General features: G+C 38.7%; 3 protein-coding genes across 11 annotated transcripts; 2 read left to right on the top strand and 1 right to left on the bottom strand.

Annotated features, from left to right (window-relative positions):
• Nucleotides 1-21,623: 21,623 nt before the first annotated feature.
• On the bottom strand, nt 21,624-34,435 carry LOC105356835 (immunoglobulin superfamily member 3). Its single transcript, XM_023950848.1, has 9 exons — nt 34,246-34,435; nt 28,273-28,641; nt 27,759-28,178; nt 27,268-27,669; nt 26,799-27,167; nt 24,595-24,963; nt 24,092-24,478; nt 22,770-23,165; nt 21,624-22,678 (listed from the first exon to the last, which is right to left on the bottom strand). The coding sequence occupies exons 1-9, from the start codon at nt 34,313-34,315 to the stop codon at nt 22,497-22,499; spliced, it is 2,964 nt and encodes a 987-aa protein (XP_023806616.1). The 5' UTR covers nt 34,316-34,435; the 3' UTR covers nt 21,624-22,496.
• Nucleotides 34,436-36,625: 2,190 nt separating this feature from the next.
• klhl6 (kelch like family member 6) lies at nt 36,626-46,875 on the top strand. Its single transcript, XM_023950775.1, has 7 exons — nt 36,626-37,328; nt 38,042-38,207; nt 40,919-41,368; nt 41,447-41,684; nt 42,069-42,271; nt 42,417-42,630; nt 46,335-46,875. Exons 1-7 carry the CDS (start codon nt 37,078-37,080, stop codon nt 46,631-46,633), a joined length of 1,821 nt encoding a protein of 606 aa, XP_023806543.1. The 5' UTR covers nt 36,626-37,077; the 3' UTR covers nt 46,634-46,875.
• A 1,783-nt stretch (nt 46,876-48,658) lies between these two features.
• Nucleotides 48,659-67,681, top strand: LOC111946735 (proteoglycan 4-like). Of its 9 annotated transcripts, XM_023950766.1 has the most exons (17): nt 48,668-49,009; nt 50,016-50,312; nt 51,874-52,125; nt 52,439-52,534; nt 53,071-53,154; nt 53,244-53,336; nt 54,940-54,981; nt 55,184-55,372; nt 55,848-56,030; nt 56,112-56,276; nt 56,379-56,483; nt 56,830-56,997; nt 59,094-59,204; nt 59,588-59,755; nt 62,603-62,713; nt 62,930-63,100; nt 65,740-67,681. In XM_023950766.1, exons 1-17 carry the CDS (start codon nt 48,961-48,963, stop codon nt 66,288-66,290), a joined length of 2,835 nt encoding a protein of 944 aa, XP_023806534.1. In that variant the 5' UTR covers nt 48,668-48,960; the 3' UTR covers nt 66,291-67,681. The 9 variants fall into 9 exon arrangements, with proteins under 9 accessions (XP_023806542.1, XP_023806537.1, XP_023806540.1 ...); XM_023950769.1 differs by lacking the exon at nt 59,094-59,204 and having other exon boundaries at nt 48,663-49,009; XM_023950768.1 differs by lacking the exon at nt 62,603-62,713 and having other exon boundaries at nt 48,667-49,009.
• Nucleotides 67,682-71,488: the final 3,807 nt, after the last annotated feature.

Raw genomic sequence — 71,488 nt, 5'->3', positions numbered from 1 at the left:
GTTTAATTTGACAGCAGTAATTATTTCTTAAAGAGTGGACATTTATGTCACAGTCACACTCAGCTTTAAGTTCCCTGGATATTACTTAACACTCAGGGTATTTTCAGATTGAAAACATTGCCAATAATGAAGCCTCAAATGGGGACAAAGCAGAAAAAAAGTCTCTAACAGGATGAAAAATGCCTTTAATTTTGAGATAACTTAAACATTTGAGTGCAGCTGTTCTCTAGACTGTAGTAAAAAACATCCATCTTTACCATTCGCAATTTATTAGCAGGTCAAATTTATTTTATTTTGAAAATAGGAAGTTGTTGGTGTTAAGGGGAATACATTTTTCTTTTAAATAATCTCACTGACTTGGTAAAAGTGCTATTTTGGGGAAGCTAGAGTTCAGTTTATTTTCAAAAAATAATTTTGTGACCATAAAAGTCAGTCCTAAGATAGTGGTAGAATTTTAATGCGATATTTAAGCGATAGCACAAGCTTATCTTTTACCGAGATAAAATCAGGAAAGATAAAATAAATAAATACATTTTAAAAAATCACCTAAATTCCAAAAATGTCCCTTTAGGGAAGGAGTTTATTCCAAACAGAGGCAGAGGAGAATGGTTTGTTTCCGACTGGTAAACAGTACCACCCGCTGGCTGGTACACATGGTTTAGACATGAGTGTTGTCTCTTGTTACCAAACCCAGCTGGCGCAGGTGTGGTTTGTGGAAAACAGGTAAAAAAAATAGTTGAAGGAAATCCAGAAACCACATAAGAGCTCCTTTGGAAAAACAATCGCTCTTGGATAAGGAAAAAAGCAAAACAAGGAAGCAAACAAAGCAGGATGTGCAACAGGAAGTATGACAAGACCCATCCAACTGAGGAAACAAATCAGAACAGTATAAAGGGAAGTAATTAATAAACAAGTAACAGCTGTTGCCATTACACACTTAAACCAGATGTGACAAAGCAAAGAGTGAAACAACAAAGAGCCGAACAGAATGAAAGAAATTCATCTTCTACAAAAACCAGAAAACACAAAAAATAGCTCATTTGAAGAACCAACAATAAAGAAGCAGTCCATAACTCCTGTTTATTGAGACAGGATTGAAAAAAAGAGGACATTGTGCTGTTTGGTTTTTGTCATTTATTTCACTTAAACTCCAAAAACCAAAGCTTGAACCCAAGGAATTAAATCTTTGACCTCACTTATGTTTGGCAGTTTATCCAATCAAATCAGAGCGAGTGGGGTGAAGCGGTCAAGCACAACCCTTCTTGCAGGGTGAGATTAGGGGTAAAGACTGTAATTAAGAGAAAAATTAGGAAAAAATGTCTGCATCTCTAAAAGTGTCCACTCAGCTTTTCCAGAGCAAACTGAGCAGAACGTTCTTTCATATTGGCAACAAACGAGATAAACTGTTCATTAGCAAATATTGGTGTGCTGGCTGTTCATTACTGTTTTTTTTATTTCCATTGCAAGCAAACTACCATCTGCTTCCCCAGTAGAGCTGTAACGATTCATTTTAGCAATGAATCGATTCATGTCACAATTTGTGGATAACAATGCGATTCATTGTCAATGACTATGAGCCGGTCTCGAAAAAGCTGTCATCTGATCTTTCCAGAGCGGAAAAAAGGACATCCTTCCTACTGGTCAGACCCCCTTCACCCTAAGGTAACAGTGTTTGTCCCAGAGCTGTTTCCTACAACAGTCATGCCCATCAAGCTGATCCCAGTTGACACTAGGAAAGAGGTGGGCTGTCAATCAAGGGGCTGATACATGATTGGAGTGATCCCATTTCAACCTTTGGCGATGTTGACTCAGCAATCTACCACCCATCACCAAGCAGGTTCAAATCCACAACCTGAACGCTCCATGACCATCATCCTTGTGTCATTCCTGTTTACAGCCTCACCTCGCTTTCATTATCTCAGTGTTTTTCAACCAGTGTGCCGCGGCACACTAGTGTGCCGTGGGAGTTGGTCAAGTGTGCCGTGGAAAATTGCCCTCATTAACTGATCTAAAAGCATTTCCCATCTCCAGGAAATCAGCTCTTTGTTCATCCAAACAGGTCCTGATAAAACACTGAGTAGTTAGGAATATAAACGATCATAAAATACTTTTTTCTTTGTGTTTATTTGATTCTATTAAAGACATTTTGATAAGAATGACGGTAACGCGAAATAGCTGCAGCTATAACTGTGTAAGGAAAAGTCCCGCAGCTTTTACTGTCTCCACGACTCCACCAATCATTCTTGAAGGCTTAATCACATGTCATCAGTCTGACCAATCAGAAGTGGTTAAAGTCTCCACTTCCTTGTTCCAAATTAGCTCATAACTCAGTCAGTTCCGACAAAAACACCAGCTAAAGCTCGTCTTTAGCGGTGTAGCTTTCCACAGAATCCGGTATCAGACCGTGGAACAAGTGAACAAAACCATGAAGCTCAGAGACGCGAGTCTTTCTGCCGTTTTCTCGCAGTTTTCACACTACATCTCCCATGATGCATTGGCTTAAAGGGACAGCGTCTTGAAAACACAACGAACATACAGCTTGTATGTAACTTAACTTTTATTACATCTTTTAGAAAAACATCTGCAACTTCCTGCTTTTTCTGCCACAATTATCACAAAAATGCAAGTCAGATTGCCGGGGGGGGGGGGGGGGGCGCTGTAGATCAAAACAGACTATGAGTTTCTGCTTTTTTTTTTTTTTTTGGGATGCTGGTGTGCCGCGGGATTTTTGTCAAGGTAAAGTGTGCCGTGGCTCAAAAAAGGTTGAAAAACACTGCATTATCTAACCTAAATGTTCCACCATTATCTGTGCATATCCATCCAGTTCTTTTCCAGGTGAATCTCAGTGACGAACAGCAGCTTGGAGTTTGCAGATAAGGATATTTCTGAGCAGATTTTTGTTAAGCAGAGGTGAAGCCCTGGGCTTTTGGTCACTTCCATCTTATCTGAGCTGCCTGCCAAGCAGGAGAAACATGAGCCTACCTCAGGCTGACTCACGCTCCTCACAGTCTTCTACTCCCATCTTCATTTATGTGGACACTTAAAAAGACACTAACACACCTCGGGTCAGGAGCATGAACATTGGTTCTGATGCAAACGCTGCATGAGGACCAGTGTTTTTTATCAGAATTCCCGTCACAAAACAAATTCCTGTCTGTGAGGTAATGGTGAGCTGTGTCTCATGAAGCTCTTGATTTGGAACTACATACCTGTTTGACTGGCTGGTAATCAGACCCATGCAGAAAACCTCTCCTGACGTGCCTTTGATCCTCCCCTTTTCTTCCATGTCTCTCAGTCACCAGAAGCAGGTACAGAGAGTTACACCTTTGTTGTGATGAATGGCTGTCCTGCTGTGTAAATGGTCTCCTGCAGAAGCAGAGACAGAGAGAAATTAAACTTGCAACTATCATACAATTGTAACTGTCATCCACATGCAGAAGGAAATCCTCAATGGGATCTAAGACGGATCCAGTCCAAACAAAATCCCACAACGTTGAGTAATCAAATGAATTATTTTGTTTACGGTAATTAGTTGCTTTGCAATTTTTGATCTACAACAAAACATTCAGCATTACCTCAAGGACTGCAGAAAGAAAAGACGGAAAAAATACTTGAGATATTTAGTAGAATCAAATTCTAAGCAACAAAATAAAATTTCCCTCCTAAAAAAAGTGAATGTCTTGAAAATGTTTAATATTTTTTGCCAATAAATTTAAAGAGTAAAAAGCATATTTGCATTTGAAATGAACTCCGACTTCATGTCTTGTAGTGTGGTGTCAGGTGACATAAATAGATATAAATAGGTAGGAACCTTTTTGTGTCGGAGAATATGATCGGCAAAAATGCTTTCCTTTTACATTCACAAAATGCACATCCATATTTGAAAAACTTTGGATGTTGTTTGTTTTCATGGGTGAAACACAGACATGCTGTCGAGGTCGGCTCTATACGTTGATGTCATGAAATGGGGAGCACCCACAAGGAACGTAAGGCGTTGTCTTACTTCCGGGTAAGAAAAGAGCTCAGAAAAAATCTAATAATTGTTAAAAAAAAAAATCATTCTTTTGTAAACAAAGGTATTATATTGTCATATACATGGATATTATTTACCATAAAAGGCTTAACAAATAGCATGGTTTTGGCCTTTCAAAGGTAACTGAAACTTAAAATTCAGTATCTTAGAAAATTAGAATATTGTGTAAAGATTATTGACTGTAGATGAAAACTGGACTGAGTGACCCCGCCCCCTTTTGTTCCAAACAGGAAGTACGCAGAGACTCCAAGAAGCCTAAATTCCATTTACTTTTATAGAACCAAAACAGCTTGTTTCATTCTATTTGCTATTTGCTATCCTTTTTTAACATTTGAGGTAATTCTAATTGTTTTCATTATATACACTGACCAAAAATATAAACGTAAACTGTCGTTTACACCAATCCAGAGAATCCCAAACATGCTCAATGGGTGACATGTCCGGTGAGTATGCTGGCCATGCAAGAACTGGGATGTTTTCAGCTTCCAAGAATTGTGTACAGATCCTTGCAACATGGGGCCGTGCATTATCATGCTGCAACATGAGGTGATGTTGTTGGATGTACGGCACAAGAATGGGCCCCAGGATCTCGTCACGGTATCTCTGTGCATTCAAAGTGCCATCAATGTTATGCACCTGTGCTCTTCGCCCATGACATATGCCTGCCCATACAATAACCCCACCAACACCATGGGCTGCTCGATCCACAACATCAGAAAACCGCTCACCCACACGACGCCACACACGCTGTCTGCCATCTGCCCTAAACAGTGTAAACTGGGATTCATCCGTGAAGAGAACACCTCTCCAACGTGCCAGACGCCATCGCATGTGAGCATTTGCCCACTCAAGTCGGTTACGACGACAAACTGGAGTGAGGTCGAGACCTCGATGAGGACGACGAGCATGCAGATGAGCTTCCCTGAGATGGTTTCTGACAGTTTGTGCAAAAATTCTGTGGTTATGCAAACCGATTGTTTCAGCAGCCCTCCGAGTGGCTGGTCTCAGACGATCTTGGAGGTCGACATGCTGGATGTGGAGGTCTTGGGCTGGTGTCGTTACACGTGGTCTGCAGTTGAAACTTGGATGGTTGGATGTGCTGCTAAATTCTCGGAAACGCCTTTGGAGACGGCTTATGGTGGAGAAATGGACATTCAATTCCCTAGCAACAGCTCTGGTGGACATTCCTGCTATCAGCATGCCAATTGCACGCTCCCTCAAAACTTGTGACATTTGTGGCATTGTGCTGTGTGATACAGCTGAAGATTTCAAAGTGGCATTTTCTTGTGGCCAGTCTAAGGCACACCTGTGCAATAATCATGCTGTCTAATCAGCATCTAGATATGGCACACCTGGGAGGTGGGATTGATTGTATTGGCAAAGGAGAAGTGCTCACTATCACAGATTTAGACAGATTTGTGAACAATATTTCAGAAAACTGGTTATTTTGTGTATGTGGAAAATGTTTCACATCTTTGAGTTCATACCATAAAAAATTGGACCAATAACAAAAGTGTTGCGTTTATATTTTTGGTCAGTGTATATAAATAAATATATGTATTTTTATAGTAGTGGTCATTTAAGTGATAAACCGGCCAATCAGAGGCCTCAATAAAAGTTTGTGGTCTTGTGTTGAATGTACAAAATGTTTGAGTGACAGATCTGAGCCCACTTTCAAGTGGTAGAAGGGTGGACTTCCAACAAGCTCACCACTGATTGGCAAGAGTGGTTGCCATAGAAACATTGACTCAAATCGATCCGGGCCAGTCATCAATCTGGTTCCAACATAGTAGAGTCCATATCTCAAAAAATGGCGACTGATTTGACTTCATTTTGTTGGCACTGGAAGTAAACCACTTTTCATGAGTGATGTCACATTCGCTCGGTCCAGTTCTCTTTTACAGTTCATGGTAAAGTTTGAATGTTGGAAATGCATGGTGTCACACCCGCTAATCAAATTAAAATACCTGCAAAGGTTTCCTGAGTATTTAACTGGTCTCTCAGTCTGGCTCTTTGAGCTATGCAATCAAGGGGACTTGCCTGATATTCAGGAAACAGTCAGCAACACCCTATGCAAGGAGGATTGTTGCTCAACAAGCTGCATGTTCTCGGAGTCCAAACACGTAAACTGAAAAATGAGTGAAATAAATAAGTGCACCAGAAACCCTTTCCTAACATCTGATAACTGCAGCCTTCACATGATTGTTAGGCAAAATTCTTTCAAGTATTTGGGGGAGTGTCAAAAGGAGAGGACTGTGGGTTGAGCCTCTACACACAGACAAATACCAGACATGGGCTACAAGTGTCGCATTCCTCTGGTCCAGCTGCTTCTGAACCAGAGACACCATCAGAAGAGCCTTACCCAAGTAGAAAATGAACCTCAAAAGTCCAAATTTATCTTGGTAGATAAAAGCAAAGTTGAAAATCAAGGTTCCAGAGTGTGGAGGAGGAGTAGAGAGGCTTAGAATCCATATTGGTGGACGTCCAAGGTAAAGTTTTCAGTCAGTGTTGCTTTGGAGCTTGTCATCTGCTAGTGTTGGTCCACTGGGTTTGCTGAAGTCCACAGTCATGAACCAAAAAATTCTAGAGAACTCCATACTGCCCTCTGCTGACAGACTGTATGGAAAACTGGTTTTATATTCCAGTAGGTCTTGGCACCTGCCCACACTGCCAAAGGTACCAAAAGCTCTCTCAATATCTAGGATGTTCCTGTGCCTGACTGGCCAGCAGACTCACCTGATCTAAACCTGATAGAAAAATCTATGAGCTGCTGTAAAGAGGAAGATGAGAAACACCAGATCCAACAACACTGATGACCTGAGGGGAGCTTTCAAAGCTTCAAAGGGGTTTCCATTACACTTACACAGTTCTACAGTCACAGTTCTACAGTCACAGATGCATGATGCATTGATGCAGTAATCCATGCAAAATGAGGACCAACCAAGAAGTAGGTGCAAAGAAATGTGCATAATGTTCAGAAGGCTGATATTTGTGCTCAAAAATCTTTTTTTTGCCGTTTGATTATCTAATTTTCTTACATACTCTGTAGTTGGTTTTATTCCTCTTTATCATCAAAATGCAATAAAGCAAAGACTTGAAAATTTTAATTCTATGTAATGATTGTACTTTCACAGCATTACTTTATGATATTATACTATATTCATACTTTCAACAATAATCTTACCTGTACGTCTCCCTCTTGAATAGAATAGAATATAATAGACTTTATTGTAACAGCAGTTAAATTGTGGGTGGTTCAAACAGCAGCAGTGCACAGGACAAAAGTGAGAAAGAACAAACAGTTTAAGGCATAAGGCTATGTCATTGTTTATTACAGTGAGTCTTAATTGTTGATCATAACCACAACAAAGTGAAAACCATTATATTTTCTTTACAAAAACTTCAATCAAACCATTTAGAAATTTACTTTTCATCAGTGTTGGTTCTTTAAACATCTGATTTAATTATCCTTGTACAGCAGCTGATGCCGCAACAACAGTGTTGTATTTGTGGTGTTAGATGTTTTTGTACAAGCTTTTTTAATTCTGTATTTGGTTCAGATGAACAAATGATTTTTAACATTTTTATTTAATGTTTTTATGTGTCTTTAAAGTCCCACTCTAATGGAAATTGTGTTTTTGGTGTTTTTAAAATGTTAAATGGCATTTTTCTCATAATGTAGGACGTAAATGAAGAAAAATGAAGATTAAAACTGGGATTCTATGTTTTTCTATGTTCAAATCACTGTGAAACAGGAGCAGACGACAAAACGCCTTTAGAAGAAGCCAGCTGCATTGACGTAGGTGCAACGATAGGCAGTCCAACGTCTTGCTCTACTCCATTCCGGTATATCCACTTGCAGACAAATAGATCCATGAGCATTTTTGTTTTCCTCGTCTGAGCTGGAATCTGGTCTGAAAACTGAACGGCTGGATAGCTCCACTATTGCTCACTATTTTTGTTGCACCGTTAAATGTTACGTTGGGATTTTAAGGGGCTGTAAGCTGAAGGGAGAGAGAGTAGACAAAGGGATCATGGGAACAGTCCAGCGCCCAGCAATCCCGTCCAAAACTCGGAGGCAAATTTCGAATGAACTTCTGCTGCCCTGCAGAAACTATGTCCTAGAAAACGACACAGGCTTTTAGATTTTGGCTAAAAACATGGAGGCCACACTGAAAAAAAAAGACCTGTTGGATTGACATAAAAAAATCATGGACATCGGTTGCGCGCAAAAAAATCATGTTGAACCAATATAATTATTGCACATAATAAAATCATGTTCTACCGTAATGAATGCTTCTTTGTTTCTGCACCTAATAATTTTACATAAACAAACAAGATTTTATTATGTCATTTACCATAATTTTTTCAAACATTTAAAACACTATTATTTGTTTGAAATTACCTACATAGTTCATTTAATTTATAAATTATTTTAATAAAATTTAAATTGAAAAATAAAATTGCAATTGCAGATTATTATTTAAAGCAAATACTTTCTTGTGCATTATGAAAATCCAATGAACATATGACACTGAACACAAATTTCAGATTTAACTTTTTTATTATCTAAACTTGAAAAATATGTTTACAGTGTAGCATAAAATGACAAATCACAATAAATTGGGCTTGCTATTTTTATTAAACAGAAGATAACAGAGCCAAAGCAAACAGCTGGAATCCCTTCTTAGGAAAAAGTTAAACTATTTAAAGGTCATTTTATTCAAAGAGTCAGATCTTTAAGCCTGAAACCTTAGACACCACTTTGCCTTACAACTCTAATACAGTTTTTTTTTGGATTACCTCAAAGGTGTGTGACGGAATGTCCAAGGGAGAACCCAAGAGCAGGAAGAACGACCCAAATCCAATAGTTCACTCGAAGGGGCTTTAATGCCAGAGAACCATAACACCAGAGCGTAGAACGAAGACGCTCCGACACAGAAACAAGATCAGACACTGCATAAATAGACAAACCAATCAACATAATACAGAACACCTGTGACCAGCGGGAGAGCTCAAGAAGGGAAGGGCCTCCAGGAGATCATAGCAGGAGCAAAGTCACGGGCCCCATGACAAGGTGTTTCTGAGATGAGGATGGTAATCAGATTTGTGCTGTAAATAATGCCAAAAAAGCCTTGGCATCTGCCACTCAGACACTTGGTGGGTCGACCACCACAGCCTGGGAGATGTGGACCACGAGAATGTCCTCTTCCTCACCACTGCCAGTTTCCATTAGGAGGGAAATTCCCACCGTGGTGTCCTCGATTGCCTCCTGGATTGCTGCATGGTCTTCATTCTAAAGAACACAGAAGATATTTGTGTGCACAGTTCACATTTGAAGTTTAGTTAAAGCGTCTAGATTACACAACTCACCTGTACTTTGAATAAACCCCTGAACTTGCTTATATTGGCGAGAAGTTCAGCAGTCTGAAATACAAAGAGTCAAAAAAATTTAAATTCACATGAAAACTTTGGAAAAATACAATTCTTACCCTTGGCTCATCAATGAATGTTATAGTTACTGTGTTAACAAAATCATTTTATCCTTAGTGTCATGTTAACAGAGGTAGTGGGATAACTGATCAACCATCAATTTCATTATTTATTATGTATGTATCTCTCTGCATAAAAGGTGCGTGTAAAGAGTAGGGCTGGCAATCTTGATTACCTCCCGATTCGATGACAATCCAGGAGACAATAATTCCAATAATATATAGTAAATGCATGGTGACCCACCTGACTCAGTGAAGACTGGAGCATGGACCCCAGCATGATCAGGGAGGAGCAGTTGGAAGTGTTGTGTGATGAGCTCTGTAATCAGGACAGAGGTTTATTAGTTAAATTTCAAATATATATAGAGAGTGACACTTCCACAGCTTTGTTGTATCATTTTAATAACTAAACATGCATTGGTTTGAAATAAATAGCTGCAAAAATATTCTGAAGAAATTAGACCAGAAAGAACATTAGACACCTCCTCCCCCCACAGGATTCAAACCACGCTTATGAGAACCCGCGAATTTTGAAATGGAAACTGCAAAACTAAACTAGCAGATCGGGAGTAGATAATCCCCCCCACCCATAAAGGATTCCCATATTAATTTATCACAAATGGGAGGAATATGTGAAGTAGGATTACAGACATTATTATAAGGCAGTCAACTTTTTACTACACATTATACACTTGTTCAAAAAGGACATGAATATTTTCACTCCATTAAACTCTCAAAGCTAAAATAAAAAATATGTTCAGCATCATAGAATGAAAACAAAGCTCTGATTGAAACCAAAGATCTATGTAAACTGGACACACCAAACGCATTCTGTGCACGAGACGCGCACGGAGAATGATTGACAGCTGACTGAGACAGAAGTGCGGTGCTGTTTGCTGGTCAAATAATGCTGTCCTTAAACTAGCTCATGGTGGAACGGTATGGAAAAACTAAATGACAATAGTAATGATAGCTTCTCCCATTTTCCTTCAATTTCGGTCTCCACAACGCAGAATTTAGCAAAAAGAAATCCACTTAGTGACGATGAAAATTCCCCTGGCAGAGTTTCTGCCTGTGGAAAAATAAAACGCCGTGCCCACAGCCCTCTTTCAAAAGCGAATTCCTACGGCATAACTACTCACCACTCTTCCCCGTACATCATTTGAAATCACCGCGTTTACAGCTGAATCTGCCTGCGACGTGAAAGTACAATTTACCGCGCACACACACCTCCCCCTACCTGCCGTCCGAGGACTGCGGCCGGAAGGGACAAAAGTGGCGCGCAGAGCCTTAACTTTGATAACTACGACAAAAGTGGATTACAAAGCTCTTCCCCGTGGAAAAAAATAACACTAATGATACATTTACGCCTTCCACTTTCTTAAATTAATTTGTTACAGTAAATTAACTTACCTTTTTAAAGTTCCTCCAGCCAGAGCAGGTGCTTGTAGCTTCTCTAAAATGGCTGACTGCAAAGTTTCCCCTCCTGGAATTCTTCTTCACCGATGGGGTTTACTTATCCAAAATTAAGGGGCAAAAGATCAAGCATAAATATTTCATATTTTGTCAACATGATTTAAATATATAAAAGTAACACAGCAAGAAATTATGTGTGATTTTCAAGATTATATTATGTTTCGAAGGTAAACATAATTTGTTCATATTAAACAAACATGTTTACTATTTGTAAATTGAACAACCCCACTTTTCCCGTTTTTTCAGTGCATGTTTGAAATTTTACAAACTTTCAACAAATAAAATCAGATTTTTGTTTCAGATCTTATATCTCCAACCTGGATTTGACCTTTACTGGTTCCCAAATTAGGGCAAAATTTCTTATTTTGACATATTTTAGTTCAACTTTTCAACTTTTCAACTTTCAGTATTAGTGTGGTTTGGTGTTTCATTCTTGAACTGAAATGACTTTGCTTTTTTTTACCACTGTGGATGCTGCGCTAACTGAAGGAAAGATATTTTAGTTTGAAGGAGCTCTATCTGCATCCTGGGCTGTCTCTAACTCCCTCAGGACTCCATATCTCCTCTCTTCTGGGTCCACATTCTTCAAATGACTGAGTGTGGGTCTCTCCGAGAGAATTAGTTCCCCTGCTTTTGAACCAGGCAGGAAAGTTAGCAAAAGGGTTTTAATTGATTTTCAAGTCGTAGCTGTTGGGAATGCCTCTCACCGTTAAAAACATGCTTCAGACACAGAAACCAAAACAGCCCATTACCACATCAAAGGGGGGAGCTGCACTTTATGCATTTTTGTAAACTGAGCAGTAAATTTCACATTTACACAAAATGATGCAGATTTGTAAAGTTGCTTTGCTGCTGACTTAGGGTCACCCAGTTGTCTCTGTATTTTACTGTTGGAACAACAATAGAAATCAAAGGAGCAAACCAAAATAAATCCTTTTCAACAAAAATGCAAGACGTTTCCAAACATATTCGGGACACATCTTTATTTTTTGTTTCTGTTATTCCGGGTGGCGTTTATTTGAGCGAGATGATTTTCAGGGTGAAGGCTCCGTCTTTGCAGCTCTCACATCAGTTTCCAACTCAGCATGAGCCTCATCTCTGGCAGGAAGCGGCTTTCCAGCAGAAATCCCAATTACTGCACACTGCATCATGACGCCTAATGGGCCTGCTGTGGCAGAGAGATGCACAAGATGAAAGGCTTGCTGGTTCGCTGATGGTAAAATCTGAACCGCAGTGTTCAGCCTGTTTAAATAGCAGAGCAGTTTTACAGCGTCTAGCGTTGACATTAAGGAGGTTTCCTGTATTGTTGGACATTTTGTTGAAGACAAATAGGGACTGACTTAAAGAGAAAATCCGCTGTAATGGATCATAAGCACACATTGTTGTTCTCGTAGGTTTGATAAAGTGTGGGTTGCTTCCACTGCTTGTTTATTTTTTGCAGGGGAGCATTGAATACCTCTGTTATAAACCGAATATCTAAAGAAAAATGTTCGTTTTTTTTTCTTTAATCTGTACCTGAACTCTCTGGTTAAGAAAAATTGTACGTTTTTCTGAAAAAAATGTTTTGCAGAATCAATGTTAAAGAAGGATTTTTATTGACTACCATGAGGGATTTTCTTCAGCACGGTTCTCTTTGGAGCTTTTAATGAGTCCCTCTTTGTTAAATGTGGGATACAAACTGATGTATTGAAGAATAAAACTAAGTATAAGGAAATTCTTCAGCTGTCTGTTCTTATGCACATTACCTGCTAGCCTTTTCTCTTTGTTTTGCTCCTTTTAAATCTGAATTTCAATATTAAAGGATTTGAAGGTTTTATTCCTGTTGATATAAACAATAAATAAATAAAACAAAGCTTTTTTGATGGCTGCTTCAATATGTCACCTCAGTTTAGGCAGGATTTCCAACTTGAACCTTTTCATGGTAAGCTGCTTCTGCCAAATACTGTGTAATTAACACAAAAAAAAAAAAAAAAACGATGTTGATGTGAGTAAATAGATAAATTTTCCAGGTAAATGCCCATGGCCTTTTGTGGGGTCAAAATGAGTTTTGCATGACCTGAAGGTAACACCTTTAGGAGCTAGTGGGAGCTGAGATCCACATAAAGCAACCTTTGAGGGATGGGATGCGAACTTACTGCTGTGACAAAGAACCTGAGTCCAGGTTGTGCTCAGAAATGCTTACCATTATTGTTTGACACTTTTTCAATGTTTAATGAAGCCTGGAGACAAACATCCATGTTTCTGCTGATGCAGCAAAACCGTGTGGCTGCTGAGAAGTGTCCACAATCCTAAGCCAGTTGTGAGGGAAGCCATCAGGCTGAGGAGGGGGATGTAAAAAAAAAACACCTGAGACAGTTGACAGGCTAAGCAGGAAGCCTGGCAGGACATGAGGCAGCAGAAGCAGAAACGGGGATGTGTGCGGTGAAGCTGTGAAACAGGACTGCTGTCAGCGTCTCTCTGAGCTCTTTAGGGCAGCAGCTCTCAACACTTTTTCAACCTCTGCTAAATTGCTTTTCTGCCCCGATACCCCTGATCCATGCAAGGCAGCTTTCATTCATGGAGGACGTTTACAAAGTTTTAGGCGGAGAGACAAGATGTGGGCAAAAAAAGTAAGTTCAAAATAAGGATTGGGACAAATAAAACAATAAAACAAAAAAAAGGAGAAAGAACAAAAGAATAACATCATATACAGTACAGACCAAAAGTTTGGACACAGCTTCTCATTCAAATGAATGGGAAGGTGTCTCCAAACTTTTGGTCTGTACTGTAAATACTAACCTATACACAATATATTCTTGCTTTTTAAGCAATTTAGAAATAAATATATTCCAAAATTAGAGACTTTTAACAAATAATTTTAAGACTATGTGAATCAAAAGTGCAGATAAAAACAATCTTCCTGAAATCAAATCTCATTTGTTTGGGATCTCAAGATAATTTATTAACTTATTTAGGTTAAATAATGTGGATCTTAAACAAAACTTTTTCATTTTATTATTTTTTTTTACCACGGTTTATGTTATCCTTTTAAAGTTTCCTCTGGTGTCCCATCAAGCTCTTTCAGGTGTTAATGTCCCCACATTTCAAATATTCTTATGCTTTTCTGACAATTCTGCACCATTTTGACACTTTTACAAATGCAAATTGGGATTCTGAGCTCAAAAATAGTATTAAAAACCCCAAAAACACTTATGTATGAAGTGACTGAGAAAACCACTGTTTTACATAAACCTGGTTTAAAAAAACCCAGTATGCTTACAATTAGTAGATCTGATTTATCTTCTCTAGACTTTAGTTCTTGATGCTTCTAATAAAGATATCTAACTAATTGATATTAATGCATCAGTGGACATTAAAGTAGATTTTTGTAAGGACTTTGTGAATAATCACACTTTAAAATCATCACGAATTGCAGCAGCCAGAGACAGCCGTTAAGCTAAATGCAAGATGACAAATTATATGTGAAACCAAAGGTGCTTTTAGTGAATCTGTCTGCTTTAAATGCAATTATAGCGACAAGCTTGAGAAGACTCAGACTCATTCTGGAAGCATTTGCCAGTTTCATTATAACTTTGAAGCTGACTCTGTTTCAAACAGGAGAAAATGACTCATTTACAAAACCGGACCATGAATCCGGTCCCCCTGAATGGTCCTGTGGTTGTGTGAGGGATCTGCCTGAAGAAGAAGAGAAGCTGTTTGAAGGAGAACGGAAGAGACAGAACCACCGACATCTCCACTTTCGCTTGGATGATTTTGACTAAGGTGGAATGGATCAACATCATGAAACTGATAGAAAAGATGCTCTCCCTTTTTTTTCTTCTTGTGAGAAGAAGTTGGTTGCCATGGTAGCCATATGGTCAATTAAAAGGGAGCAGTTCTGGTCCAGTTCTCCAGCTCAGCAGCTGACGTGCAGAAAGTATCGATACCGATTAGATTAGACATAAAAGCAAGTACTTTTTAAACAATAGCAAGAACCAAGGAACATGTGTTCGCTCTCACATGGGAGTTCCTATTTTCCGTATTTGTCAGCAGTTGTTCAAGTGTACAAATATTAGAGTTGCAGAATTGCCAACCCCCTTAGTGGAAGTGTGGTGTTTGTCAGCTAATTAGCAGCATGAGTTAGTGCTGCAGCAGTTGGGATGGCGCCTCACTCGCCGAGTGTGGCTGATGGGCGCAGCAGAGCATCCTTCCTGGTAACTTGGGAGGAGAGGGGGGGGGGGGGGTGCAGCATTTTAACCACCGCTAATGAACACATCAGATGTCTTAGTCACAGGCGTGGCGTCTGTCATAACTGGCATTATGACAAGAATAAATTACTCAGACGTGAGCCACGGAATCGACAGATGCACACACACACCAGTGAGGAGGACGCCGCCGTCGCCGCCGCCTGTGAGCGCACGTTTATCCCTCCCACAGTTGGGATGGAGGAGTCTTGATGGTTTTGAACAGCTAGTCAAATGTACTGAACTGAACTTGGCAAAGCAGCAAATAGACCTGAACGACTGTGTTTGTTTGAAAGATCAGTCTGACTTCTGCTTCAAACTCATTTTGACTCAAAGAAAGAGCGGCAAGTTTAGAAATGCGTGAAAGAAACATTTAGAATCTCAATAAGTAGAATTCAACTTCAGCATTTGTTTGTTTTACCAAAAAGATTTCTGTTTTTTTGGTTCAGTTTTATCAGGATTTCCCTTAAAAAAGGGGGGAAATGTGAATGTATGAATATTTATGCTTGACAGGAAATAATCTAAAAAAGGACAAAAAGAATTTCAAACTCAGAATTTGGATGCATAAATGGACGGATGGATGGATGGGTGACAGATAAAGTGTAGTTTCTGTACATCAGGAAATCCATTTTAACCCTTATGCTATCTCAGATGACCCCACCCTTACATTGACGTGTTCTCCCTACCATGACAGAGGTGGATAAAGGTGGAAAGATTTCATGTAATCCATGGACACCAGTGAAGATCGCAAATCATTGAAGAAAAAAGGTTCAGAGCACTGTCTAGTGGGTCTAGATGACCCAACTCTCAATGTTAAAGTGCCTAGGATAGCACAAGGGTTACACAGTTAAATTGCTATAAATATTTTTTTTTTGGTTGTTGTATCCCTTTAATAGTATTTCAATAGGAAGAACTCTCAGAGGAATGAAGAAAAATTTAGATATTGGAACGTGGATCAGGTTCATGATTTTTGGATGAATAGACCCCAGAGTACAGACACCGACACGACACGAGTAACACAAAGGTGTAGTTAAAGCTTAAAGGACAGCGTCTTTTTGCCCCGGTTAACTTTAAGCCAAACAAAATGGTTTGGGCTTTGAGCAGAGCCGGTTCAGCCCATCAGCTGCCGGTTCGGTCCCTGCTAATAAAACCCAGTGTTCGCTGCATTTGCTGTGCTGATCTGAGATACCAGCAGATGGATGTTTTGGAGGCAGCTGACATTTCTGCTCTCAGAGGCCTCTTGTCAGCCACAGCTCTGGCAGTATTAAAACCGGATAAAAATCAAACCGAACACAAACAGCATTGAAGCGGCTTAACCGTGGTTTTCCTATTATCCCATCCAGGAGAGTTTTCATTCGTATCTTCAAAACGTTTTGCTGTAGCTGACATTTCTTTGGGTTACTTCTGTCTTTTTCAACGACACTTGATTCTGATCACAAAATAACTCCGAGTGTCAGCAATCACTCTTTCTTAGCAGCTGTCAGTGCTCCATCTTTGTACCGAGTGTGTGATAATGTCAGCGTGATTTTAGTGTGAATTTCCAACAAAGACACATTTGAAAGCTTGCCTCACAGAAAGGCTGAAAATTCCCGATAGAATCCTCTGTGGATTCACAGAGTAACATAGCAAGGTAATCATTTTATTAGCTGTGGAGGGTGGAATGCGTGAATCCCAAAAAGATAAATTAATTTCTCGTTTGTTGGCGGGATGGAAATGTTCTTGATGTCTTGCTAAGTGAAAAAAATCTCTGGAGGAAAAGAAAAAAAACACAAGGAAAAGTTATGCCTATTAAAAAACTTGAAAGCCCCAAAAATAATAAAAGTTTCGAGCAGCGCTGAATGGCCCGCAGGCACTACCCGCCCCTGCCCTCGACGCCCCATTGGCTGAGCGGTAATGGGGCGTCTCCCACTCTGGTCAGAGCTGCATGTGACAAATTTATTAAAAAAAAAAAAAAATCCCTTTCAAAATGCTGGCTTTTCTGTTGCTTTTATCTCTTTAGCAACCATTTTATAGATTGGTCGCCCGATGGTGACGAACAAGTCTATGTAATTTTTAGAATAATCAGCAAAAGCAAATTTTTGGATTTCCTTGGCAACAGAGATTTTTCAGTAGCCACGCCCACATTGCTAATATGTTCACATCATGTGTCATTTTGTTTTGTACAGCTTGAGCAAAAGGATTAGTGTATTACATTTTCGCATTTTGTTGAGTTCTTGAGTATGTGGCGGTGGTTACATTTTCACACAGGAAGAGAGAGTAAAAAAGAAGAATTCTGAAAACAATCTGGTCCTCGCAGTCCAGGCCTGCTGTGGGACAGAACAAAAGACTGAAATTAAGCTAAATAAAAAAGACAAAAATGACTCTGTTCTATTTTGGGGGATAAATCAGTACATTTGTGAAATGTTCCTGTTTTTCCCACTTGTCATTCACATGTTTTGATATTTTCTGTCATGGCAAAAAGCAAACAGGATCCCAGGTTTAAGTGGCAGGACATGTAAACAGGCACAAGAATGTGCTATTATAGCAGAAGATGTACACAGACAGAAGAAAACTTTGGGGTATTCATTCATTCATGCGTTTGTGGAGTACAACTGCAAAACGTGTGTGTGCGTCTGTTAACAGCTCTCTGGGCTTGCTGCATATTGCACCATTTATCTGTTTGTTTTTGGACTTGTTTCTACAAGGCAGAGCCGTCTCTGGGGGTCAGAGTCGGCCCTCAACACAAAAAAAGTCAAACAGCTTTGAACGGTTTGGTGAGTAGTTTGAGTCCATGAATCTGAGTGTTGTGCTGTAGTTGGATAAAGGAAGTAATACGTTCATGTTTGCATGAGCACACCTGTCACTCATGCTCAGTTTGCCCTCTCAGCTGCAGCTGATTTGTATCATATTTAGCAGAACCTAAAGGCAGTGAGGTATCAGGCTTTTTGTTGATAAGTGATGAGTGACTTATCTGCCTTTAAAACAACAGAAAATGTCAGTACAGAAACTAGTCATGTGGAAATATCATTAATACCTTTTTCACAAAACAACGTTAATGTCTTTTCTATGCACCAAATAATAAGCCTCTTTATTTAAAGAAATGATACTTAAAACTACAGTTTTTTGTGGTTTTACATATGATTGCAGACAAAAAATGTAAGATACATTTTTTATAGTGACAAAAAATGTAAGATACATTTTTTGTCACTATTATTTTAATTTGAAAAGATGATTTAAAAACATATTTGGGGAATGCTAAGTATGCTCTTGCAGCTTTTGTTGAGTTTGAAAATAAATAGTAGAAAAGTGCTGAAAAATATCAACTACATACTTAGTTTTAGTTATTAATAATCAGCAGTTAAGCAGATATTTAATAAAAGCAGGTATTTGTCAACATGATTTGAAATAAGACACATGTATAGTGCTTTTAAAGACGGAGTCTGGAAAAGGTTTTATAAATGAGTTGGGGGGGAAAAACTGTCAAAAGCAGAGCTTTTTCAAAATTGTTACTAGTCATCCCAGAAATGGACAACAAAATTGCCAAAACACTGAAAAATTGGAAAACAGAATATAACGGAATCACTGCTGAGGTTGAAAAAGTTACAGCAAAAGCTGCCTTGACAAGTGAAACCAAAATTGGAGTTTTTCCCCCCCTAAATGCTGTGTTTGATGAAAACAAACACACAAACACAGCTCAAACGCCTTGTCCCCACTGTCAAACATGACAGGGGAGGGGTCATGATTTGGGCTTGTCTTGCAGCTACGGCACCTTAGCATCTAAAAATCCCCCATTTGTCTATTAAATTCTCTTTTCACCATTTCTCTGGGAGAAAGTCCAACAATTGACATCATATCTACTCATTTTTTTTGGATGTGAACAACCTCAACTCCTGGGTTACAAAAATTTTTTCCACTTCCTGTTTTTGTAGGTTTTTACATGATCTAAGACACACCACAAAGCTTTTGATTAAAGCAAAACATCCCATGAATGTGGGAGAAAGACTCTTCACCTGAGAAGTTCAGCAGCGGACCTCCTTCAAGAAGCACCAGCTCCCTCTTGTGTTGGCTGAGGAAAAGTCTGAGATAGAAGAAAAGGGCGTCTAACTTTTTTATGCAGTTGTAGAAGGCAGTAATGTCAAAATATGCTTTCTCCTTTTCAGAATCTTAAGTATGAAATGAAGCCACAAGGGAAGAGAAGGAGGTTGAGAGTCCAAGCAAAAACATTCTGTCAGCTGATGTGAAAAGGGGAAGTTGACTGGTTACATTATTGCTTTTGTCAGACGACACTATCCTCTCTGTCAGGGCCGTCTTTCATCACATAAATGAGTGTTCCTGTCCCACTCAGATCATCTTTTGATCTATTTTTAAAGTGTTCCCAGCGGTCTTTTAATTATGATAGTGTGGTTTTTAGCCAAAACGACATAGTTTCTGCAGAACAGCAGAGGTTTTAGGTGGGACTGTAAACATAGAGAAAGTCTGCCCCCATTTCACATCATCGCTTTCTTTACACTCTCTCCCGCTAGCTTACAGCCCATCACAACCCCAAACTAACATTAGCGGTGCAACAAAAACAGCGAGCAACATTGGATCTCTCCAGCTGTACATTCTTTTAGCCAAATTCCAGCTCGGATGAGGAAAAGGAAGAGGTCAGTGTTTTTTCGGTTGCTATTGATTTTTTCTTTTGGATTTTATGGATCCATCACGATTTAAAAGAAGAAACACTCAGAAAGCATGTTTTAATCTTAAACTATTTTATACATGTCCTCCATCATCAAAAAAACTTGTGCAAGAATATTTTAAAAACAGCAAAACACAATTTTCATTGGAGTGGGTATCAAGGATAATGTGTAAGGCAAGTCAACGCATCAAAACTATTCACTTGCTGAAATACCATTTTTGTATGAAGGCTGCATTGTGGCACAGTGGTTAGTGTTTATGCTTCATAGTGAGCAGGCCCTGGTTCAAATCCTTTGTGGAGTTTGCATGTTCTCCCTATGCATGTGTGGGTTTTCTCTGGCTTCCTCCCACATTCCAAAAACATGCTTCTGAATCGTCTCTAGCGGTGCATGTGAGTGTGTAGCCCTGCAACAGGCTGGTGACCTGTTCAGGGTGGATCCCGCCTTTGCCCATCATTGGTTGCCTTGGCAACCCTCAGATCCCAAAAGGGATTCAGCGGGTTCTGGAGATATGTAATTCCTTTATTTTATTTTTATTTTTTCGCAGTTACCACAAGGTGGTGCCAAAAGAGAAACCAGAGAAAAAAGCACACATTGTATTGGTTAACTGTGTGAAGTTAACCAACCAGACACTCTTAGAACCCTAAATGTCAGGTATGAGTGAGAAACATATTAGTTTAATTTTACTCTAAAAAAAACTTGTTCTTGGAGTAAAATTTGGTTCAGACCTCAAATATAAACAGCCTGTGTAGTTCATCTTTGACGCTTGTGTGAATTTGCTGTTTTTACTGAGCCAACCGTAATAAAACCTGTTGCAACTTGTTTAAACCCATGAGAATTGAGTAACACCACACCAGTTTACTCTCACTGTTCTGGCCATCAAAATAAGCTTATTTTATTTTACTTTTCAGCTAAGTAAAAATTGTAGTGCTTTTACCTTTTTGATAAACTTTATGACAATTGATTCCACTGTTTTTCTTAACTGTACTTTTTGTGCTTTTGACTGATATTAAAAGTGTTTTTTTTATTGCTGTTTTAAGATTGGAACATATAAATAAAAATGTTAAAAATATAAATCACTGAGCACATGCAACACCTGCTATGTGGATCTGGTTTTGCGAGTAGGAGTTTCAGGTTGTCCTCTTTACCAAAACTACAGCTGGACTGCTTTGACATTTCCAGTTCTGTCCGTCATGTCAGATTTGCTGCTGGTAAGCTGGTAAGAGATCAGATTTGGAGAGAAACTGCTGCAACGGAGATAAACGGATCAGATTCCAGCGACAAACACACCGATGGGTTTTACAAAAAAAAAAAATATGGATTATAAATGTGGCCTATTAAATCTCACTTTTTTCTATGGACTCCACAAGAAACAGCTTTATGACATTTCAATAAATCAAAAGACAAAAAAAAAATAAAAAAGTATTATGAGAGTTTGGCTCAGTTTGACCTACAGTACTTTTTATAATTCTGCTCCTTTGACAAGTGTCCCAAAATTGAATTTTTCTTCATAAACTCTATAAATGTCACCACATGGAAGCAGAATCAGAGAAATGTTTAGAGGGATCCAGTCCAGACGAGAAGCTATAATTAAGGAAATACAGCATTGCAGTGTCATGTGTTGAAGGCTGATTTGAGATTCCTTTCGTCTGTCAGAGAAAGGCTGTTGTGCATTAACACACAGGCAGCGGATAAAAGCCTTTCTTAATGGTGGAATAATCTCATCTACATTGATAGGGCCGACTCTCAGAGACACAAAGACAGGAAGTGACTTTATTTCATTTTTTCTTCAGTAGTTTCCAACAGCATGCCAAAGATGAATAATCACATATTTAAAAATAAAACGTCCAGTCAGCCGATTGACAGATCTGCTCTAAAATCAGAGCATCAGCTGTCTAGTTTGGTAAAATTATCCATTATGCGTGTCTTCTTTGCTGCTCAACCATAAATAAAACAGAACACAAACAGGAAACACATTGAGAATTTCACAAATCCTTTTTGACCAAAACAGTGTCAAACCAAAGCATTGACAAACACTCAAGACAAAACCACATAAATTAATCAGATTTAGGAACAAAAGTAGAAATCATGCTGAGACTGGAACATTCTGACAACTGCTGCTCAACTTTAGCCTTTTTTTTACAAAGTAGTTTGTCTCACACAAGCTAACAACAGCAGCTTTGCCAACCACCAAAGACAAAACCCACAGAGCACTTCCTTTTCAATTCACTCAGCATTACATAGAAAACTGTAGACGTCTCACCGCAGCTTTTGCAATGAAGAAGCATGAAGACACATCAGCTCCCTCATTGCATGAAGCAAGAACAGTTGCATTATTCTGCTGCAAAGCTTCTCTCTGCATGCTGTTAGTTTGAACATTAGATCCGTTTATGTCATTTCAAAGCTTAGAAATTTTTTTGCATTTCTTAAAACTTAAACTGCAACACAAATCTGTTAAAAAAAAATTCACATTTTAACACATAAAAATAAAAATAAAAACTTTCAACAGGGGCTCAAAACACACAGGCTGCCTATTTTACATGATGAAACACTTTTGTGTACATTTCAGAGCATAACAGAGTGCAAACATTTCTTCTCTCTTTACTTTTTCTGCAGTTTAGTCAGCGTCTAATTTTATATGCTGACCCTGTTCAGCCCAGAGAGTGTGGTTTTGCTTTTTGCTGCCTGAACCCTTAGTCTTGCAAATCGTTATGACCAAAGCCACTATAATCAACAACAAGATAACAACAGTCACGCTGAAGGGCACTTTGGGATCCATAACTGTGTGCTCCTTCTCTCCTACAGGAAAAGCAGACAGAAATTTAGTTTTAGTGAAATAACTGTAAAGATTCTAAAAAAAAAAAAAAGAAAATCATCAGAGAGTCTTTACCTTCACCAGTAACGGTGACATTAAGTTTTTCTGATGTTGCTGTGGTAACCCTTCGCCACTCTTGGGGGAGAGATGGGAGCCACTCCTCCACTTCACAGAAATACAGGCCGCTGTGTTGAGGACTGGGCTTTAGCACCGTTAGGCTGAAAATGCTCTCTCCAGGATGACTAAACCTAAGATCTACCTCCTCAAAGCTGCTTTGTAGGGTTGAATTTCGATAAACTGTGAATATGGCTTTGCGCATGTCGCTTTCTGTGTCTTCTTGCCAAAACCAAGTGACCTGGAACTGGGATTCATTGCTGGCTTGTTTCATGAGGTGGCAGGGGATGGTAAAATCCTTGTCTTTGCTTATGTTCAGCTCCTTCAACTGTCTGGTTTCAATTGACAGATGTGTTTCTGCAAGAAAGCACACAGAAATGTTTTTTTTTTTTTTTACTGACTCAGTTCCAGGTGATGCAAAGAGAAAGCAGGAGATATATAGACTATGAAGGAAAAACAAGTTAAACACAAGTCATTATATGACTAATGCATTCATTCAGAAAAATAGGACTGTTTTAACAATTTTACTAAAAAAGGAACTAATGTTAACAGCATACAGGGAAATAAGCAGATATTACAAGTGAAAAGGGAAGTGATCATTTGTTATTGAAAGTGGTTGTGCAGCATGATTTCATCTAAGACACATAAATGACCTTTAAGCTTCAAATTAAAAACTCAAACAAAGTACAATCTAATTGTGCAATTTCCTGATTTCTAACAGTCAGACTGCTTGCATGGAGCACACAGTTTTCGTGTGAACAACACTAACAAACACCTTGTGCAGTGCGCAGGATTTAAGGGGATTAATACAATGCAGAATCCATACAATCCACCCGCATCTCACCTACTTCACCTTTACTTAACTTTGCGTGTTGTATAAGTGTTCACTATGACCTGTTCTAAGCACGTTGTAGAAAAAAAAAATGTGCATAAATGTTTTTATGATGTCTAAAGATTTGATCATTTTTTACCTGTATCCACCCATAAGGGCAGTTGTGACTATGACTTAAAGTTCAAAATTGGTAAACCTGTATACGTCTGAAAAAGTGAAAGGTAATGGAGGCCTTAATATCATTTGGCCGACACTCAGAAGGTTTAAGCTAAAAATCTGCAGTGGGAGATTTTTGGGTGTTTACTTTTTCAGTCACGAAGAAAAAAATAGGTACAAGACTGACTTTTGATCCAAATGTAACCCAGCTTGCCACTTTTAAAAAGGGGATTGTAAAAAACAAAACAAAAAAAAAAGTTGTGTATGTGATAGATAATTTAAAGTATTTTCTTACTTGGCTCAGAAATCTTGACCTTTGTGGTCATGGACAACGTCGAGAGCGAAATCCAAGATCCTCGGGGATCTTTTAGCCACTCAGTCACGTTGCAAACGTATGAACCAGAGTCTGAAAGTTTGGCTTGTCGAATGACAAGCTCAAAAGCACCTTCAGTGCGCCTTATGCTGACACGCTGTCTGTGGTTGAGCTCTGGCACATTTCCATATGTCACAAGAGCATTCTTGTCTATACTGACGATGTTTCTATATCCTGTTTCCCGTTGCAGCAACCAAGTGACAGAGTAGGCATATTGTAGAATAGATCCCTCGAACAAACACTTCATGTGTAGGTCAGTGTTAATCATTTGCTCAATGTTGGGATTCAGATCTACTTTGAATTTTGTCCCTGAAAGACAAAATTGAGATAAAATTATCAGACAAAACTTTAAAGAAGGCAAGCTTCAGGCAAACGTGCTAAACAGATATTCTGAGTGTAGCAAATTGTAGAAGCGTGCGTCATACCTGGATTCTGCACCGCTACATCTAGGCCATTAGATGTAGCTAACTTCTTGTGTGCGCCTTCCACAAAAGTGGACACGCTGCACTGGTAGGTCCCTTTCTCCATTTGGCTGGCACTGGTGAGTTTCAGGTCATAAATGACCGAATCTATTTGATTCCGTACGCTCACCTGATAGCTTTCCTGGTTTCCAGCCCAGCTTATGTCACCATTGTAGTTCAGCTTCACAATCTCATCTATATCAATGTTTTTTTTTTTTATCCAGGACACAGTTATTGGAATGCGCGGACCCTTCACCTTACACATCAACACAGCCTCAGCTCCTATAGTCGGGCTGATGCTACGACTTCTCAGGGACACTTCCATCAATGATGCTGGGACACACAAACACAAACAGAATTACACTTCAAACATTAGATGTTGACAATGCAAAGCAGCCTTTAAACAGAAAATGACTTTTTCACATGGTCTACAACTTTATATCCTTAGCATCTTTCAATTAACACCTAAAATGCAAAACTTAAAACACTAAAACTATACATTAGGATATCTTTCACCCCAGAGGTATAAAAGTGGAGCTACGGTGATTACCAAAAATAATTAGCGTGTTATAGCAAAGATTAGAATTTATATGGCTACATGGGATTATCAGTTTGGAAAGAATTGTTTAGTGTTTACAGTGGAGTGAAGCAGTGTTTGCCAGTCATTGTTCGACATTTAATGTTGAGAGAGGCAAAAACTTTTATTAGTGAAAGCACCGAGAATGAGACTTGGCTGGCTCTTCTAGTATGACAAGAATCCCAAACACAGGCATCAAAGGAGTGGCTACATAAAAGGCATTTTAGGATTCTGGAGTGGTCTAGCTAATCTATGGACCTTAATCTTACAGGGAATCTATGCAGGGAGTTGAAAGTACATGTTGTCACATCACAGCTATTGAGAAGATCTGCATGGAACCTGTCAAAGAATTATTAATTTATTCTTCACGATCAATTTTCAAGTGGTTGGCACTTCTGTGTATTGAAAAGGATGCTATACATATGTCACTTTCAAAGCCTAGTCCCTGATTGGTCAGAGTTCAACTGGTTTAACTTTCAGCACGCGTTCAATTGCAGCATGTTTTGTACGTGGAGCCTGGAAACGGACTTAAAACTTGCACAGCAACACGTACGTTTAAAACACGGAAGCAGGACTTTTACATAGACTTTTCTTTGGAAGCTGTCGCTCGATTGCGCATTTCTGAGCACCGTGGGAACGTAGTTTTACAGTTGAAACGTTTCTATGATGAACCTTATGGACAATACTCATTTGTTTGGTGGGACAACCTGCAGAGAAAGTGACTGACAGATACTCTTTTGCCCCACTGTATCCAATGCCCACTTTGCAGTTTCCTTCCTCTTAATCTGTTTATTAGGCGTGTAACGGATAACAGATACGTATTGAAAATAATACTGAGAGCAACAGCAGGATCAGTTGAAAACCGCAGATACAATCAAGATCATGTTGGTAAAAATGGTATTAAAAATTATTGATTTCTGCCAAACTTTGTCAGCTTCTCTTCCTGTTGTGTCTCTACTGTCTCTACCCTTGTATGTACCGGTACATATGATGCAAACAAAAAACATTCAATCACAAGCTTCCTTCTAACAAGTCGATTCAACTTCAATTCAATTGAAGTTGAACCACAGAGAGGTGAGTGTGCTGTTTGCACTAAACATATGAACCCTTTTTTCACAGTAGCGCAAACAATGCTTAAGTAAAAATAATAAAAATGATATGACTCACTTTTTTAAAACCACAATGAACAAAACAGTCTAAAAGACCCAAAATGCCAGGTTTGAAAGTTTGAAGCTAATTTTGTTTTTCTTGCTTCAAATAAAAAAGTACCAGTAAGGAAAAAAAAAAAAACATCTTCATTCATAGTTTTAAATGCCAAAAGAATAAATATCTAGATTGCATCGTTTTAGGTAAAAGAACTGGACTGTATCAAAGCACCACAAAGTTTGTTGAATCTTTTATGTGTGGATTCGTGGACCATGTACTGAGATGTGTATCAAATCATGTGAGAGGGTAAGATACACACCTCTTTGGCTTCATTGTCAGACATTCTAAAATTCTATGTAAACAAAGGGGTGTATAGCTCTCCCTCTTCAAAAGCACAATCAAACTTGTGATGATAATTTTTTGTGAAACACAAATCATCTCTTACCAAGGGGAATGACGGTGACAGCACACTCTGAGGCATTAGTGTGAAGGTCTTGGTTTGGTACTTTTTCAACCACATGGCACTTGTATTGGCCGGAATCCGCCAGCGTGACTTTATCCAGCTCAAACACGAAGCTGTCACTTGCTGGGCGCGTTGCTCGCACTTGGCGGTCTTTAAACGTCGCGTCTTTTTTCATCACGCCGTCTGACTCCAGACTGATGATGCTGGTGAAAGTTGAACTTGAGACTGATTTAAATTCCCAGTTGACTGAGAGATAATCTTTAGCCCCTCCCACTTTACAGACCAACATGAGCTTGTCCAGTTGGTTTACATTCAGTGTGGTGTTCTGCATTTTCACTGAAAGTCCACTTTCTGAGAGGAGACAGAGCATCATTATAAACACCTTGCTCATGGAAGATGACTTTGAAAAGAACATTTACATTTTTGTCAAAGTGGAGCTGATCTGACAAACCTGGAACTGAGATGGTGATCTGCAGGCTGTTGGAGTTCTGGGGTGTTCCCTTTGAAAAGACCCCATCGGAACCACGTTCCTCAGGCCACGCCACACAATTGTAACTTCCCTGATCATCCTTGCTGACAGGCTTCAAGCCGAAACGATAATCTCCATCTCCAATCCGAATGGCCCTCAGGCCGCCCTCTTCTACTCTCTGATCGTCCAAAGAAACTGTCAGAATTCCCGTAGGGCCAATGCGTATCAGTTCAATGTCCTCGCGAAACCATGCAACTGAGAAGAACCTTTCCTTCAGGTTCTGTGTGTCTACGCTGCAGGATACCAGCAGTTCTTGCCCTTCCAGCAGTAAAGTCTTCTCTGAGGAGATTTTCACTACAAGAGACAACACGTCTGGTCCAACTTCTACAAACAAAGACAGAAAGAAGTTAAACAAAAAAAAAGATTCAATTCCACAGCTGAAATTAAGAGTAAAGTTGATCGCTGCTCCTTACCTCTAGCTTTGACTGTAAGATCTATTTTCTCTGTATCTTTCTGATTGATGGAGTACCAGGAACGATCAGGATCTTGGATCCACTCCTGAGCCTGGCAGTAGATCTGGCCTTGGTCTGACAGCTGCAGCTCGGTAATCTTTAACCTGTATGTAGTCTCTCCTATTTTATCCAAGTTAATGGCTCCTTCTTTGTAGCGCTGCTTGAAGTCCCCGCCTGGAATCAGCGTGAAGTCTCTACTCAGAGAAATTATGGGCTGAGGGTCTTGTGCCCCTTTCTTTTGGAGAAACCAGACTACAGAGAGATGGGTGTGCTGGAGAGTGTCGCTAGAGGCTTGGCATGTCAAAGACAGGGCTTCCCCTTCTTTAAGACTCATTGAGGTCGAAGAGTCGCGTAGTAAGACGCTAAGAGAATCATCGATCACTGCAACAAAACATCACAGATGAAGATTGGAAAAGTTCAGACATTTGACCATCACAACCATGTGGAAACATCAGAAAATACAACAATGGTTCACCTTTAACGATTGTCTTGGCGCTGAAGGTCCCATCAAGTACAGTTTCTTTACTTACAGAGATGCACTCGTATTCTCCTTCATCCTCTTTGAGTAGCTTCTCTATCACAAAGAGGACATCACTCTGACCCTGGTGCATCAGAACGATGTCTTTAGTCGCCACACGTTTTCCGTGACTGGCATAACTGAAATCTGGCTCCTCTGAGCTGATGATGTTGACACTAAAATCTGGCCTTGACGGCCGACTCATACGAAACTGAAACTCTGTTCTTTTGTCGCTGGGGTAGCCACTCGCATTGCAGAAAATTGAGAGTCGAGTGTCAACCACACGATACAAAGGGCCCACTTGGATCTCAGTGTTCACTCTGGCTTCTGCAGAACCCAACACACAAACACAAAATGTACAAGTCAGTCAAAATCTGCTGTGAGAGGTGCTACTTTTGTTTCGACTCTAATTTAAGAAGGTATGATTGTAAACAGAATTTTACACACAAACATTTACTTTATTTCTCCCCTTCTGAGGTAATATTTAGAAAAACGTGGATAACATGACATACAAAAATGTGTTAAATGCCAGGTAATTTTCTTTACCACAAAATGTAAAAAGTTATTATGTCAAAATTTAGAACAGTTGTCTTGTTGCTTGATATCAAAGGTCAGAACCATTGACTATATATAGCCTTGTTTCCACTGAGAGGGATGGTCCGGTTTAGAATGGTTCAGGCAATTCAGGCTAGCGTTTCTACTCCAAGTTGGACCGTCACTGCGCAGGTGGGATGTAGACCAATTGCATAGCCTTTCGTCATAGTAGTGCCTCCAACAAGATGAAGTCAATTTAGTTGCCATTTTTTTTTGCGATACGGACGCCGCCATGTTGGAGCCAGACGACATGAGTAAACCAGGATTGGTCTGAATCAATCGGAGTCATTGTTTCTATGGAAACCACTCTTACCAATCAGGAGTGAACTTGTTGGAAGTCCAGACCCCTACCACTTTAAAGTTGGCTACACAAAATCCCTCAAACTTTTTCAACGTTGGATGTGAGACCGCATACTTTTATTGAGGCAGCTGAATGGCATGTTTCTAACTTGAATTACTTGCAATAAAGAAAACATATCATTAAAAAAATAGCAAGAACATATTAAAAAGTGGTAGCAGAGCAAAAGGGGTTATTCTGACAAATATGACTGAGAAACAGCTGTTTATTTCTCAATAGAAATCTTTGGGATTTTGGCTACTTGGAGTCAGCGAGTACTTCCTGTGTGAAGCGCAAGGGGAGGGGTCACTTAGTCCCGTTCTCATATGATCAGGGCACTTCAGGAAAAGCAATTCCACACAACTCACAGTCTCTGCCTGGAAGGTGTTAATTTTTAGCCAGAAAATGCAACACTCCAATCAGAAAAGGATTCCAGTTACAGATGTTTTTGTATGCACAGGAACACAAACACAAATGGAAAATCAAACCTGGCAAAAATGCACACAAAACTCAAAAATGGACAGGTCAAAATTATTGTGACCCTGAACTTGGTATTTGGTAGTGCGCCCTTTGAAAAGAAAACCTGAACTGGCTTCCTGTAACCATGAATGAATTTCTTAAACATCTCTCACAAAACTTTGAACAACTACCGTCTTACAACTGCTGTTTTGAGATCTCCATGTTCTATGAGATTCAGTTCTGAAATATTCCAGGATTTTGTTTGAAACCATTTCTGAAAACATTTGTTCTGTTTTGAAGTGAAGCCACCGGAGATGCAGCTTTCTGACACATTAAATGACGTTGTGCCTGAAAACTCTTTGTTAATCATCAGATTTCATGATACCGTTCACACAGTCAAGGCTTCAGAGGCCAGAAGCAGCAAAGCCACCTTAAAACGTCTTTGAACCTCCACCATGTTTTACTGTAGAGACAGTGTTTTCCTTTCTTTGAAGGCATCATTTTTTCTTCTGGAAACAGTGCCATGTTGCCATTTACCAAAAAGCTCACAAGTCCTCAATACGTTCTCCCAGGAGGATTGGGATTTTGCAGTCTGACTTTTTCATGTCCTTGTGTCAGGAAATATGACCTCTGGGATCTTGGAACGTAAAATCCCTTTTCATTCAGATGACGATGGATAGTGTGAGCTGACACTGTGGAACCGTGTGTCTATAGGTCAGTCAGTTGGGGTTCTATTTCCGCCATTCAATCTTTCACTATGATTTGTCATTCATGTTGCTTTTCTATCCCTGCCAGAGAGCTTCAGAACCATAGGCTGTAAACGCAAACATTCAGATCACTGCAGATTGACTTGTAGCCTTGAGATTGCTCCCGTTTTTCCGCTTTTTTTTTTCCTTAAATCCCCAGATACCTCTTTACACTTATTACTTTTCCTCGCTCAGTGTGACACACAACACAAAGGTTTGGTTCTCCATTTCTCCATTTTAACCCTTGTGCTATCCTATGACCACCCTTACATTGACTTGTTCACCCTACCATGACAAAGGTGGATAAAGGTGGAAAGATTTCATGTAATCATGGACACCAGTGAAGATCACAAATCATTGAAGAAAAAAGGTTCAGCGCACTGTCTAGTGGGGTCTAGATGACCCAACTCCCAATGTTAAAGTGCCCAAGGGTTATCTGGTTGTATGTATTGCTCACATCTTTTCCATTTTTCACAGATGTGACTAAATCATTGACTGTATTTGAGAACATTCCTAAAAGGAAGTACCTGCTGACCCCAACAAGCCAAAATCGCAGAGACTTCTATAGAGAAAGAAACAGCTTTATATTTGTAAGAAAACCTATTCTTGCACTGCTACCTTTTTAAAACATGTTCTTGCTGATCCTGATTTTTTTTAAATATTTTATCTGTAGTGCAAGTTATTCTCATAATAAACTGGCCAATCAGATGCCACAATAAAAGCATGTGGTCTCGTGTTTGAAACGTGTGTTTGATAGGTTTTGTGAGACCCACTTTTAAGTGGTAGGGGTGTGGCCTTCCAACAAGCTCACTCCTGATTATTAAAAAGGGTTATCATAGAAACGATGACGCAGACTGACTCGGACCGATCATTGCTTACTGATGACATTTAGCTTAAACATGGCGGCGTGTTTATTGTGAAAAAAAGGGCAACTGAATTCACTTTGTTGGAGCTGGAAGTAAGCCATTTTCTACAGGTGACATCACATCCCCAAAGTCCAGGTCCTTTATACAGTTAATGCTAACCTCTCGTTTAGATTTCTCCGACTCTCTTCTCTCACAAATGTCTCCATAAGAGGAATTCATTTACCACTCCTCTTTTCAAGCAGCTCCACTGGCTCTAAGTTCAATTTTCATATCAAATTCCAAATCTTTCTGTTTACTTTCAGAGCCATTAAAAACCTCACTCCACCATATCTCTTGGATCTTCTCCACTCCCGCTCTCTTCGATCATCTTACTCTATTCACTGCTCTGTTCCACGCGCTCGCCTCACCACCGACTCTAGAACTCACTATCCTCTGACCTCAGAAATTTGACTTCTCTCTTCACATCCTCACTTTTCGCAACCTACCTTCAATCCACAAACATGCCCACTCCAACTTATTGGTGTTTTTAACATGTTCTTGTTGCATTTTTCTCAAGATGGAGGACGTATATAAAGGAAATTAAGCTTAGAATTGCATTTCTGAGTATTTCTTTATTCAAATCATTGTGAATCAGGAGCAGAGGAAAAATGCAGTTGGAAAAAAACCTTGAGAAGTGACATAGAAGCTGCAGTCTGATAGCCACAATCTCCCTGCTCCACTCCATTCCGATGCATCCACTTTCAGACAAATAGATCTATGTATCTATCCAAAATTGCTAGCTATTTCTGTTGCACCATTAGTGTTAAATTGGGGTTGTGAGGGGCTGTAAGCTAGTGGGAGAATGTATAAACAAAGGGATGATGGGAAGAGGAGCAGGCTTACTCTGAAACAGCAATCCCGCCATTAAACCAGAGGTAATTTTCCTGTGAGATACTGCTGTTCTGCAGAAATTATGTCCAGGAAAACAACACAGGCTTTTTTTTATTTTATACTGTATTGCTTTTGGCTAAACAACGGCGTAATTCAAAGACCTCCGTCATGTTTGTCCCTTCTTTAATTTTATGGTGTTTTTTTATGTTATCCATTAAAAAAAGTGTCCAAAAAATTGCAAATGAGCTGAAACTTTTTGCCAAGATATTCTGTGTTTTTTTAATAATAACATACACATGTAAATACAACCAGGCATCAATCACGCTGCTGAAGGAAAGAGATGAAACCAAAGTCAGAGCAACAAAATAATCACCGAAAAACATTTTAGTATCAAAATGAGCAGAAAATTAAATTTAAAATGCCTTTTATCTTAAATGTTTGATCATTTTTACTTTGATTTGGTGGGAAAATTCAACTCTTTTGACTTTCTTAAAGTTGTTTTATTTTCTAACAAACTACTTATTAAATCTCCAATGATCCCAGTCAAAAAAAATTTACAGAGAAGTCCTGAGCTTCATATTTAAAATTGTCACCAAAATTGTAAAAAACACAATAGAGAGACAGTATCTGTGTCTGCAGCACCACAAATGAAACAGCAAGAGAACTAGTGACGTCAGGGAGGTTAAAAAAAAAAAGAGAAATGAGTCAAACGGGTCTCAAGTCGAGTTTCATGTTCTTCCGTGGGAAATTAAGTACACTCAAGCTAGTTTATGTTCCCATTTCTGAGCGGTTACAAAAGGGTTAAGCATAAAAAAACAAAAAAACTCAAAAACCGCAGATTTTTAAAGCCAAAGGAAATCTGCCTGAAGTGTAAAAGAAGTAAACGTGCTTTTCTACCACCAACTTACTAAACAGAACGTGACCTCAAGGCAAATGGTGTAAAATTCTCATCGTTCTGGTATTTTTTTGAATGAACTTACCTGGTCTGGAAAGAAAGTGTTTAGTTCAAACAGAAACAGAGTTGTGTCTTTTAAAATCAAATGAACTTGCGAGTCTTATTTTGAAAATATAATGGCATTCATGCATATACTGGGTATTTAATGCAAAGTAAATAAATGACAAGTTTATGACACGAAAAAAAGTTTAACTATCTTAAAATGAAAAGCAACTGTTATTCTAATTCGGCAGGTGCTTTGCCCTAAAATGAAAATACTATAAATGACCAAATTTACAAAAAAAAACCCATAATGTACCGGAAATTTTATTTTAGGGTTACGGTAATTTCTGATAATTAATGTTTCCAAAGTAGCTTTTGGAGAATTATATGATCCAGAATAAAACTAAAGCGATTCCTTTATACTCCAATATACCATATATGAAACGGCAGGAGAAAAGTTAGGAGGATTTCTTTGTTAGATCTATCTTACAGTGACGTCCAGGAGGTAAAGAGAAATGAGTTGGATGTTCTCAAGTCAGGTTTCATGTTCTTGCATGTGAAGTCAAGCAAACTAGTCTATGTTCCCATTTCTGAGCAGTTGCAAAAGTGTTTGATAAAACCTGAGATCTTCCTGATGATTAACAGCAATTTGCATGCTTTTCTACCACCAACTTACCACATAGTACAACATGACCTCAAGGCCAATGGTGTAAAATTCTCATCGTTCTGGTTTTTTTGTAAATGATCTTGTCTGGTCTAAACAAAAACAGTCAAACAAAAAAGGTTGTTTTACAGTGATGCCTGTAAACTCTGGAGTCTTAGAAGAGTTTAATGCATTTACTGTGTTTAGGGTACAGGAGGAAACGGCAAGTTTGTGACCACTACCGGTACTTCTTGTTTGACGTGAAAAAGTTAAATTATTCTAATAACAAACAAAGTTATTCTAGTTTATCATTTGAAACTTACGAGAAAAAACTTCAAATGAATTAATTGATTTAATTAATAAATGAACTTAATGTAATTGTATTTTAAAGTTAATTTCTGATATTTTTGGTTTCCTAAATTGTTTTTGGAGAATCATCTGATCCAAATGGAAAAGCGTTTCCTTGTCTTCGGACTCACCGCCAAGCTGCGACAGACGCACCAAAAGGATCAAAGTGGCCCCGTAGAGCGCGCGCAGAGAAGCCCCCATCCCGATCCTGCTTCAGTCTTCAAACCATGCCTGTCTGCAGCTTTCTGACGGCTGTTCTGGTAGGTCATGCTTCGTGAAAGCAGGTCTACAACAGGACGTGTTTTATTTCCTGGATGATGAACATGGGTGTGGAAGGGAGCAGCCTCACGGCGCGGGGGAGGCTTTGTTTACGGAAATACACCTGGGGACAACGGAAATGTACCTGAGGACTGTGCTGTTAAAAGTTTTTGTCAAACTGAAAGTATAAAAGTAAAAAAGAAAATAAAGCTGAGGGGAAAAAAAGATCGGTTTCGAGTTTCTGCCATGAACCAACATGTTCCTTCAACACCTGAAAGTTTTATTTTACTTTCATTTTTTATTTTATCCATCTAATACCTAATAAAACACCACAAAAGTTTACAAAACAGACGCCTGGAAAGTGTTGCTAGGAAACAGCCTGGGTACGATTCTGACCTAATTCGTCTGAACTGATGCGTCTGAGAATGAAATGGGGAAATGCTGTCATCTAGAGGACATAAAGGGGAAGTGCATTTTTTTCGGCTGTGCCAAGTTAATCTGCTCTTTTGATCAGGGACCTGCAACTTAAGGCTCCAGAGCCACATGTGGATTTTTCAAACCTCCATTGTGGCACTTTGGCAACAGCTAAAGATACTAACAGTCTGAATAAGTATTGGGTGTCTAGTTTGGTTTAATTTGTTTTAGGCAATCAAAGACCAACTCTAGTGAAAATGGTGTTTTTGGTGTTTTTAACGTTCATGTGGCATTTTTCTCATGATAGAGGAAAAAAATAAATAAAATGACATTTAAATTGCATTTCTGAGTATTTCTTTACTCAAACCACTGTGAATCCTAAGGATTTCTTTACAAGCTCCCTGCTCCAGTCCATTCTGATGCATCCACTTGTATACGACTAAATCCATGTTTGTTTCCTAGTCTGAGTTGGGAGCTGGCTCAAAACTGCATCGATGGATAACTCTATTGTTGTTGCACCTGTAATATTAGGTTGGGGGTAGTGGGAGAGAGTGTAAACAAAAGGATGATGGGAAGTGTGACCACCACAACTTAGAGGCAAATTCTGATGAACTGCTGCTGTTCTGCAGAAACTACTGTATGTCCTTGCAGTGGGACTTTGATTTTTGTCATTATTAGCATCAATTTTTAGGTATGACCAAAAAGTGGATTTATTAACATTATTCTGTTTATTAGTATAATTCTGTTTATTAACGTTATTCTGTTTATTAACATTATTCTGTTGGCAGATATTCAAGTAAAATATCTAAGAAAGTTAAACATTCTTGCACCTCCCTTTGCTAAATTCTAGGCTCGGATATCTTAGCCTTTTTAAAATCTTAACATTTTTGCAACAACTTAATGATATTTTCATACTGTATGACTTTTATCAACAGCTTTATTCCACCAAGACGATAAAAACGGTTCAACGTGACATCAGCAGCTGTCCCACAAACTCACACTGAAGAAGACAAACAAAAGCGACAGATATGTGTGCACAGATGAATAAAACCTATAGGGTTATTAATCATGACTTGAGTGGAGAATTGTGATTAAAACTAACACGTAATATGTCGCATATGAGTGAAGTGTATCTGTGGAGAGTCTCGTTCGTCCAGGATGATGTTTCCAAATTCACCTGGACTTTAGATTTTTAAGTTGACGAGGTTTTGCCTCTTATTGAAGGAACTTTCTCAATTCTGTGACAAACTGAAAAGAGAACTACTTTTTGTAAGCGTCTCGGAGGAAGGAAATGGTCTTGATGTGGGTGACGACAAAGTGACGAAGAGAAAAAACCTTTGTTTTTGACCTTAGCATGCCTTTCAATGGACTTACATTAGACTCCCCCCAAAAGACTACATTGATGACCCTTTTTATACAGTAACTACTTCTGTAAAAGTGTAGATCTAGATCATCTCAGAAATAAGTGACTGTTTATTACAAATGTTATTGCCCGTGAAATCAAAAACCAGGTTTTCTAGGACAAAGCATCTTCATTTTCAACTAAATGAGACGGAGGTGAGAGATGATCATCTGGGCTTTCTTTAAAAAAATTGCACATTAGAGTAGCTGCACTAGAAGAAAAAGGATGTAAAAGAGAAAACAGTTGGCTTTTCTGTTGGCAGTTCCTTTTTATTCTTTAAGGTTGTAATTTTTTTTTAATGTTTAATGTACTTTCTTCCTGACACGACAGACGTATTTTCAACACAGCCTTTTGTTGTCCCAACGAATCCTGCTGGATGGATGTTCTTGCCTCAAGTCCTTCTGCATCTCAAACCCTGATCTCACATGTCGCTCCCTGCCCCTGTGAAAATAGCGCACTTCTCAGAAATGTAATCAGTCGCATCTCACTTCAGTTCGAGCACGGGGGAGTGATTGAAGACAGTTGAACAAGAAGGGAGTGAACACAAACCACATCCGACCCTGAAAGAAGAAGAACCTGGGAAACGTTTCACTGTTTTTTTCCACTCTTCGCCTGATGCTGAGGTTTCTGCAGCAGTTCGTCTGAGCTACTTTGGACTCGTTTATGCGGCAGAAGAAGAGGAAGTATGTAGAGACAAACAAACATTGCTACATCCTCAGTGAACAGGAATAGGAAGTATGAAGAGGAGAAGAAAAGAGAAAAAAAATGCTCGTGTCAAAGTAACTGTTGGCATGAAGTTTCATTCGGTTACAAAGAGGTATTTGGAGAACGCTCGCTGGCAGTTGGTCTGTAAAAAGTGACTTCTTTGGAAGAACCATTGAAACTAAACATGAGCGATTCACTTGAGAGGACAACAGACTGCCTACTTAGTGAAGACAGCTCCAATCAAATGGAAGAAAAGGACAAGGCAGGAGTTGTGAGCGAGCTGCGCTGGCAAGATGAAGGCCTATCGGTGGAGCTGCTGAGAGGGATGGAGACCCTGCGGGTGAACAGAGAACTGACCGACGTGACCATCTGCGTTCAGGGACACGACTTCCTCTGCCATCGAGCCATTCTTGCTGCTGCTAGTCAGTACTTCAGGTACTACAAACTATTCTACACTTGCAACAAGGCTTGTTTTTGGACATTTAAGATATTCTAGCAGGTTTTAAGTTTTTTTTACCTGATCTTTGCTCCACACCTTTCCAAGCTTTTCTCAAACAGGAGAATTTCTTGTCTCTTTGAGAGCTAGGATCTAGAAATTAGGACATTATTATTAAAATGAGCCAAAAATCCTTTTGCTCTAAACTCCTGACGACAGAAAAACTATATATGAAGACTCAAAAAACAACAACTCAAATTACACTGTAACTGTTATTTTAAAGTTTAATAAACGTCACCAAAGTCATCACAACCGCTGTGCTCTGTGGTTCAGATCATTTACTACTCCTTAGTAATTTTCTTCCTAGGCTTTAGTGCTCTTTTCCTATTTTTAGGCCACATCTTTTTTGCATTGTGAGCATAATCGAAACACTGCAAAAACTGAATCTTAGGAAAGTAGAAAGTCCCTTGTTTCAAGAAAATCGTCTCATTTTTCATGTCTTTCAAGACAAATAATATTATCCAGAAGTTTTTCAAAACAAGGTTAATCTTAGTGTGAGAAAACATGTCTCTGTGACAAATGTTTAAATTCTTGGTTGGGCCATTTTTCCTACACCTCATTGGCAGATTTTATTTGATTATTTATTTTGACTTATTTCTCAGGGACACGTTTTTGCAGTGAAGATGGTGAAAAAGTGTCTCTGTGTGTGCAGGGCCATGTTCTGCAGCGGCCTCAAGGAGAGCCACGAGGACCGTGTGGAGATCAAGGGGCTCGACAGCGGAACCATGCGCACGCTCCTGGAGTACACCTACACCAGCCGAGTCTTCCTCACACACTCAAACGTCCAGGGCATCCTCGAGGCTGCCAGTCAGTTTCAGGTAAAAAGGTTCCACATGACATGGAGACACTTTGTGTTAAAGGTGTGATGCACAATGTCAGCATACTTTCTGAAATCTTCATGTTCAGCTGCTTTTTATGTTTTTTTTATTCTTTTTTGACCACAGGAAGCACAAAACCAGAATTTTATGTTGTTATAATTTAACATGTCTGTATTCACAAATCCATACATAAATGGCTGCATACATTTTTTTAAAAGTGTCCTTTAAAATTGATGTTTCAACTAAAATTAATACATTTTCAATGGGAAAAATGGTGGAAAGCTGCTTAAACTAACAAAGGATTTCTACACCTAAAGCTTTGTATTAGCTGCAAAAACAGCCCCGTGACTGGCTATTTTGTTTTTTTCTATTTTAGTTTTGCTCCATGTCTGTAGATAGCAATGACCGGAAAATACATATTAAAAATAAAGTTTATTTAAAAATAAATAACTAAATAAAATGAATCTAATTTCGCTTCAGGGCTTTTTTTAAAAACAAAACTCTCTTACTTTACAACATGAAGGGGTGCAAACATGTTTTTCTGAAACTTTCTTATCTAATAGGGAAGTGAAAGTGGGCCAGTTGTTCATACTTAGGATCAGTTTTCCATACAGACTCAAATTATCTTCACAGCTGTGCCTTAGAGAAAAGAAGACAGCTGCTTTTACTGCCAAACCTTTTGACGGTTTTCACCGGTATTACGCTTTACGAGAAAACTAGCAAATTTATTCTCGTGCATTTTTTTTTAACTTGTCCTGTCCAACAGCTGGGCAAACAGATGAGAGCTGAAGGCCTCTTGTGTTGGACATATTTTACTTTAACAACAGGGGTTACATTCTTCTGACAAACCAGAGGTATGTTTGAATAAACCCCTTTTGTAAACGAGGCCAAACTTTATTCATTTTAATTATATTTGAAAATCTTTTTTGTTGGACCGGACGGAAAAGGAAAGGAGGGAGGAAGAAAGAGGGACATTAGGGGGGGGGGGGGCAGCATAAAGCAACAAGTTTCCGGATGGTTCCAATCATTACAGTGAGGTTCAGATGTAATACAAGTCTATAAGGGCGGGGCCTGTCCACACACACACTCAGATGTTATAAACATACCTGTTGGCTCCAAACAATGTCAGCATGTCAACATGAACACAATACAAACACGCATTTATGCCTTCAAACAAACTAGTGTGAAATATTTCATTCAATCACATAAACTATTTGTGCAAAAGTGAGCTAAAATCGGTGCTCAAGTGAGTGTTTATGTTCTTATAAAATATTCTTGTGCATTTTTTATTCACAAATGTTTTGGATCATAGCTGGTAATGAGAAGTTTTAAAATTCAAAACCTAAAACTCTCAACATTTTACTAAAAGAAGCTTTTTGCAGCTAAAACTTTTAAATGAGTTTGGAATTTCCCAAAGATTTGGACTCTTTCTTTTGAAAGCAAAATCCCCGTTTTCTCTCTGAAAATAAGACCAAATCAGTTTAAACTTCTACACATTAAAAAAATGAGTTGCATGGAAAACGTTTTGATTTTTTTCTTCCCAATGAGATAATGTCCAATACTAAAATGTGTGGAAACTGCATGAGCGTGTCCGCTCGTGCCACAATTTCCTCATAACTTTCAGAGAACGATGGTTCGAAAGCATTTGTGGGAAAGGATATTGTGGCAAATGTATCCAAAAAACAGCAAAAACATGAGTGACAATGGAAGTGAAAGCACTGTTTACACTTCTTAAATCAAGTGTTCGTTTTATGAGCAGCAAATGTTTTTTTTGAAACGCTCATGAACATTGTCCTTAGTGGTCCAAGGATTCATTTAAACGCTTAGATTCATATCATAATTAGTGCTCGCTGATTTGATTTTGACTTTTGAAGAATCGGTTCATTGACCAAAACTTCGATTCAACCAGTGGGTACTGAACAGTGCAGGTGAAGTTTTCCAGATTCTTTGTATTTCTTGCAGAAAAATCAAATGTAAATTGAATATGTGTAACAAACACGTAATATAATCCATTATTAGAACATTCTAACACGCTGTATGGTCTGTGGTAAAGTGTTTCCAAACATTGGACTGTAATGATGCTTTAATCATTTTCTGCTGTCGTCACCTATATGTGTTGTCCACTGTGATGTAATTTTTGTACGTTATAGTCAAATAAACCTATCGTATATATATATATATATATATATATATAGTGTTTTCTAACACATTATTATCTATCAATTTAATTTCATATTGGTATAGGTCGATTCGATTAACGACTAGCCTCAGAAAGATCGATCTGTTTGGATCCTAGGAAAAGAAATCAATGAAGATGATTAATCGTTACACCTCTAAATCTCATAGCTGTTAATTATCCTTAGTCTGCTGGAAAAAAAAGCCAAATGTTATGTGTTAGGTGTCTCATGCTGCCTTTCTTGTGGAGATTTACAGAAACACGAAGACTTCTGTGTGAATTTTGTAGCTACAAGATTGAGAAAACTTGTAGTCAAAAAAGTCTTCAGTGTCTTCATCACTTTTACTAAGGTGTTGAAGGCTTTGTTTTGCACTTTTCTCTACATAGAAAATATTTCCTTATACTCTCAATACTTCTAAAGGACAAAGGACATACATGTTAGAAAATCTACAAATAAGAAAAAGCGTGAAAAATGTTAGAACCTTATCTTCTTATTTATTATGTAAGCTCATGTTTTGTTCTTTTTTTTTTGCAGTTTCTGCGCGTTGTAGATGCATGTTCCAAATTTCTCAGCAAGTCCCTCCAACTTGAGAGCTGTGTTGGCATCCTGAATCTGGCCCACAGCCACGCCCTGCCAGAGCTGAGGACCACAGCGGAGGAGTACATCACCTACCAGTTCTCTCAGGTGATCCAGCAGCAGGACTTTGTGGAGATGCCTGCTCAGTCTCTGGAGGCGGTCCTGCAGAGTGACGAGTTGGATGTAAGGTGTGAGGAGTGCGTTTTCGAAGCGCTGATGAGCTGGGTGAGAGCCCGGCAGAGCGAACGCTGTCCGCTACTGGCCAGGCTGCTTTCACACGTCCGACTGCCACTGCTGGACCCCGCGTACTTTGTGGAGAAAGTGGAGTCGGATGAGCTGATTCGCTGCTGCAGTAAGGCCTTTCCTTTGTTGCAAGAGGCACGCACCTTTCACCTGTCCGGGAGGGAGGTCAGTATTAGGAGTAGGTGGTGGAAAATGTCTCCCAATCGTCTCCCTACCATGACACTCCCACCCCCGTGTTTTCAGGTGGTCTCAGAGCGAACCAAACCTCGTTTGCAGCACTTTCTGTCCGAGGTCTTCCTCATCATCGGAGGTTGCACAAAAGACGAGCGCTTCATCTCCACCGTCACCTGCTTGGACCCTCTCAGGCGCAGCCGGCTGGAGGTCGCTCGGCTGCCAATGACGGAGATGGAGGACGAATCCCAGAACAGAAAATGGGTGGAGTTTGCTTGCGTTACCTTCCACAATGAAGTGTATATATCTGGTGAGAGCAGACTATTTTCTAAATTTGTAAACCTTCTGTTGCTTTTGTCAGCCGCTTTATAACCTTGTTCCTGGTTCTAATGAGTCTCACTGAAAGTCCAATGTGAAGTTTTGAATGGTAAAGTTAGAAAGCTGAACTAAACAACAGGAAGAGGAGAGTTATTGTGGTTTTAGGTGCTTCCTTACTTAGGAACTGTTGCCACAACTCTCGACGTCCTCGAAACCTGAAGAAAACGTTAAGACATGTTTACATTTTATCATCACAACCACTGTGCTCTGTGGTTCAGAGCAGGACACAGTCCTTGACCAACATGACTGCACTGAAAAGTAAAACGTTAAGCAATAGAGGAAACACTGATGTTTTTTTTTTTTTTTGTAACGGTAGGGGGGAAAGAGACGCAGCATGATGTTTGGAAATATAACGGCGCTCTGGACAAATGGATTCAAGTCGAGCCCCTCTCAGTGGGACGCTGGAGGCACAAGATGGCAGTTCAGAATGGGAAAGTTTATGTTCTGGGGGGTTTTGATGGAACTCAGAGACTCACAAGTGTGGAGGCCTATGATCCTTTTCACAATCGATGGACACAGGTAACATGATAACATTTAAAATGCTGTCCCTATTTTACATACTGAAAAAAAAAATCACCCTATTTGAATTCAATCCCTTCTTATAAAAAGTTTCCTGCTTTAACCCCTTGACCTCTTTATTTTACTTCTTCTGTGCTGGCTGCAGGCGACACCTCTGGCTATCGGTGTGAGCTCCTTTGCTGCAGCAAACTTTGACCGATGGATCTACGTGATTGGCGGGGGGCCAAATGGAAAACTGTCCACTGATAAGGTTCAGTGCTGGGAACCAGGAACGGACAGTTGGGAACTGCGAGCGCCCATCCCCATTGAGACCAAATGCACCAACGCTGTCACCTTCAAGAACTGCATCTACGTCGTTGGTGAGTTTAGGCCAGTTTTGTTTGGATCTAAACAGGGGTCTGCACCCTGAGGCTTCAGAGCCACACGTGCCTCTTTGACCCCTCCTTTATGGCTCTGTAGTCAAAGAACAATGCAATGTTTTTAACTTAAAAACTAACGTATTTTTTGGAATAAACATCAAAACTAAGTCAGAAGAGTCAAACTTTATTTGACAAACAGTGGAAGGAAAACACCAATTGCTCCCATGATGCTCCAACAATCCATCAAGCGGTGCAGCTTTTTTTACCAAAGTGAAACATTTTTTGCGTCGTTTAGCACACAATATCAATTATAGGTCAGTAAGCACAACCAGAATTCATACTGAAGGCACATCAGATTAAGCAAACTGGCTAGTCCTAAACAAAATTTAAGGATATTAAGTGTACCATGTGGTCCAAAAATTACCTCTGATTTAATTTATGGTAGTTATATTTACAAATGTCTGGCTGAGATGCATCAACAACAACAAAACAAACCATGTAAAGTCCCCCCCCCCATCACTGCTGACATCACACCACCTATATTTGCTACATTGAGATGATTCTAAGTGGCACACGGTGTCTTATTTTGAAACAAAGTCATGTAACCCTTTCTTTCTTTATTTTATTAATGCAAACAGAAATGATTATTTAATTTTATCATAAAAGGAACAATAATAGAAATGCAAATCAAGTGTCTTATTTTTGTAAAGGTTGAAGTGAGACCTTTTGGCTTCCAATGGGTTTTCTTTGTGAGGTTGTTGTTCACTTTCATATTGCATATCTCCCACAGCGAATCAGCTTTCACTGATTTGGACAGGTTGTTTGGCAAAGATTTTTACACCGAACGCCTTTCCTGCCACAACCCTGAATTTTATCTGGGCTAGGGACCGGCACAGACTTGGGCCCCTTTGTGGCTACATAATTAGTCAGCAGCTAGAAGGGTCTTGCCCAAAGACCCACACTGGATGAAGATCATCGTGCCCCTGGGATTCGAACCCTGGTTTCCCATGTGCCAGTCCTGCACTCAAACAGTTTCAAAATGATCAGTAACGACTGAGTCATCCATTCGGGGAAGCACAGCAGAAACACTGTAGGTTTACCTAGAAGGGGAAACCAAAAGCTTTAAATAAGTTTGCATCTTTTGTACAAAAAATACTCAAAAAGTAAGCAAATGTAGAAAAATTAAACAAATTTGCTAGTCTGTTTTGAAGATCCTAACAAACAACTCTTTTATGAGTAAATGTAAAAAAGCTTTTTCCATAAACAAATAGAAGCATTTAAACCATTATTTTTTTAAACATTTTTGTTTTACTTTTTTACTTGCTACATTTCTTTTCACCTATTTAATTTAATTCAATTCAATTTTATTTATATAGCCCAATATTACAACAGTAGTCGTCTCAATGGGCTTCATACCAGTAATTGTATAATGAAAATAAAATCATAATTTACATGATGCCATAGAATTCAATAGGTAACGGCTAAACTAAACTAAACATACTAAGCTAAACGAGGCATCCCTCCTTCTCTGCAATTTAGACAGTATTTGCTGCGGTGAGGTTTCGTTTTGACAATTACAGCATTAAAAGCTAAAAGACCGTTAGCGGGGTGGAGGGAAATGGAGTGAGGATGGAGGAGAATCCTGTTTTGGAGGCGGATCAGTCTCATTAAAATGAGAATGATTGGGTGTCAGAAGTGGCCGTTTTGAGTTTGCCTTTAAGGTTGCTCTGATGAGTCAGAATGATTACAAAATCTCCCACATCTGTGTGAGAGTCATCTAGGAAGTCGCTATTTTCAGTTATTGATGACTTTACAGCAGGGGTGGGCATCTCCAGGTCTCAAGGGTCGGTGTGTCAGTGTGATTTCCAGATTTTGGTGCCCTACTCATGGCTTATTACTAGGGGTGTAATGATTAATCAATTTCTATTCCTACGAGCCAATCAGATCGATCCGTCTGAGGCAAGTTGTTAATCGAATCAACCTAAACCATTAAAAATGTGTTTTAAAATAAAATAAATTGATTATATGAAAATGGAAAATACCATTCGAATTGAGACATGGTATCTTTATTTTACTATAACATAAAAACAACAAAGTGCATCACAGCGGACAACACTTGATGTGATGTCAACAAAAAATGATCAAGCCATCATTCCAGTCCAATGTGTGGAAACACTGAATTTAGCAAAGTCATGTGACCAAACAATGTGCTAGAATGTTCCAATAATGTTCCCTTTGGATTAGTTTGATGTGAAAAAACAGCTGAACTTTGGGAAACTAAAATGGGAATGGATTTGGAAGTAATTCTTGTTTACTTTATTGTTTTTTCTGCACATTTAATTTATTGATGATCATCTTTTAAGAAGTACAAGGAGTCTGGAAAAACTTCAACCTGCATTGTTCAGTACAGGTTTTTATCTCTGAGTCTCACTGACTGAATTTTTGGCTAAAGATGTCCTGGACTGAATTTAGGTCATTGAATTAGATCGTTCAAAATGAACCAAAATCGGCTATGAATTGTATCGGCAGCCACAAATTATGATATGAATAAAAGCGTTGGTAAAATGAATCTTAAGATTACCTGTATCAGACAATTAGGACATGGCAGGGTAGGGTATGTTTGAAAACAACCAGCAGTGGCCAACCCTGCTTTACAGTGATTCATGCAGGGCTAACATAGGTTATGTTATTTTTGGACTTATATTTCCTAAAATAAGAAATATAACAGTAAAAAATAACTGCATGTCTGAGGTTGTGAGGTTGTTGGGCAATTTTCAAACTTGAATTTAACAGATAATGTCTGTTGTTTTATTGAAAATTAATCCAAAAGTAAATAAGTTCTAACTTTAACACATTAACGTTGTTAGTGTTTTTACTTTGGTACAGTAAGGTTATGATGCTAACATAACATTTCAGATCACAACTTGACTTTAGAATCTTCTACACAATTTTTTAAGACAATTTTTCTAATGACTTACTGCCTTATGTAAGCTCATATGTGATTGGGATTTTAAATTATACATTATTGTACTACATCGATGGGGAATAACACAACAGCAGTTAGACTTATGACAGTGCAAAAGCCACGTTTGTGCAGGATGCAAAACATTTCACCATGAATGCTCAAAAATTTTAAAGTTACACTTCCTGGACTCCAAAGGGTTTTTTGCCGACACCTGCTGCCTAAAACTGTGACGTAACTATATGCTGAAATATACAATATATGAAGCTGCACATATGCAATCCTATGTTCTACATGATTTTGTTCTTTGCTTTTTAAGTGCAGATCATTTATGATTAGAAAATTAAGCTTTCCTGGGAGGCAGGACTTCTACGGTTTCTCTTAGTTTATTGAAAATTAAGTTTGTAAAGAAAAAAAAGCGGTTGTGTAGTTGTAGAAAAATGAATTTGGGTCTGCATTTAAAAAATTTGGAGGATGTTTTTTTTTCTAATCCTTTTTAATAAAAGAAAAAAATCCAAACAAGCTACTGACCCCTAAAATGCCTCATGTCCAATTTAAGTTGGGAAAATTTAAAAAATGTGACTTGTATTTTAACATTATCACCGAAGTACGACAAAACCCATTTAAAAAAATGTGCTTACTTCATTTACTATCTTTAAATATATATTTTGGAAGAAATGCAAGTTTTTCAATTTAACCCTTACTGAAATTAGCCTTTCTAAATGTTATTTTGTGATTCCAGGTGGTGCCATGAATGCCATGTACTGCTACTCCCCTCTGAGCGACACCTGGACCCTCGTGTCACGTCTAGGAGAACGGGCAAGTTGTGCCATTGCAGCCTGCAACAACAAACTCTTCATAACCGGAGGAAGAGACAACAAGAACCAAGTCATCTCCACTGTCATGTGCTGGGATGTAACGCAAGGAGTGTTGACGGAGGAGTGCGTTTTACCGATGGGAGTGTCCCATCACGGCAGTGTGACACTGATGAAGTCTTACACGCAAATACACAAAATAACCCGTCCAGCGGAGTCCCAGTGACAAACACTGTCAACAGGAACTAATGGGGCAAAATGGGGTTTAAAAATAAAGTGGGACATTTGCATGTACTGATTTTTTCCAGTGTAGACTTGCCACTGTGCACGAGGCATGTGACCATGTTTTTGTTGATGTGAAGATAAAAATATACATGTTTTTTAATCTTAAGGTTTACATTTTATTTTGACCTTTTTGTATAAGGTAATTTATGCAGTGGTAAAAGCAACAAAGCTATTTTAACTGTTGTGTTGCGAAGGTTTTTTCTTAAAAACGTGTTACGTCCACAACATAGTTGGTCTACATCAGGGTCTGCAGCCTTCAACACTTAGAGCCATTTCGGTTGATTTCTCCCCGACCACAACCCAGCAGAGAAGTACGGCACTGATTTGTATTTGTGTTATTGTTACTTTTAGGATACATATAAATGAATTGTTGTTTTTAGAGCATAAATTAAACATAATTATAAAGATTATTTTTTTTCAAAATATGAAAAACTTTATAACTTTTGACAGACGTTTACATAACTTCCTTTCAAAATAAAAGCTCCTCTGCATTACAGTACATAGCATCATCTCATTGTACCAAATGTAATAGTATAGTGTAATGTCAGCAGTGAAAATCTAACTAACCAAAATGAAATTAGAGCTAATTAAGTGACCCTAATAATATCTTCTGAACCATAAGGCACACTTAAAATCCTTGAATTTGTTCAAAAGTAGAAAATCTGTCATACAACCAGGTGTGCCCTAATTCCTAATGCGCTTATTGACCCTCCAAAAGATTTTCTGTGTTTTATGCCGCACAAAATCTGTCAAAATATTTGAGTTTGACTTGTGATACATACAGTCATCAAATGTATGCGAATGAGTTAAAGTTTGAATTTGTTTACTTTGCTTTTTACTTTGCAATTACTTTTTAAAGTTACATTTTTTTTATTTTTCTTTAACCAGAGGAGAGGTAGTCCTTAGTTAATGTGGCTCTGGAACAGCAGGTAGCAGAAGTAAGACACACAATGGAAAGGTTTATTTTTGTTACTAAATGAAAACAAAAAGAGGAAGATGGGAAGGTAGCGGCTATAATTGGGCGAAAAACGTTAGATAAATAGAAAAAAAACAGACCTAATTATTCTGTCTCCAGCAAAACAAAAATGTCTTCATAAGTTATAACATCTGTCCAAAAAGCAAATCAAAACCTCGCTAAGAGGTGGCACCAAGCAACTTACCTATAGCAGTGATTCTGTATGTGGAAAAGTACAGAGTACCCTGTCCAAAAACCCTTCCACATGCAACCAAAAGATGGGTCATGATGAGCCCCTTTTTAATGTCTGTGTCGGTTTTATGTGATCCAGGTGACAGCCTTGGGGCCTCCACCAGAAATGTTTGCTTAGATCATCAAGGAGGACATGAAGAGGGGGAAAAAACAAAAAGGCAGTGATTCCCAAGATCTCTGTGCACAACAACATGGAACGTTGCAAACCAGTCAAACCTGCCACCTGAGTCATGCTGAAAGTCAGCGGCCCTTTAAAGCAAAAGTCGGTTAACACACTCAAGTGAAAAGGGGAACTAAGGTAAACATACTATGGGGACCAGTAGTAATTATATCTAAGATGAGACAGGGATGAGTTACATAACTGCATTTTATCTGGAGCCTCAAAATTAGGTAGGGTAAAAGTAGAAAAAAATAGTTTTTTTTTCTTTTTTAAACGATCAATGAAGGTTTTGCCTTAAAGCAATATCATATCAATAAATGGCAAATCTTGGATGAAAAAAAAACGAATTTCTCTCTCTCTTTCCTATTTTATTTTTATTTTTTTACATAACTTTGTAGAAGTTTTAACAAACAAATAAATGACACCACACATATCCGGAAATTTACTATGAAATTCCCCGCCGGAAACTCTTAAACTTTTACTCGTTAAACATTGACAACATTTTCTGTTGATTTTTTTAACCATAATTTGTGCATGTCCCTTTGAGCCTGGTCTAATTAAAAAATGTAATGAATTGACTTATAAATATGTATTTTCCTGAATACGTTTTAACTACAATGTAAAGGACGAGAACCGATACCATGACATTTATTGCGAAATTCCATGAACCGGAAACTCAGGTGTTTCTCTCGCCAAACACTGGAAGAGTACTTACCTTTTGCCTTGTTTTTATCCAAAGAATTGTGTTTTTAGACCTGTTGTAGTCAAACGTTAATTATTTTTGATTTGTTGGAAAAGAAAATCGTAAAGTAGTTCGAGTTTTTTAAGTGCATGACAGGTAACGTCGGTAGGATTTACCTGAGAGTCCCGTAGTGAAAGTAATGACCCACCTTTTTTCAACATGAAATCCCGATCTCTTCTCCCCTACTGTATTTGTTTGATCAATTTGGGTGAGTTCTTCCTCATACTAACTTTTTAAATTAGTTTAATAAAGGATGTGTCATGTTTGTTAAAATGTCGTCGGAAAAGTAAACTAATGGTGTTTTTCAGGAGTTCCTGAGAACAGAAACTAATTTCCGGAAAATCTCCGTAAAATTCCTTATTCTTTCTCTAAGTAACTCTGCGACACTATAAGATATTTTTTAGCAACATTGATAAGGTTTAACTGCATGTATGTTTCTGTATCATAAAACCTTCACGTTGTTTGACCTTCAAAATAGTCTTTTGGAATCCACCCCGTTTACCAAAATAAAAGGCTTTCCACACAAAATCCCATACAGAACCATTTTGTTGTTGTTTTTAAACCACAAATCTAAATCAAGGTATAACCATATTGTAACCTTGCAGTTTTTATTCAATAAATAATTGATCAACTCAACATAAGAAACAACTGAAAGCTCTTAACAACCAACAGAGCAAAGGACGAACATTTGTGAATTTTGAGAATACATTTTTTTTACATTAAATTTCTTTTCAAGCCAGGTATTACAGGTTCTTCAGGGTGGATGTTGTACAAATAATTAATAAAAGTTATGCAGAATAAAACGGTTTATGATGAATTAGATTTTCCTGTCCCATTATTTTGAATCTAGTGATTCACTCCAAAAGAGGAGTGCAAAACAATCAAATATTTTAAAGTAAACATTGTGGAAAAAAAACATGATCATGTCAACTAATATATGACCTACAAGCACCGTTGAATGCAGAAGTCAGCTCTGTTCAGGAAAACCGGGTTGTTCTGTAAACCACTGCATGTCATTCAGGCAGAAAAGCCAGCAACTCATCCTGCTCCACACCTGCTACGTCTCCTGAAAGTTTCTTTATTTGTAGAAGTGTAACAATAATGTGATGCTTTGACTGTTTTGGATAGCAAATGTTTTCTCAATTTGTCATTAAATAATATAACTATTTGAAGACTTTAACTGTTGTAATCTCTCTCTTTGTTTTTTTGCTTAGTGACTACTGCAGCCCTAAAGTATGCCCTTGTGGGGAACAGCACCACTTTTAAGACGGGCATCAACACACCAGAGCCTCCTGAGGAAATTCTGTGGAAACATAATGGCAACAAAATGGTTGAGTTTGACGGGCAGCAGCAGAAACCCTTTAACCCGTTTATAGATAGGATCACTCTTAACTGGCATACCGCAGAACTGACGATTGCAAATCTCAAGTATGAAGACAGCGGAGATTATGATGTGGAAGTATTTGCTAATAAAAAATTACATCCTGCGTCTTTTCAACTGGAGGTCATCGGTAAGTTTTTGAGTCGTTTGCAAACACGCTCCACATTGTCCTCAATTGCTGGAAACCTGTAAGCTGCTTTAGGCTAAAGCATCTGATGATTATTGAAAATGCGAGAATAAGAATAAATTTAAACCTTTTTAATAACTCACAACTTCTATCTGGCTTAGAGCCGCAGACTTGTGATTGAAGAAATAACTTTAAAAAATGTCTAAAAACAAAAGAAAAAGTTAGAAGACTTGGCGTCACGCTGGATGTTGCCTTGGTCCATAACTTGGTTGGAGGATAACTCATTTTCTTCTGGAATTCCACAGTGGCTGCAGTTTTTTACAGAAAAGAGTATTTGTGTTTTTCATACATGCATCCAGAAAGGGTTTGATTGCTTTGATTAGAATTTAGCTTGTAGATTTTAAAGCAACGTGTTTTTTTTTAAGGAAATAGTTTCTGTTTGCACCATTGTTATCTACTGATGTCTTCACGCCCAAGAGATGAACTTAATATCTAACCGGTTTTATCTGTTAACCTGTCACCTAGGAGTCAAACTTTGATCTTTGCAAAAATGATTTGCTTAAGAATTGGATTTCCATTCATTCACAAAAAAAATGGTTGTAGAGTTTTATTTCTTCAAATGATAAACATTGACAACAACACAGCTGAATAACAACCATTGGATGTTAATGAGAACTGGAGTGAGTCAGTCAATTTAGTCGCCATTTTCTTTATGATCCGAACGCCGCCACGTCAGAGCGCGATGTTGTCAGTACTCAGTGATTGGTCAGAATCAGTTTGAGTTGTTGTTTCTATGACAACCACTCTGGCCAATCAGGAACGGGCTTGTTGAAAGTTAAGCAAGCAGTAAAAAATCTGTCAAAGAAATGACATACTGTTATTAAGGAATTTGGTCAATTAACTAACTTGCACTACAGATAGAATATAATGGGAAAAAGGTTAGGAAATACCAAGAACATGTTAAAGTCCCACTCCGGTCATCTTTTGAGCCTTTTTAAAAGTGATCCCAGCTGTCCTTTAATTTTGATTATGTCTCTTGTAGCCAAAATGTAAAAAAAAGGCGTGTCATTTTCTGGGACATATTACGTTTCTGCAGAGCGGTTGTAGTTCATCAGAAAGTCACCTTTGGGCGGGACCGTTGGCGCAGAGCAACGGGACCCGCCCATTGTATTTTCTATGTAACAAATACAATCCTTTTCAAACGACATTTTTTCATCTGCTCCTGATTCACAACGATTTGAATAAGGACAGACGTACAATATTGAACTTAATTTTCTAAATATACGGTATGTCCTCCAGCATGAAGAAAATGACTGAAGAACATTTTAAAAGCACCAGAAGCACAATTTCCATCAGAGTGGGCCTTTTAAAGAAGATAGCAGTTTGAGTTTGGTTTCTCGGAGTCGCGGTTACCTCCCTGTTTTGAATGTGAGGGGGGGGGGGGGGGGGGGGGCACTCAGACCAGTTCTCATGTACAGTCAATGGAGACGACAGCAACTAGTATCTCATAAATTTGTGAAAATAGGACATTTGTTTACAGGCTTGTGTTGATGTTCTCCTTTAGATCCAGTACCAAAGCCTTCCATATCCTGCAAGATCAACGCAGGAGGCAATGCAACGCTCACATGCTCTGCAGAGGTCAAGGGGCCTTATACCAAACTGGAGTTCAGCTGGACCCCACCTGGGAACGAAAAGTCAAGTTCAAGTCTAGAAATAAAGCTTGGAGATAAACAGGACAGTCAGGTGTACGAATGCAAAGTTAAAACCCAACTGTCAGAGGAAGTTTCCTCCTTCACTGCGAAGGACTGCTACACTGGTGAGACATCCTGGATTCTTCCCTTATCTATGCAGCTTCAGTCATTTACTGCAGAGTACAAAGGCTTTTTACAACTTAGTTTCATATGAAAACACATTGTGTGATCTATTAATCCATTGTATCTGAGTTTGTTGCAGATCTTAAAACAAAACAAATGCTTTCATATTTAAGCAGTTTGATAACCTAAAGTTGTTTGATGCTCCTGTAATTTTAGGATGCAGATATCAGTTCTTATTTAAAAGAATCTTTTCAGTTTTATTATTTTATGAAGTTTGATTGGGTCAATTTTGTCTCGTGTGGTTTTGTTCCGCAGAGGAAACTTCTGCTGGAAGGATTGCTGGCATTGTAGTTGGACTCCTCATTCCCATTCTTTTGGTAATCGTCGTCGTCTCCTGCCTGTACAAGAAAGGTAAAATTAAACTTCCTTATCAATGATAGATGTTTATGAATTGTCCACATATTAAAGACCTCTAAAGAAATGAAAAGAACAACAGCTTTATTCTCTTTGTAAAATCTGACGGCATGAATTACAAAAGTCATTTTTAAGGAAACAGCCATTCATTCTCTTTCAAACTTTTGAACAAACTCTGTATTCTAGATGCAAAGAAAATGTTCTATGAAAGTTGAGTTGCAGTTTTTGTGGAATTTCACATGATTTTTCTGTGTTACTAGAATAAATATTTTTGATTTTAAGGTTCCTCTGCTCTACTTTTAAAAGATTTTTTTATTTTATTTTTCCTTTTGAATGAAATATATATATATATATATATATATATATATATATATATATATATATATATATATATATATATATATATATTTTTTATTTTTTTTTTTTTTCTCTGCAAATTTAAGGCATGAACTTCTCCTGCTTTGTAGATAAAAGCTTCTCAAACTATAATTCAAATCCAGTTCAGGATTTTATTTTTCTTATTTACTTTACAGGTTGTCTTTTTAAACCAAAACATCATGATGGGGGTTACGATGAGGAAAAGCAGACACAGTTGAACAGTGCCAATGACGTTAAAGGTATTGTGTTCAAAAAAACCTATTAGCCAGATTTATGTCCTTTTTTAACGTCTGTTTGATCTTTTTATTGTAATGTGTCTCCATACCAGAAAACAATGGAGGTGGAATTGAAGAAGAAAGACGCCTGCTGGTACGAGAAGAAACTATGCCGTCCACTCAGCCACTCTACCAAAGGAATACAGGTAATACATTCAAAGAAGACACTAAAGAAGGGGAAGTCTTGTTGAAATGCATTTTTTATCTACTCACAAAAAAAGTAGCAAAAACATTCAACATATTTGATTATATAAAAGTTTTACACACTGGACTAAAAGGTTAGTAAAGAAAATCTGTCAAAAGTATAAGAATGCAAAATAATTGACTGAAAAAACATTGAAAATAATTTTTTTATGAATTTCTGTAAAGTCAAATTATTTTATTAGGTGTAAAAAGTGTATATATTATATATGTAAGCATGTCGATATTTCCCTGCACTTTCAAATTGATAAGAACCACAAAAATAGTGTTTGTGTATCAGTTTCACTAAACTCTGGCTTAGGTGAAAAGAACTAACCTCAAACAATGAACTAACATCAAGAAAATGTACAAAAAAACTTTTGTTTCACAATATGGAGATGAGGGGAATAATAAATATAAAAATCTTTCTAATGATAATAAGAAAATCAGTCTGTTACATAATGTGTAATAATTGGGGTTGCTATCATTTTTTTGTTTGATACACTGAGGAACCGAATCACGGGGAAAATGAATCGTTTCTTCCTTAAGTTTGCATAATCTAACATTGAAAGTGTCAAACATTTGTTTTGCTAAGTTACTCCAGGCTAACTGAAAGGGTTTTCTGAGTTGTTACTTGCTTATTAGCATATTTTAAAAAGTATTTTTCAGAATTTCAGCTTTTTGTTGTTGTTTTTTTTATAGCTGGATAGCTGGATAGACAGACAGACAGACAGACAGATGACTTTATTAATCCCACAATGGGGAAATTTAATTTATCTGTGGCAGCAAAAACGACATTCAGGAATAATCTATATAATATAACATCAACAAGGACATAAAAAATGACATTCATATTAAAATATTAAAAATTATTATGACAACTACTATACAAATTATTATTAAAAGTATGATTAAATATGAAATTCATATTAAATAAATAAATAAATATTAAATAAATACAGCTGAGAAAATGTAAAAAACATGTGGTCAACTGTAAAAAACAAAAATGACAAAAACACTATTATTTAAATAATTAAATAATTAAGTAATAAAGTACACACTAAAAAAACACTATTCAGGAACATAAAAACAATTGAAAAACATTAACAACTGCAACAAAAGTAGATGAAAAAATGAGTGAAAGAAAGAAAAAATACTTTATACTGTATGTTTACTATATAACTTTGTCTGATAATTAATAGGAATTTATTTTTTGTTAGATGACAGTGAACAATGATTGGCACAAAACTGTAATATTATTTATTTATATGAAAATCAATAAGCATTTTAGTTTCTTTAAACGATGTGTAATAATCATTTCTGCAATAATTTATTAAGATGTTTTCATGACAACCAATAAGTACTTTATCTTTATTTCTTGATATCTGCCCTTGGACTAAAATAGCATTACTACATTTAAATATGTGTTAAGAACAGGATTGTGTAAGACTGGATTTAGATTTTTGTTGTTATTTGCCTCAAAAACCTCATGAAAGTGCAGTAAAACAATCATCATTATGGATTTTTCTACATCATAACAACCTTTCTTGGGGGGTTTGATTTCTGCAGATAAGTTTCAGGAAGAGTTGAGACGAAGCGTTAGACAACACTGTAAGTCTGGAAGCCGTACTAACAAACTGCTTCTGTTCTGACTCACACTTGTACTAACAAAGCGTGTTCGTTTAGACTAACAGTGGGACTATTGAATAAAAGCATCCATAAAAATGTTCACTAATATAAATGTACTGTTACGTATTTCTGACAGAACTGCATCAGTTTGGTCTTTTACAGTATTTTCTCTCGACTGCTTTAGCTTCAAAGAACCAGCAGGATGAGAGCCCTTCGGTTCTACCCCAACCACCCTTGAAGCCCAGTCGCTCTATAGTGTCGCCTTCAAAGAGCCAAACACACAATGAGGAAAGTGAAGTCAATGGAGATGCTAAGGAAAAAGAGCCAGAGAGTGATCCTTTACCCAGTGAGAAGGCCGCTGATGTAGACCCAGGTGAGGTTCAGAAAAAAAACACGATGAAATGATTCCAAACATCCAGGTCATGAAAGCACTAGTTTACAGCCCCTCACACCCCCAACCCAACATCACCAGTGCAATAAAAATGGTGAGCAATCCACCTGTACAGTTTTGAGCAGATGCCAGCTCAGACGAGGAAAACGACGATGTATCTATTTGGTTGTGAGTGGATGCATCAGAATGAAGCAGAGCAGGGAGCCTGTGGCCCGCTAACTGTAGCTTCTAGGTCTCAGCTGCAAGCTTTTTCAGACACCTGCTCCTGATTCACACTGATTTAAATAAAGAAATACTCAGAAATGCAATGTTAAGATTAATTTTACAAATATATGTCATGAGCAAAATGTTGCAAGAACATGTTAAAAACATAAAACACAATTTTCATTGGAGTGGGTCATTAAAATGTCTTCAGATTGGTCTCTAAAAAGTTGTTTTTACTGTGTTTTACCCTCAGAAAAGAACCAGCATGAGATCCCTTCATCTCCTCCCCAACCACCCTTGAAGCCCAGTCGCTCTATAGTGTCGCCTTCAAGGAGCCAAACACACAATAAGGAAGGTAAAGTCAATGGAGATGCTGAGGAAAAAGGTCCAGAGAGCGAACCTTTACCCAGTGAGAAGACCACTGATGTAGAACCAGGTGAGATTCAAAGACAGAGCTTTGATCAAACAGCTCCATGTTTGAATCAGGTCAGCCTCTTAGGGTTTTTCTGTTTTGCAGGTTCACAGCAAAACCAGCACGAGATCATTTCACCTCTTCTCACTGTGCCTGTAGAGCAACACAACACAGAAGACCCCCATGCAAAGGAAGCCATCAAAGAAACAGAAGCAAAGGTTTCAGAGAGCGCTCCTTCAGGCCTCGAGCAGAAAACTGTCGGAGAATCAAGTGAGGGTTTAGTGACCCACTACCATGTGAAATGGGATGTTGGTATGATGTATATAAAAAGAAATAAAGGTGAAACTAAGTATATCTTTCTACAATTCGTAGTGAATCAGGACCAGACTGAAAGCTCACATCCTCCTCCAGTGGCAGCAAAGCCAAGTCGAGCCTCGTATATCAACAGAGTTTACAAGAACCCTGCTGGTGAAGAAGGTCTGAAAGCAAACGTTTTAGAAAGTGGTCTGTCTGACAGGACCTGCTGTTACCTGGTGACTTTGAGTCCCAAAGTAATAAACCATAATGAAGGTTAAAACTAAGTCTTCTGCCAGACTTTAAATGATTCAATGATAATGAAGACAATTAAATATTTACATTTTCATTGGAAACTAAACAAATTGATTAGATTTTAGGTCAATGTCAGTTTTAAAAAAAAAAAATTTTTTTTAACGAACTGTCCATTTTTTTTTTTTCATTTTTTCATGTTTTTTTCCACCAGGAGTACAGCCATGTTCTCTAAACTGCCATCATCTCACTTTTGCTTCCATCCCGACTGTTTCAGATTCAGAGAAGAAGAAGGAGGAAGTTTCTTTTCTGACGTCTGTGCAAAGCAGCACTTCAGTCCCACCCACAGACACCAAGGAAGCCGTGGAACAAGAAGAAAATCCAAAAGAAAACTCTTCAGGAATCGATTTTCCCGTCTCTAAGGAAACCGCTGTTGTGTTGCCGGGTAAGTTAGACATCCCAAACTGGAAAACACAATTCTCAATTACCCATAAAAGGGGATTTTGTTTCATTTAGGAGAAATTTAATTGAGTCAATTTGAGTATTATTTTAACAAATGAATCATTTGATTGGTGTAGAACATGTCGAAAACAGTAACTGTTCTAATGCCGTCAAAAGAATTAAACTCACAAAAAAATCCTATTTTAAGTTAAAAAAATAAAATTTGTAAAAAAAAATCTAACTTTCAGAACAGAATTTATCTCTGAAGTATTACTGAAAATTAAATTAAAATAAAGGAATAAGATAGAAATACATTATTTATTAATTAATAAAACTCTTTTTAACTTAATGTTATAAATCATACTTATTAGTTACTTAATTCTTAAAATGTCTCGTTTTTCACCTCTGAATGTGTTGCAGTCTGCATGCAGTTGGAGTCCTCTTTGTTTACTCAACACTAGCTGCGTTTCCATGGGCAGAAGTAATCGAAAAGAACGCCTGATCTGAAAGAAAATGCGTCATGTTAAACGCGCCGTTCGGAATACTCTGCCCCGATCAGACTCATTCGGATCAAAATTTCTTTCCGATTGAGATAGGTGCGTTATACCGATCGTGGAGCATGTAAACGGTCATTCCGATCGTGTGTCACTACTGCTCTGGGTTACGTCATGCATAGACGGTGTTTCGCTGAGAGAAAGCTTTGGAGCGCATACGGGACCACCAGCTGCTCTGCGGACGCCCCGTGAAAAGCGCCGCTCCGCTCTCGCCCCGCTGGCTCTCCCCTCTCTTTCACCCCTCACGAGGGAGATGCGGAGGAGGAGCGCTTCGTGCCCTCCGACGCTCACTCGGTCCACTGGCACCCGAGTGAGCAGAGCAGCCGAATTACGTAATAACTTTGTGTCTGAGCGGAGGGAGGATGCTTTGTTACGTGTGCGTTTTTTGTTTTATGTGTGGGAGAATTCAGACTGCGAGCCGTCCGCCGTCCCGCCGCTCTGGGTTAGCGGCTCCAGGACTCAGGAGAGCCGCCAGCTCACGCAGCGAGTTTGGGGAAGCAGAAAGAAATGTCGCTCAGTCCTTAGAAACTGTTCAAACAATCAGGTGGATTTGTGTTTCCAGTTGTGTCCCAACTAAATAAAGGCTGATGTTATTCCCAGGCATTTACATGCAGCCAGGATTCAGATTGCTGCGTTATGTGGTCCTGGATTTTGTGTCCATCAGGCTAATGTTGTTAGCCTGTGTTTATAGCCTGTCCTAACCCTTCTTCCAGCTTCATTCTTCCACAAAAAAAGCACTGATCACACGGATGAAATAAAACAATGAGCGAACAGACGCTTCATAATATTCACAACTTTAATAAAAACACGTTTGGAAGATCGTCTCGTATTACCGAGCTGCTGCATAAAATTAATGTCTGTGGCAGCTGTTTGTTTTGAACGGGACCTATTTCCTCATCCGGGATCTTTTAACACTCCTGCGCATGCCCAAATGATTCATTCCGACCGAAAGTGTGAGTCATGGGAACGTTTGTTCTAATCGGAAAAAGGTTTTCTGATCCCATGTGCACGGGTGAATTTTAACCCGACCATTGATCCGATCAAGATATTCTGCCCATGTAACCGCGGCTACTGACCCTTCATCCTCACAAGTTATCAAAGAAGCTAAAAAAAATAAGAATAATAACCGAAAGAGCAAGAAGTATGGTGTGTATTAAGACAAGAAAGCTGAAACTGCGTTTCTGAGTATTTCTTTCCACAAATCATAGTGAATCAGGACCAGACGAAAAAGTCCAGCGTGAAAAAGATTGTATTTGTGACGTTGAAAATACGCTGGGCAGGCCACAAGCTTCCTGCTCTGCTCCATTCTGATGCATCCACTTTTAGACAAATAGATCCATGAACGTCTTTGTTTTCCTCGTCTGGAATCTGGATCTAAACTGTACGACTGGATAGCTCCAGTATTGCTCCCCATTTTTGTTGCTCCAGTCATGTTAGCTTGGGGGTTGTCATTAGTCTCTGTGTTTTAACTCCCCACATTCACATAGATAATTTCCTCTGAGTTCTAAATTGTGGTCAGAAATATTTAATAAAAGATGTCTTGCAGATTTGACAGAAAAACAGAAGACTGAAAGCTCACATCCTCCTCCTGTGGCAGCAAAGCCAAGTCGAGCCTCGTATATCAACAGAGTTTACAAGAACCCTGCTGGTGAAGAAGGTCTGAAAGCAAACGTTTTAGAAAGTGGTCTGTCTGACAGGACCTGCTGTTACCTGGTGACTTTGAGTCCCAAAGTAATAAACCATAATGATTAATGAAAGTTAAAACTAATTCTTCAGCCAGACTTGAAATGGTTCTATGATAATAAATACAATTAATTATTTATTAATTATTATTTATTTTTCATCAGAAACCAAACAAATTGATGAGATTTTGGGTCAATCTCAGATTTAAAAAAAAATCCTGTTTAAATACTCTAGTATTTTTTTTTAACAAATTTTCCTTTTTGTGCATTTTCTCATGTTTATTTTCCACCAGGAGTGCAGCCATGTTCTCTAAACTGCCATCATCTCACTTTCTGCTTCCATCCCGGACTGTTTCAGATTCAGAGAAGAAGAAGGAGGAAGTTTCCTCTCTGACGTCTGTGCCAAGCAGAGCTTCAGTCCCACCCACAGACACCAAGGAAGCCGTGGAACAAGCAGAAAATCCAAAAGAAAACTCTTCAGGAATCGATCCTCCCGTCTCTAAGGAAACTGCTGTTGTGTTGCCGGGTAAGTTAGACATCCCAAACTGGAAAAGACATCTCAATTACCCTTTAAAGGGATTTTGATTTATTTAGGAGAAATTCAATTGAGTTAATTATTTTAGAACACCATTTGATTATTATTTTAACAAATGATTCATTTGGTAAATGGCGTATACTTATATAGCGCCTTTCTTCCTACAAGGACAAAGCGCTTTACAGTCACAGACCCATTCACCCATGCACACACACATTCACACACTGGTGGCGGCTCCGCTGCCAAACACAGGCGCCTGCCTACCACCAGAGGCAAGGGTTGGGTTCAGTGTCTTGCCCAAGGACACTTCGACTCATGGGCGTGCAAGGCGGGAATCGAACCTGCAATCTTACGATCATGGGTCGACCGCCCTACTGCTGCACCACGGGCGGCCGTGGTGCAGCAGAGATTTGATATGTGTAGAACATGTCAAAAAGAGTAACTGTTCTAATGCCGTCAAAAGAATTTATACAGTGGTGGACAAAATTGTTTGTAGCCCTCAGTTAAAGAAAGAAAATCCACAATGCTCACTGAAATGACTTGAAACTTTCAAAAGTAACAATAAATTAAAATTTATTGAAAATTAAATCATCAAAATCAGCCATTACTTTTGAGTTGTTGATTAACAGAATTATTAAAAAAAAAAAAAAAAAAAACTAATGAAATAGGGCTGGACAAAAATGATGGGACCCATAACTTAATATTTTGTTGCATAACCTTTTGAGGCAATCACTGCAATTAAACTGTTTCTGTATTTGTCAATGAGCCTTCTGCACCTGTCCACAGGTATTTTGGTCCACTCCTCATGAGCAAACTGCTCCAGTTGTCTCAAGAATGACAGGTATCTTCTCCAAATGCCATGTTTCAGCTCCTTCCACAGATGTTCAATGGGATTCAGATCTGGGCTCATAGAAGGCCACTTCAGAATAGTCCAACACTTTTCTCTGAGCCATTCTTGGGTGTTTATGGCTGTGTGTTTTAGATGGTTGTCCTGTTGAAAGACCCATGACCTGCCACTGAGACCAAGCTTTCTGGAACTAGGCAGCACATTTCTACCCAGAATGCCTTGATAATCTAGAGATTTCATTTTACCTTTCACAACTTCAAGACACCCTGTGCCAGATGCAGCAAAGCAGCCCCAAAACAGAACTGAGCCTCCTCCATGTTTCACAGTAGGGACAGTGTTCTTTTCGTTGTATGCTTCATTTTTGTCTACGAACATAGTTTGCCTTACCAAAAAGCTCCAGTTTGGTCTCATCTGTCCAAAGGACATTTTCCCAGAAGCTTTGTGGCTTGTCAACATGCATTTTTGCAAATTCCAGTCTGGCTTTTTTATAATTTCCTTTCAACAGTGGTGTCCTCCTTGGTCGTCTCCCATGAAGTCCACTCTGGCTCAAACAACGACGAATGGTGCGATCTGACACTGATGTACCTTGATCTAGGAGTTCACCTTTAATGTCTTTGGAGGTTCTTCTGGGCTCTTTGGATACAGTTCCAACTATCCGTCTCCTCAATTTGTCATCAATTTTCCTCTTCCAGCCACGTCCAGGGAGGTTGGCTACTGTCCCGTGGGTCATAAACTTCTGACTAATATGAGCCACTGTCGTCACAGGAACTTCAAGCTGCTTAGAGATGGTTTTATAGCTTTTACCTTTACCATGTTTGTCTATAATTTTGTTTCTAATGTCCTGGGACAATTCTCTCCTTCACATTCTGTTGTCCGTGTTCAGTGTGGTACACAGCTTTTCACCAAACAACAACATGACTATTTGTCTCCCTTTAAATAGACAGACTGACTGATAATGGGTTTGAAAACAGCCGTGATGTTGTGATGTCATCATGACCCCTTGGGCAATTAGTTCTCAGTCTTTCATGGAGGTACCATCATTTTTGTCCAGCCCTATTTCATTAGTTTGATTTTTTTGATAATTCTGTTAATCAACAACTCAAAAGTAATGGCTGATTTTGATGATTTCATTTTCAATAAATTTTTATTTATTGTTACTTTTGAACGTTTCAAGTAATTTCAGTGAGTATTGTGGACTTTCTTTCTTTAACTGAGTGGTACAAACAATTTGTTTTCCGCCACTGTATATTCAAGTTAAACTGTTTTCATCAATATCATTTACTCTATCAAACTTACAAAAAAATGGTAGTTTACGTAAAAAAACAAAAAGGAAAAAAAATATCACTTTGAGAACAGAATTTATCTCTGAAGTATTGCTGACAATTGAATTAAACTATAGGAATAAGATAGAAGTACATTATTTATTACAATAAAACAAAAATGCTGCTCTTTTTAACTTAATGTTATAAATCACACTTTTCTTAAAATGTCTCGTTTTTCTCATCTGAATGTGTTGGAGTCCTCTTTGTTTACTTAGCACTGACTCTTCATCCTCACAAGTTATCAAAGAGCTGAGAAAATAGGAAAAATAACCGAAAAAGCAAGAAGTATGATGTGTATTAAGAAAAGAAAGCTGAAAATGCGTTTCTGAGCATTTCTTTATTCAGAAGAAAAAGTCCAGCGTGAAAAAGATTGTATTTGTGACGTTGAAAATACGCTGGGCAGGCCACAAGCTTCCTGCTCTGCTCCATTCTGATGCATCCACTTTTAGACAAATAGATCCATGAACGTCTTTGTTTTCCTCGTCTGGAATCTGGATCTAAACTGTACGACTGGATAGCTCCAGTATTGCTCCCCATTTTTGTTGCACCAGTCATGTTAGCTTGGGGGTTTTCAATAGCCTCTGTGTTTGAACTCCCCACATTCACATAGATAATTTCCTCTGAGTTCTAAATTGTGGTCAGAAATATTTAATAAAAGATGTCTTGCAGATTTGACAGAAAAACAGAAGACCGAAAGCTCACATCCTCCTCCTGTGGCAGCAAAGCCAAGTCGAGCCTCGTATATCAACAGAGGTTTCAAGAACCCTGCTGGTGAAGAAGGTCTGAAAGCAAACGTTTTAGAAAGTGGTCTGTCTGACAGGACCTGCTGTTACCTGGTGACTTTGAGTCCCAAAGTGATAAACCATAATGATTAATAAAGGTTAAAACTAATTCTTCAGCCAGACTTGAAATGGTTCTATGATAAGAAGACAATTAATTATTTACATTTTCATTAGAAACTAAACAAATTGATGAGATTTTGGGTCAATGTTTCAGATTCAGAGAAGAAGAAGAAGGAGGAAGTTTCATCTCTGACGTCTGTGCCAAGCAGCACTTCAGTCCCACCCACAGACACCAAGGAAGCCGCGGAACAAGAAGAAAATCCAAAAGAAAACTCTTCAGGAATCGATCCTGCCGTCTCTAAGGAAACCGCTGTTGTGTTGCCGGGTAAGTTAGACATCCCAAACTGGAAAAGACATCTCAATTACTCTTAAAAGGGGATTTTGATTCATTTAGGAAAAATTCAATTGAGTTTAATTATTTTAATACACAATTTTTGTGTGAATGAATGGGACTGTGACACTACAGGTGGTTTGGGCTTTCTAAAAAGGTAAAGAAACTCCAAATAAACACCATTTACCATGTATTAGTTTTTGGTGTAAAGTCAGACTTTTGTGTTTTACATGGGATTCAGTGGGAAATTAATTTCTTCTGACATCTGTGGGCTTTCGATGAACTGCAACACTTGTTACTTCCCGGTTTACGGCAAATTCAAGAACAGAAGGAAGAAAGATTGTGAAAAAACAAGTAAAGATTTCTGAGCGTTTTAACTCTGATTCATCAGTTGGGCTTTAGAGATTCCTGAGCATCCGAATCTCTGGATTTTCAGCCTTTATCAGGGTTTCTGCTAATCTGCCTTTAAGGTTAATCTGTGTTCAGCACGGCTTCACCAAACAGATCGCTGCAAAGTAGGTCATCAACTTTGTTCTTAGTAAAGATTTTCAGTCATCCACGTCACAGTATCTATCATCGATCTCGTTGTGCATTTGGATTTGATGTTTGGAACAGAAAAATCTGTTATTTCCTGTCCTGCGGCGCCTCATGCAGGCGAACCAAAGCTGGGCTTTCCACAGGAAACTTTCAGTTTCATTTCACTGACCTGAATCCAGCCAAGGTCACATTTTACTGCACAGAAGGGGAAAGATTCATTGGTTCATACGTTGGGCTCCTGCAGCTGCAGTTTGTTTGCCTTAAACAATCTGCACTTGTGTCAACTCAAAAGAGTTTTCCTGTGTGCTATTAAAAAAAAAAAAAAAAAAGATCTTTGACAGCTAATCTAATGAATTGTTTGTTTACCTCATTATGTAACTTTCATATATGGGAAACACATTCAATACATTATTTTAAAATAAATTCATCTTATTCCTTTATCAAATCCAATCCACCTACAAATTCCAGCTTTCACTGACAGTAATGGACTCCTCCCTTAAACAAATGGGCCCATACCATTACTGCTCCTCCGCCAAACAGGTACAACGCTAGAGTCAGACAGGAAGTCTTCCATCTGACGTTTGTGCAGAGACGCTTACATAATCAATGCTTTACTCCCCTCCATGCAATGTGGTGATGTGGGAGTTACCTGCAGCTTCTCAACAGTGGAGTCCCATACCATGAAGCTCCCACCTTTTGGTTGATTATCCGGGAAGCCACCGATCCCCTTCAGAAGCAGCTACAAGACCAATAATTAATAAGAGGTTTGTTCAAACAAATTTCCACCCGAACCCTGAAGAGAGATGGTTTGTCCCTGTCGCCTCGATGGCTCTGAGGATCAAACGCCATCATCATTTTGAAATACATCTTTAAAGCATCAAGCGGCCTTTAGACCAACCCCTTTGTGTGCGTTTTAGTCAAATAAGTGCAAATGGATCCGCAGCAGGCTTGAACAAACCTCTGTGGCTGTGCTCTGAGCTTCATTAGTTCCATCCTGGCAGCTTCTGCCGGCTGTCAGGAAAACAAACAGAAAAATCAAACGCCGTGTTGCATATTTCATAGCATCCCGCTGTGGTGCCTTTGCAGCGGAGCCACGCTTTGCTGTTCTCATGGAAGCGCCACGTTCACCGCATCATTTTACGTTTGTTTTTTAGAATACAGCCACAGACGACACAGTGAAGGCGGACGAGGACGGTCATTTTAACAACAGGAAGTGGATCAGCAGTCCTCATTCCATGTTTTCTGCTGAAAATATCCCCAGCAGAATTATTGCTTTGAGGATCACCAAAGCACTTTAAAAGTGAAAATCTGTTTGTTTTTTTCTCCTCGCCTTTTCGAAATGTTTTCACCAGATTTGTTTTTGCTTAAAGTCTGGTGATAGTCTGCTGTTTGTTCAAAGGGATGTCTGCACCCTCCAGATATCACAACTGTTGTGATATCAAATATCAAGTATTTGATCCCTTGCTGATTGTGTAGAAATGTTCATCTTAGTGGTAGGTTCATTTGAACAGAGAGAGATAAAAACTCACAAAGAAAAACAAGGAACCCACTTGAAAGAATGTATATACATTTATTTGCATTTCATTGAAGGAAATAAGTATTTGAATCATCTAGACGGAAAGACTTGTCGACTCTGAGCTTCAGATCTCTCCGTAGGTTTTCTATAGGATTGAGGTCCAGAGACCGGCTGGACCACTCCATGGCCTTTATATGCTGCTTCCTCAGCCACTCCTTGGCTGGCTTGGCTGCATGTTTTTGCTCAGATCTGCAGGTTCTTAAACTATCTGTTTTTTGCACAAACGGCTATTTTCATGGAGTGGTCAGAGCAACACATTAATCTTTCAGGTTTGAATTCACACCTCTGTAATTTTCAAAATAAAAATTTCCCTCATCAAATATTGTGACATGTTTTTTGCTCCAAACAATTATTTTATGTTTTTTTTCCCCCCCATTGAGATGTGATGTGTTAACAGAGTGTTTCTTTGAATTGTGCTTTTTACATGTGCACACTCTCTGGAAGTCCTTTTTTGTCCATGTTTTTAAAAGCTGTCTCTTTGCCTTTGGTTGTGAACGGCTGTTTGTTTTGTGTGTTTTAGGGTCTGATGTAGTGGGAGATGAGCATAAACAGCCAAAGTGTAGTGCTGACACCAGCGTTTCTGCCCCTGCTGAGCCACCCGCTTCACCCGTGACCCAAAATGTTCCAAAGACGCCTCCCAACGAGGCTGTTGAACCAGAAGGAAATGGCTTCACGGGTCCAGCCTCTCCAGAGCCATCAGAGAGAAAAGCTGAGCAACCTGAGGTTAAAGACTCGCAGAATATCATTGAGGTAAAAACACCACCACCCCCCACTCCAGAGCCAAACCCCGCTGGAGCGGGAACGCAAACGGGAGCCGGGCAGCAGGAGAAAGACAAGCGGGTCCCTCCTGCAGAAGAGGAGGAATCCCAGAAAGAGAACAGTCATTTAATAGACCATGAACAAGATGAGGGCCACAATTCAGAACCAGAAGAGAGTTTCCAAACCCCCCCATGCTCGCCAAAACGATCCCCAAAGGAGGCCAAGGTCGGGTCTGACAGCAGCAGTGGAGAAGACCAAAGCAAAGAGGATGAAGGAGAAGCAGCTCTTAGCGAACCTAAACATTCACAATGAGGGTTTAATGAGAATGAATGCAGTCAAAAAAGCTTCATATACCACAGTAAAAAGGTGAATTCAATAAAATAAAGGTCAAATAAAACATGACAGATTAGAGAAACTTTTATTAAGATGATAAAAAAATGAAATACTTCATTATAAAAAATGCCTGTCAGTCATTTAAAAAGACCGAAAACAAAAGATTCTCTTTTTTAAACTGCATTTGTTCATGTTTCTGTACAGGTTTGAGTTTTCTGGACAGCTCTTTAAATTATCAGAGCTGTTGGACAAAATAGGCAAACTTAATTGAATGCATCATAATGTTGGGGGCGACTGATAGAAATGTGCCTTTAAAAGTCAGGGTTAACCACGATCGGTCTTTTTCTCATTACATTTTCTAAGTTAAATTGCTTATAAAAGCTGTTCAGTGTTTGTCTCCACTAATCAAAAATAATTCAAGTACTTGGACAGTGGTGCTTTTTATGACAAACGTTCAGTAAAAAATGCTAAAGTTACTTTTTAGAATTTTTCTGTTATTAATTTATGTTTGGAAGGATTACAGTCAGCAGCAAAAATAGGAAAATGTTTATTCACCATAGTTCTGTTTGTTATTGGTGGGTCTTTTTGATTTGTTTTTAAGTTGTAATATAAAACAATGGAAGCTAAAACAGAAATGTTTTTATTTAGTATTATACTTTAATAAAGTTATTTTATTAGGTGCAAATAATTTGTTAGTAATCTATACTAACAATGTACATATATTGAATATTTTGACAAAAATACTATATTTCTTATTTTCTGCACTGATGGCCTGGATTTAAGAAAAGAAAATGGAAAAGCGAACAGAACTACAATATTTTGTTTTTTTTGTTTTTGATATTGTTGTTTTATTAAATGATCATCTTTCAAAAGCAGAAGTCATTTATATTTTCTGATCAGACTGATTTACCTTCTGTTCATGGACCATATGTGGGACTAGGATTTCTTTTAAATGAAAACACAATAAAATCCTCCAGAAGTTCATGAAATATCCACGAAAATAACACTAAATCAGCCTTAACGCTGAGTGAAAGGTAAGACTAGTGCTTCGTCAATAGGGGGCAGTGTTTATCAGCCTTTCCTTGTGTTTCTTGCTTTTTTTTGTGATCCAAAATGTTAGAAATATTCTTTTTAAGGCCCAGCCATTAAGATAAGTCCAGGATATTAGTTTCTGTAAAGACAACCTTGATTACAAAATGTAAAGTACTTAATAATAAACCTCGCTGTTACAGGAGTGTATGAAAGCACATTTTTCAAAGTCCAAAACCTTGAATGAAATGGAGGATTTTAATGAAAGTTCACAAGCTTCATTAGAATGAATAATGCTGGAGTTGATGGATGCTTGGATATATATTAAAGGTTTGTTTTTTTTAAAAGGTTCCTGTGAGTTTCTGAGCTGCAGAGGTGGGGTTGGAGACAAAAGTCCAGGACAAGCAGGTTCACCCTCAGCTGAGTGACAAGCTGGTGTAGATTTGGAAAGGCTGTGCGAGGGAGTCATGCATGATTAGTTTAACCCCGGAGTCACTGGGAAGTCTGTGATCTGCTACCAGCTGCCCTGTGGGTTCACCACGAAGGCGCAGAATGAACGCTATCGTGTTTCTGTGGTCACAACAAATACCAGAGCTTTATCAGAGTATTGAATTATTGGCAGGGGTGGGGGGGCTCCTTAGATGAATGCTTCAGTGTAGTCTCCTACTGGGGTTAAATTGTGATTTGTTATGCTGGGGGGGTCTCTGTGGTTTTGGGGTTGCAGTAATTGGAAAGTCTGACCAACATCATCTGATAAATGGAAATCCAACCAGGTGACGCGTCCCTCCCTGTAACTCTCCCGTTTTTCTGTCAGCTCCAATAATCACGCTGTTGCTGCTGAAGGTGAGATTAATGGTGTAAAGAAATGTAAGCAGATCTGTTTTTAACGGCTGCATCAAAGTGGAATTAATTTATATCCTGAAATGTGACAGAAAACGTGGAGGCTGCTGCACAGCAGAGCTTCTTCTTCATTGATTCGGCACCGTCCACTTACAATCCCATAAACCTCGTCAAAGTGAATATGTCAGAAGGCAGAAATGTCCCCCGCACACAGATCTGTATCTTTTAAGGTTTTAAGCGACTTTGTTTGTAAAACGTTTAAATAAAGGACGTTCAAAAGCAGAGAAACTTTTACTTTGAAGAGCCACTCCAATGAAAAAGGTGTGTTTGGTGTTTTTAGCATGTCCTGGCAGCATTTTCCTCATGATGTTTTTAAAAGAATTTAAGGTTAACATCTCAGGACCTGGCGTCCGCATGCGTGAACATCACATTTTGGGTTATATTACCACAGTAGTTCATTTGGCTTACCTGTTTACACGTTTAGAGGGTCAGCTCAAATATCAGCTCAGGTTAAAACTTGGTTTTCGAGTATTTCTTTATCCTAATCGTGATGGATCAGGAGCAGATAAAAAAAAAAAATAGCCGTTTGAAGAAGTTCTCAGTTGTGACACAGCAACTGAAATAGGCGGGTCCAAAATGTCCCTGCTCCGCTCCATTCTGATGCATCCACATCTTTGTTCTCCTCGTCTGAGCTGGCATCTGGCTCAAAACTCTACGCCGGGATATCCCCGATGTTGCTCGCCGTTTTTGTTGCACCGGTAATGTTCGGTTGGGGGTGTGAGGGGCTGTAAGATAGCGAAAGAGAGTGTAGACAAAGGGATGATGGGAAGTGGGGTCAGGCTCACTCCACACTAACGGTCCCACTCTGAGGCGAATTTCTAATGAACTTCTGCCGCTCTGCAGAACCTATGTTCTTGAAAACGACAGTATTTTTTATTTTGGCTAAAAACGGCACAGTCGTCATGAAAACGATGATTGGAGTGGGACTTTACATAAGAGGGCTGAGGCTTCCTTCCCATCATAAACATTTGCTGCTTCCACTGATGTTTCTGCCTCCACCTGTTACTCTGTTCCTCTGAAAGATGGGGTCACCAACCTGCGTGGTGAAACTGTTCAAGGACCCTGTGGAGGCGTGCAGCTTCAGAGCTACTGTGGGGCTTCGACTGGGATTCTTCTTGAATCCTGAGGCAGCAGCGTGAAGAGGCAAAGGTCAAGTTTGCGCGTTGCGTTTTGAAGCAACCCACAATAAAAGCAATAAAAAAATAAAATAAACAACAACAAAAAAGCTCAACCAAACACATTTTTCATTGAGGACAAACCGTCCTTTCTTGCTGTGGAGCGAGGAGACCTTGTTACTGATGGAGGCCATTTTCCTCTGGGTAGTGTTTATGTGGCAGCAGCCTATTTTTTTTATAAGCAGCCAAGGCATAAGCTTTAATGTACACATCGTTACATAATTACCTCACCCTGGAGTGTGATGTACCTTCAGATCCTGGCAGAGTTGCCCTTTTCTCTTAGGATGCTTTATTTCCCTTTGGCCTTGTTGCAGGGGAGGCGTGGGGGAGAAAGGGAGAGCGGGCTGCCCTCCAGAACTACCTTTTATACTGCGCTGATTAGCATGCTAGCTTGTTTAAATTGCCTCCTGGAGGGCTGACGTGAAATCGAACAATATCCTCTGGCTTTAGAGACTCGAGCCCCATGGCTTCTCATTTATTTTAATGCAGAGTTAGGACTGAGCCCTTGGCACAGCCACAGTGAGGAAGCCAAGCCCGGGGAGGCCGAGTCTGAGCAGGTCAGGACAAATCAATTAATATCACTTCAATAAAAGTTCTTGGCTCCTTCTGGGCCATTCTTCCCGGTGACAGTGCAACCTGGGCGCCACCATAATGGCGGGGAGAAGTTGTTAATGAAATAATGATCTTTCGCTTTTTCCCATCTCAGTAGTCTGTTGAGGCTTTGCAGTCGGACCCCGCTTCCAGGAAATAATGGCATCACTCGCCATTATTGTTGTTTTGATACTTTATTAAGGCCTCCCCCTCTTGGGTGACGCTGTTTATGAGGGAGCCGGGGCTTCGAGTCTGGGTCTGTGCTGCTACTTTTCCTTCCACATTTAATCACATAAAAACTCAATTTAACCCAAAGTAGAGAGATTATTACACCTACACCCAAAGCCAGAGCGATGGAAAGACTCACAGAGATGCTGCTTTGTGCAGTAAAAAGTCTTTATTACAAAATGTCCATGTTTTTTCATGGAAATTTAATCCAAACCATGAGAAGTTAGTTTTTTAATCAAAAATTAATTTGTGGAAATTATTTTTGTCATTTCAAACATGGTTTTTTTGTAAAAACTTAAAATTATAGATTTTGGAGGTAAATAGGTTGTATGATATGTTGGGAACTAACCCAGGAGTCTGCAACTGGAGGCTCCGGAGCCACATCCAGATCTGGATGAAGCCCATCTGCTGGACTTTAAATGTGTAGTTGTAGTGTTAGATGCGTTTATTCTTCTACATGAGTTCTGGTACATCGCCTGTCCGTCCTGGGGGAGGATCCCTCCTTCATGTGGACACTCCTGAGTTTTGTCCGTTTTTCCGGAATCCGTTTTTTTAGGAGTTTTTCCTTCCGTGAAGGAGGGTCTAAGGGCAGAGATGGACAGTTTAGTTTAGTCTGTTCAGTTAAAGCTTAGTATTCTCCTATTTATGATTCTTTTGATTGTATGTTCATATTACAATTACCGGTTCAAAACCCATTGAGACGACTGTTGTTGTGAATTTGGGCTATACAAATAAAATTGAATTGAATTGGCTCTTGTACCCCTCCATACTGGCTCTCTGACTGAAGAATATTAATTAATTGAATGTTTAAGTTAAGTTTATAAGGTGAAGGTAAAGGTTTTTACATCTCTGCTGGCATCAAGAGGCCTTGTTTGCTCTAGGGTTCCTCCAGAATGCACAGATTTCAAATACTAAGCAAAACTTTGCTAAAAGTTAAACATTTTTGAACATGGCTCGTTTATTTTATGAGTTTAAAGCACATTTTATCTCAAGCTGCAAAACAATGGTTAGTAGCTATGAATTAACAATTCGCTTTACAAATCATTTAGTTCAAACTTCAATTCTTGAACAGTTTTTCTTCAACTGCCATAAGTTAAACCTGGATTTCCTTTACAAATTATGTCAGTTTGGTAGCTTTCTTTATATTAGTTATTTTTTTTGTTATTAACATTTCTCCGGTTTTTAACAATTTTAACACATATTGAAGCACTTTTTATCCACTTATCTTCCTCTGCTTATCTGGGACCGGGTCGG

This window comes from Oryzias latipes, chromosome 21, assembly GCF_002234675.1.
Source record: "Oryzias latipes chromosome 21, ASM223467v1".
Classification (NCBI taxonomy): Eukaryota; Metazoa; Chordata; class Actinopteri; order Beloniformes; family Adrianichthyidae; genus Oryzias; species Oryzias latipes.
This window is presented reverse-complemented; position numbering and strand designations above follow the sequence as displayed.

What these genes read in the sequence shown, in the direction of transcription:
- LOC105356835 (XM_023950848.1), bottom strand. Translation starts at nt 34,315, where the DNA reads ATGGGGGCTTCTCTGCGCGCGCTCTACGGGGCCACTTTGATCCTTTTG. An exon ending in TCTTACAGTCAAAGCTAGAG is followed by an intron (nt 27,670 to 27,758) that starts GTAAGGAGCAGC and finishes CTTTGTTTGTAG; the next exon opens with AAGTTGGACCAGACGTGTTG. An exon ending in TGTCACCGTTACTGGTGAAG is followed by an intron (nt 22,679 to 22,769) that starts GTAAAGACTCTC and finishes CTTTTCCTGTAG; the next exon opens with GAGAGAAGGAGCACACAGTT.
- klhl6 (XM_023950775.1), top strand. Translation starts at nt 37,078, where the DNA reads ATGAGCGATTCACTTGAGAGGACAACAGACTGCCTACTTAGTGAAGAC. An exon ending in TTCACAATCGATGGACACAG is followed by an intron (nt 42,272 to 42,416) that starts GTAACATGATAA and finishes TGCTGGCTGCAG; the next exon opens with GCGACACCTCTGGCTATCGG. An exon ending in GAACTGCATCTACGTCGTTG is followed by an intron (nt 42,631 to 46,334) that starts GTGAGTTTAGGC and finishes TTGTGATTCCAG; the next exon opens with GTGGTGCCATGAATGCCATG.
- LOC111946735 (XM_023950766.1), top strand. Translation starts at nt 48,961, where the DNA reads ATGAAATCCCGATCTCTTCTCCCCTACTGTATTTGTTTGATCAATTTG. An exon ending in CTCCTGCCTGTACAAGAAAG is followed by an intron (nt 52,535 to 53,070) that starts GTAAAATTAAAC and finishes TTTACTTTACAG; the next exon opens with GTTGTCTTTTTAAACCAAAA. An exon ending in GAACCCTGCTGGTGAAGAAG is followed by an intron (nt 56,484 to 56,829) that starts GTCTGAAAGCAA and finishes CGACTGTTTCAG; the next exon opens with ATTCAGAGAAGAAGAAGGAG.